Genomic DNA, 66067 nt, shown 5'->3' on the forward strand with positions numbered 1-66067 from the left:
GGAGGATCAAGGGGACATCCTGTGGGTTTCTATGTCCTTTGCCACCCAGAATCCTGCTGTTACTCTTGGTTTGCCCCAGTTGCCCCTCAGCAGTATCACAGACAGTCACACTGATGAGCAATGAGGGGTAACAGTCAGGGGACTGGATGAACCTTGGCCATCTCTCTACAACACCCAGTATCTGTGCATCCGCCAAACAGCAGTCCTCCCATGACAGCATGTCTGGTCAGCAGACAGGTTCCTTTATTCCCAGAGGAAATCTCCAACCACCACCACTTGCTGCTGATGCTCAGGCTGGGCACAGCTGGCTCTGAACCTTCCCTTATCAGCATTTGTTCCCTCATGGCCATTAGGGCTCCATACCAACTCCCTGCATTCAAGTCTGAGCAGGGAAGAGGAATATTACTCCTGCTGCCACAAGTTATGAACTTCAGAGACCTCCCTCAGGGGAGTCCCCATCCACTGCTCATCCAGCACAGTCCCTAGACATCCCTCCTCCTCAGGCTCCTCTCCTCTGTGGAGACCCTGCTGATATCCCATTTACCCTCCTTAATAGTGAACAGTCTGCACGCCTCCTTGTGCGGGTCCTTGGATACACAGCACCTGGACCACTACACACCTCCCGCAGGGGAGGGCCCCATCACCCACAGCCCCAGTGAGACGCCTGGACACAGCATCCCCCTGCCCAAGCCCTGTCCAGGCTGTCACCACTGACACGCCAAGGGTACTTTCTTCACTGGCACTGGAGGTCTGAGCCAGTAGCTCATCAACACTGGCGTTGCACAGTCCCACGCTGTTTGCAGGAGAGTTTCTGCCTTTCCACAGCATCTGCACAAACTACCAAAAGCTCTGCCTTGCTGTATTCCTGTCTCCTAGCTGAATAAGCATCCCTACACAGCAGACAAAAACCAGTCCAGCACTCCCTAATGAGCAGGCAGCTCCTTTTAAATCAAGAGCATGTCAATCAGGAAGCAGCCAGCAGGAGAGAGCAGCCGCAGAAGCCCCCCAGAAGCCACCAGAATGAAATGGTGATTATGTATAGTAGTAAGTTAAAAGTATAGAGGAAGGCAGAGCTGCACAAAGTATTGTACAAACACTGAATGCCACGGGCAGACCTTTTCTCCAATTCTGCAAGTGAATAAAGCTGCTCTGAAACAATTTTTCCTGATAATATGTAAGAAATACCTTAATTATTAACTTTTGTATCTGTCTGACTTTAAATGACTGTCTCATACAGTGAGAATATTGGTATGAGTGTCGATGGGCCTGGAGGCTGAGGTAGAGAGTTGCCAGCCAGTAGCAGTTCGCTTCTGAAGTCAAATAACTGGTTTTGGCCCAGTTGGAATAAGAGATATTGTACTGACATTGCTGAAACAAGACCTGCATTTTTTTATTCTTCACCTTGGAGCAGGAGATCTATACTAAAATTTTAGTTTAGGGGATAAAGGGAAAACATTAAAACATTTTAACAAGTTACTTTTCTCAACAGCTCATAATTTCAGCAAAGCTTGCCCAGAAGTTTGAAAGGTAGTGATAAAAATGGATTAACAGGAAGCAGAGATACAGAAATGAGTCATATAAATAGAGTTTATTACTTCTCCCTGCAATTTCTCTCCTGTCAGAAATTTCATAGTGAGAGAATTCCCATGCAGTCTTTCCCCTCCTATCTCACATGTCGTTTTGTTTGCAATTTCTTGTCACATCGACTGTGACTTCAGTAAGCATTTTTAGAGGTGGTTACATTTTCCTTTTTTTGCTTTCTTTGACAGAGAGAAGTGCTGCATTTCCATTATTACTGTAGCTAGATCAAACCAAACTGGGCTTACTAATGCTGTTTTTTTAGGTCTTTTTATAAAAAACTAAAAATATTTAGTTTACTTGCTAGTTTTAATATATTCTACTGCAAATTGGAGAAATATCTGCACAGCATATTTCCCAACTCATTTCCATTTTAAGGTAACCTTCAGTTCAAGCTAAGTTAATTCTTGGGTGATTTATGAAATTACCTTCTCCCCTGCAGCAGCCAGTACTGTACTGTTTATTAGTACATGAGTGACCTCCAGTGGTATACCTGCAAAAAACGCATCCTGTCTGGAATGGGATCAAGAACAGCTAAGAACATCTGGAATTCTCTAATGTGCTAGAAAGTGCTCCCAAGAAGAGAGCTTTCTCCTTTTGGAAACCACCGGTGCTTTTGTTGGAGGTGGCATTTTGTTTCACTGTGTTTTCCAGAAATGCCTCAAGGATAGTTTGGAAACTAGTTAGTAGTAGTTCCTTCATCCATAAAGTGGAGAGGGATGAACCCCTGCCGAAACTTACTGCACAAGGGTATGCTAAGCCCCTCTCACCCTTTTGTCTCTTCCCTTTTCAATAATGAAGAAAGACAATTTTAGATAGTATTAGAGCAGTCATTTTTCAGACCGCTTCCTAAATAAAGTAAAAAAAAATGTGCTGAATGCAAGGATATGATGTTGGACTTAAGGCTTTGAAGCTTTCTCTCCAGCTTTTCATCCTTAGGTTATAATTCTGGTGTCCAGAGTGTACTCCAAAATTGGTACAAGTATTATTTAAAAATATTAGACCATTTTAACTTATGCATATAATATTGGTTTAGGTGCTCAGCTTTTTGCCTTTGAATCATAGAATCATAGAATCACAGAATGTTTTAAGTTGGAAAGGACCTTTAAAGATCCTTTAGTCCACCTCCCCTGCCATGGGCAGGGACATCTTTCAGTAGATCAGGTAGCTTGCAGCCCCATCCAACCTGGCTTTGGTATATTAATCACATTTAAGACATTATGAGTTTGAGGTTAAGAGTCAGGTAATTATCTCCCACACATAAAGCTGTGTATGAAAAATGGTGCCGAGAGTATCTATGCTCCACATCTTAGAAAAACATCAGGACACCCTGTCACATATGACTTTCTTCTTCTTGAGCTACTTCTTCCCCAGAGATGGGACTTTTTCCACAGTTGACAAGGTTCACAAGAGTTCATTGCAGTTAAAGGAAGCCCCTGGGGTTATCAAGTTCTCACACAAAGAAGGTCTTGGAGTGCACCTATTTCCACCTGAAAACGTAAATGTTTTAAACACCTTTGGAGAGAGGTCCATTTTACATTCACAGATGATAAGGGAACAAAGCCTGTTTGAGCTTTTGCATAAAGCAAGCTTTCCCCTCTTTGATCCACTTCATGCTAAGGAAATTGATGCCATTTTCCAGAGCACTATGATCTATGCAGGCAAGATGTAGGAAACATCCCTTCTGTCAAATTTTATGAGTCCTCACTCCCTGCAAGTTAGAGGTACTGCAGGAGGGAAGTTTTGCAGTACTGGGGCCTTTTCTCTGCTAAAACTACTACATGTGCAGTGGAACATGAATGAACATTGTTCCTCTTTTCTAGCAGGATTGCGCTGGAAGGGTTCCAGCAGGCTGACTTATTTCCCCCCGCCCCGCCCTTTCAAAGGCCAATAAATTTGTTATACAGTGTAAGGTAGATTTTGTTTTTAAATTGGCCATGTACTTTTCAAATACATTCAACCTGGGGTATTTTACTGGATTAGAAATAATGTCAGAAATCAAATATTAGGGGAAGAAAACAGATTAAGGAGACATGGAATTGCTTTTATATTTGATTCAATGACTTCCCCAGATATGTACTTGTTGTGGTTTAACCCCAGTAGGTAAGCCCTGCACAGCCTCTTGGTCACTCTCCCACAATTGGATGGGTTAGAGAACTGGAAGGTGTAAAAGTGAGAAAACTCATGGGTTGAGATAAAGACAGTTTAATAGGTAAAGCAAAAGCTGTGGGTGCAAGCGAAACAAAACCAGAAATTCAATCACTACCTCCCATCTGCCGGCAGGTCTTCATCCATCCCTAGGAAAGCAGGGCTCCATCATGTGTAACAGTTACAAACGCCATAACTCCAAATGCCCCCTACCCTCCTTCCTCCTCCTTCCCCCAGCTTTTGTTGCTGAGCACAACATCATATGGTCTGGGATATCCTTTTGGTCAGTTGGGGTCAGCTGTCCCAGCTGAGTCCCCTCCCAGCTTCTCGTGCGCCCCAGCCTGTTCGCTGGCAGGGCAGCATGAGAAGCAGAAAAGGCCTTGACACTCTTTAATCACTGTTCAGCAGTAACTAAAACATTCCTGTGTTGTCAACACCGTTTTGGTCACAATCCAAAACATAGCCCCATAAAGGATACTATGAAGAAAATTAACTCCATCCCAGACAAAACCAGTTCAGTCAGGGACTGCCCTGCCAGTGGAGCTACCCAGGCCCTTTTCTACCTGTTGGCATGCAGAGCTGCAGCCAGCCTGTCCAAAATGCTTGGGTGGCTCAGCCCAGCATTTCTGGCAGATGCCAGTGCAGGCAGGAGTGAGACGTTGGCCAGAAGCCCTGCTCCCACCAGCTGAGCACAGAGAGAGAGTGGGCAGTGAGGACCTGGTGCCCCGAAATGCTTGGCTGTCCAGGTGGGGAGAGTCCCCTGTTGTGCCCCTTCCTGCAAGGGGATGGTCAGGCTGGGCTTGTGGTGCCCCCATGCCCTTTACACTGACACCCCTGTCTTTCCCCTGGGGCTGTGGGACAGACCTGAGCTGGGAGCAGAGCCAGAGGTCTGCAGGGGCTGTGCCACTCTGCCCACGGGGGTGGTGGGTGCTGAGGGAGGTCCTGTGGGTGTGGGGTCTGTGTGGGGGCTGCATGCCACGCCAGAGCCCTGCTGTAATTGCAGGCGTCCACTCCTGCTTTGTGCTAGTGAGAGGCAGGGAGGAGCAGCCAGTACAAATGGAGGCTTTGCTGGGTGTGCAAGTGCCCGCTGGTGCTGTTCTGCAGGCCAGTGCTCACCCGGGGGTCTGTCATACGCCCCATGTCCATGTACCTGTGGAAGGCCTGGCCAGGGTTAAACCAGCCCTGTGTGCAAGCGATGAGGGAGTGTGCGCTGTGTCATACAGCTCAGGGTGTCCCCGTGCCTGCCAGCAGCTGGTCAGCAGCCTCTAGCTTGCCAGCTTCTTTGAGGGGCTGCCCTGGCCTTTCTCCCTCCGCTACGCTCCCCTTCCTCCTGGTGGATGGGAAACACAGGGGGTCTTTTTGCACATATTCTTTGACTGCTTTGCACATATTCTTTGGCCAGCCTTTCCCAACTTCTGGCCATGCGTTCCTCCTGTGTCTGTATCATAATCTTGTCTAGTCAGTGGCATTAAAGAGATTTCTACTCCACTGTCTCTTTTCCTTCCAGATGGAGAAAGGCGCAAGCTGCCTGGGCTCAGAGGTATGAATGCTGTAAAGCCTCCTGTTCGGTTAATGAAATGTGCGTTGCCCCAAATGCTAAGAATACCACCCATCCAGAATTTGAGCACTCCATTCCCCCAGTGTTTGATGGATGTGCTCCTGCAGAATTCAATTCCTGCAGTCCTCCAGGATCTGAGGACTTGCAGTATGACTATGTTATTTTGTGTAACTCAGTCTGTGTGCCTTCAGAATCCATACAGTCCTGGAAGTGCAGTGAAGGAGACGTGTCTTCTCTGTATGCTTTGATCGAGAGCAGCAAAAGGGGGCTCCCAGAAGACAAGTCTGGAGATCCAGTATGCAGTTCTTCCCGTTAGATTTGCAAGAAAAGATGTCCACAGTATTGGACTTGAGGTTTGGACTCTTCCCTTCTCTCTCAGCTGACTTTGAGCTAACCCTGCAATTCTGCTGTTGCTCATATAAATCTGATTCTTTGCTTTGAAGAATTGGGTGGAAGCCTGGAGAGAAATCTCTCTGTGGATCACTTTGTTTTCAGAGAGAAATGTCTTTGTGGATCCGTTTGTTTTCCAGAGCCAATGCTATTCACTTTTCTGAAGGTCCTTCAGGAGAACCCAGGAGGAGCCCCTGGGAAAGCAGACCTGGTAATTAACCCTAAGAAGCATTCAGTGCCCGCTCCTCTTTGCTTCCACCAAGAGGTGTCGCTGGAAAGACAAGGGCCTGAGGGATATCTGGAGGACAGATCAGGGCTCTGACCTCAGTCCCCATTTCCTCGTGGATGGTCCATGCACCTGACTGGATGGACAGGGGAACAGGGCCAACGCCTGAATAGCTCAGTGGACACGACTTCACCCTTCATCTAACACATACAATGTTAACAAAAGCACAGTTTAACTTGGTAGATTTATGCACGATTGTACTCTTTTTGTTTGCTTAGAGGAATGTGCCGCTTAGGTGGAAGTCAGTTCAAACTATCTTAAGAGACGGGAACTGCACTGAAGAACATCCATAGCTTCTATTTAGGAACTGTTGTTTCAGAAGGAAAAAAGAAATGGGAAAAAAAATGGAACGTGGCTAGCAAATGGGTATAGCTGTATATGTACTTGCCATTAATGAACAGCCTTGGTAATTAGATGTTGTATTTTCTGCAATGCTCATGTTAAAATTTATCTTAAATGGTGTGTAGTAATTTTAAGATCGCTTTATCTTAGTTATAATATGTTGCTTGTATGTTTTCTGAAGTATTTATTCTTACAGATTGTTGAATAAATGTTGGGTTTTTTTTGTTATTACTAAAAAGGTGTTCCTGAATGTCATTATGAACTGGGATGGTGTAATCTGTTTTGCTGTCTAAGTGTATCTTAATACACTTAGACATCTTAATTCTGTGATTCTGTTATTTCTGTAGATAAAATCTGTGGCTTTGTATTCTAACCCTGCCATAGGCAAAGCCACACAGTTAGTATCTCTTCAGAGCAAAGAGATGATTGTGATGACAGTCCCACTTCCTGACTGCCCTTCTTCAGGGAGAAAAACCCCAAACCCAACCCCTTTCTCACCTTGTTCTCACAGGGTCATTCTTGCTTTGCTGTGGAGTCTACAATCTGCCCACATCCTTCCTAACTTTTTATTCTCAAAACTGACCACAGTTTCCTTGATGAATTTCTAAGTAGTCAGGGTAGTAAGGCCCGATCTTCATAGCTCTTGTTGCTCCTACTGTGTTCAGAAAGGAATGGTATATATTTTTTTGAAGGGGATCACCTGCTAGCTCACATTCAGGATTATCACAGGAAATATTCTGGCTGAAGGCAAAAATTCAGGTTTACCTTCCAGCCTGTGGTGTGAGCTTATGGACCTTCAGAGAGTAAGAGCTCTTTAAATCCCTATTGGGTATTTATAGGAAAAAAATTAAAAAGCTGATTCTGCTGTTGATCTATGAGAAGTGAGTGAGTGTAGATTTAGACTGGCAGAGAAACATCGTGATCTGCTTACAACGAATGACACTTCTGGAGATACCCAGTCTTGTAGTGTGATGAAAAATTAAGAGCTGATGAGTACAAAGTGTCTGAAAACTGAGTGAGAAAGCTTTGATGGATTTGGGCATGGCTACTGAAAGTTCCCAATTGGACGATGTCATGGAAAAGGAGTTTCCAAAATGGGTTGTGAGCTTGGAGTGTCTTCCTGCTTACAGGGGGAAAGCTACATAATTATTGCCCGTCCCTTGGCTACTTCTCCAGATTAGTTTCAATTTGCAGTGTTTAACTGGGAACTGTGCATGTCTGCTGCACTTACTAGGTGACTTGACATTGGAAAGGAAAGCTTGCAGGTATTTGTCAGTCAGTGAAGAAGGTATAAGAGGTGTAACTACACCACATCTCTGAAGGAAAGAGTAAGTGTGGATTTAAATGGTTGAAATTCCTCAGCTTTCCATGTGTGTAATTACTCTTTAAAATACTAGCCGTGCATCTTTATCAGTAAGATCTGCTGTGTTCTGGGTTTGCAATTGGCTTCTTGACACTATTAAGTCAAGAGTAATTTGCAATTAGTTCAGCAAGAAACATGCCAGCTTCCTCAGGGTATCAGGCCCATGCTTCCTCTCACACCCAACCACCAGCCCCACGGCCGGAGCCGCAAGTGAGGCCATGTGGTGAGGGACAGCAGAGCCGTGCTTGTATTAGCTGGCGGTTACTCTTGGCTGCTGCCAGCACTGCCGGGTGAAGCCTGGTGCTGCACCGCTGGCCCGGAGGGAGCGCTGATGGGGCTCTGGGGCCTGGGGCTGGCTGCGGGGAGGCGCAGGGGCTGGTGTGTGCCAGCGGCCAGCCGCAGCGGCTGTGCCATTCCTCTGGGCAGTGGCGTCTCTGCGTGGGCTTCACTTCTGTTTCATTGCACCCTACAGATGCCTCTGGCTGCTCTGGCACATGTGATTCCAGAAGGTTCTGGGGCCTCTGGCAGCTGCGTCTGGATTGGCTGGAGGTGATTGTCACCTGCATTGTGATTGGTTGGTTCTGGAATGTGGGTGGGTCTGCGGCACCTACCCCAGGGCCCCCTGCAGCAGCAGCCTGGGGTCAGTTGACATGGGGAGGAGAGCCATGCCATGCCATGCCATGCCATGCCATGCCATGCCATGCCATGCCATGCCATGCCATGCCATGCCATGCCATGCCATGCCATGCCATGCCATGCCATGCCATGCCATGCCATGCCATGCCATGCCATGCCATGCCATGCCATGCCATGCCATGCCATGCCATGCCATGGGTAACTGTGGGTGAGAAGGGGATGAGCAGTGACCCCACAGCATTGCCTCCCTCTGCTCAGGGCTGCTGGGGCAGCGTGAGGCCATGGTGAGCTGCTGCAGGGTTGGGACGTTAGGGAGAGGGAGAAGCTCTGCTGAGACAACCTGGCAGTACCATATCCTGTATCCTTTGTGTAAGTATCACTGGATATACACTTTAGTTGTTCGTGATGATATCATCACGATATCCCATCACTGCTGATGGGAATGAGCTGGTGGTCCATACCTCAGCCTGACTGTCCAGGGTAAGTGGTGCAGGGCTTGGGCAAGTATTTTAGGGCTCTGGCTGGCCAGCTGGGTCATGCGGTGTATGGCTCCAGCTGCTCACCCGTGGCAAGTGTTTTGGGGCTCTGGCTGGCCAGCTTGGGCAAATGGTTTAGGGGTTTGGCTGGCCGGCTTGGTCCGGTGGTGTAGAGCTCTGGCTTGCTGGTTGGGGTAAGCAGTGTAGGGCTCTGACTGCCCAGCTGTGGCAAGTGTTTTTGGCTCTGGCTGGTCAGCTGGGACTAGAGGTACAGGCTTCTGGCTGGCTGGCCTGGGTAGGTCTCTGGCTGGCCTGGGTATGGCAAGTGTATTAAGACTCTGGCCAGCCAGCCAGAGCCCTGAAGCACTTGTTTCAGGCGGCAAGCCAAAGAAAGTAGTGTAGGGCTTTAGCTGGCCTACTGGGGCAGCAGTGTAGGGCTCTGGCTGGCTAGGACAAGCGGTTTAGGCTTTGGCTGGCTGGCCTGGGCAAACGGTTCAGGGGTCTAGCTGGCCAGCTCAGGCACATCATTTAGTGCTCTGGTGGGCCTTCTGTGGCAAGTGTTGTAGGCCTCTGGCTGGCCAGCTTGGACTAGAGGGTTTAAGGCTCTGGCTGGACGACTGGGCCAAGTGATTTAGGGCTTTGGCTGGCTGTCCGGGGCAAGATATTTAGGGCTCTGGCTGGCTGGTGAGGCAAGTTATTTGGGGCTCTGGCTTGCCAGTCAGTGCAAGCAGTGTAGTGCTCTTGCTGGCCATGAGGGGCAAGCAGTTTAGGGGTCCAGTTGGCTGGCTGGGGCAAATGTTTTAGGACTCCGTCTAGCCAGCTTGGACAAGCAGTTCAGGGCTCTGGGTGGCTGGCTGGGGCAAGCAGTGTAGGGCTTGCCAGGGCAAGTGTTTTAAGGCTCTGGCTCGCTGGCTGGGGCTGGCAATGTAGGGCTCTGGTTGGCCACCTGGGCAAGCAATGTAGTTGTCTGTGTGGCTGACTGGGGCAAGCAGTTCAGGGGTCTGGCTGGTCAGTTTAAGACAAGAGGGTTTAGGGCTCTGACTAGCCAACTGGGCCTAGCACTGTAGGGCTCTGGCTAGCCATCTGGGCAAGCAGTGTAGGGATTTTGGCTGACTGGTTGGGGCAAGCTGTGTAGGGCTCTGACTTGCCAGCTGGGGCATATTTTTTAGTGCTTTGGCTGGGTAGGGCAAGCAGTTTAGGGCTTTTGTTGGCTGACTAAGGCAAGCGGTGTAGGGCTTTGGCCAGCCAGCTGGGGCAAGCGGTGTATGGCTCTGGCTGGCTGGCTTGGTCAATTTGTGTAGGTATCCTGCCTGCTGGCTAGGGCAAACATTGGAGGGCTCTGGCTGGCTGGCTGGAGAAAGTGTTTTAGGTCTCTGGCTGGCGGGCCATGGTAAGCGGTGTAGGGCTGTAGCTGGCTGGCTGTAGCAAGCGGTGTAGGGCCCTGGCTAGCTGTTTGGGGCAAATACTCTAGGGCTCTGGCTGGCTGGCTGGGGCAAGCTGTGTAGGACACTGGCTGGTTGGCCTGGGTTAAGCGCTGTAGGGCTCTCTGGCCACTAGGGCAAATGGTGTATTATTCTACCTGGCTGGCTGGGGCAAGGTGAGTATGGCTGTGGCTGGCCGTCCTGCTCAAGCGGTTTAGGGTTCTTGCTGGCTGACCATTGCAAGTGGTTGCAGGGTCTGGCTGGACAGCTGGTGTAAGCAGGGAGTGGCTCTGGATGGTTGGCCACAGATGTGTGCTCCTTTGTATTCTGCCTGGATTTCAAATCTTGGCTCCACTCTTGGAGGTGAGTGATTGTTTGGGATTCATTTGCTGCACCACAGAACCACAGAGGCTTCACTGGCAGAGGTATTTCCGCAAGGAATCTTTAGGGATTTTTATAAATAACACAGTCTCATGTGCTGGAGTAATTTCTGAACCATTCTCAAATGCAGTGATGTACCACATGATTTTAAACTGAGCACTACAGTGTGTCGTAGATTAACAACTTCCTGACGCAAGTTCTGCAGGTCCATAAAACCCCTTTGCTTAAGTACATCTAGCTTGCTATTTTTCATAAAGACTGATGCTTTGGGAATGCTCTTTTGAAGAAGTTGGTACTGGAAAATAGGTTATATTGCATATACTTCCCATTCTGTGTATTACTTACTCAACTTTCTATCTCAGAGGTGGCAAGAGGAACCTGGGAGAGCCCCTGGGGAATGATATCTTAGAATCAGACAAATTTAGGGACAACTGAGCTTTAAAAGACAGAAATAAGGTAATTTTATTTGAAGTGTGTTCTGACAAAATTAGATTAATGAATTTTCATAAACAGATTTGTAGCAGAAATTCCTGCTGTGAGCTGGAAATCATATGTGTGTTAGTAACATCTGTATTTGCTTCTCCCCCAGCCCAACAGTATCTGAACATCAAAATGCTACAGATTTAGGCCCTGTTTTTCCAAACACTTGATTACACAAATAGTTCCATTAAGGAGGCACTTTCAGGTGGATCAGGTTAAATGCTTTTAACAACATGGGTTTGTTTTTATTCCTTGCACCCATAGAGGTAGGAGGTGTTGCTTCCTGTGTATCCTCACTGAGAACCCAGGAAGCTCATGGAGATCCCATTTGGAGGTTTTGCACAGTTTTTCTCCAAGTTTTTCTTCTAACTAGGTGTTATAATCAAAAGGCCTGAAGTGCTCTCCAGACCCTTTGTGGTCTCCACAAAAAGCTGGACTGTAAAATTTAATTATTCACTAACTCCCTCCTATTCCCCATAGTACAATCTTTCATCTGTTCAAAGCTTTCATGCTGTTCTCAAGTTCAAACAGTCATGAACTTTTAAATTTTTAGTCACCCATTAAAGAAAGCACTAAAAGATCAAGGCCAGACCCATACATCCTTCTGAACTCAAAATAAACAGCTGCATACAGTCTTTTCAAAACATTTCCTTTTGTTTTGAAGCACTTCAATAACAGAGCTCTCAAGAGACAGTAAAAAATCTACTCAACTGCTTTACTCCCAGCCTGATGATTTAAAATTGTGCAAAGTGGATAGAAATAACCCTGTTCTGAGTCATCAGAATTGCACACTTGCCTTGCACCAGTATCACTGCTGACACAAGGAAAAAGCTTTGGAAAAATTGGGAATAAAACTTTAATAGCATTTTTCTATCTTGCTTTTCAGAACTGGACTCAAGTGTCTCTCCAAGCAGTTCTGCCTGAAAGTACTCCCAAATGTTATAATAAATTTCTGTGTTACTATCCTTTCAGAGTGTATGGAAGGAGCATTCTTGCTCAAAACCAAAAATATGCCGCTCCTCCTCCCCATCCCTCAATCACACCAGTTCTTACTTAGTCATGTAAATCTGAGGTTGTGTTTTCCCACAAGGTGTCACCATAGATTAGCTTCACTGTAGGTCTTTATCAAAAGAATATATATTTTCAGTTTTTAAGACAAAAACAAAATACTCAGATTCTCTAGGTAGTACTGAAACCATCTATTAAAGTACATAACTTTGTAATGAAATAGATCCAACTGAAGAAAATTGCAAAGGAGTAAAGCAACATCTATTTTTTGAATTTGCATAAAAAAATCAAGAAACTGGAAAAGAATTTCCTATTTCTTTTGCTTATTACAAAAAAAACTTCAAAGCTTCCAAGGACATTTTCTTCATTTTACCTGTGTTCAGTAATTAGTTTCATATTTTGAACTCACCACAATAGGAATTCTCTTTCTCTCCTAAGCACTAGATTTTATGACTAAGAACCCTTTTATGTTAAAGGTAAAATTTCAGCTCTGATCCAAAAAAGTGTTCTTTAGATATGAACCTGTGCTCATATGGGGGTCTCAGGAAAGCCAAAAGTGGGATCCTTATGAGTAGAAGAGCATGTCCTTGCCCTTTTGTTATTAAGACTGAGATGTAGATTCAGTGGCTTGCTGTTTCTGCTGCCTGTTCTTTCTGTTCAATTGATTTGGATGGTAGAAATAGAGAAGTATTTATAAGTTAAAGGGAGTATTTTGCAATTAAGCATTTGTCCTCACCTGCTCAGCACTGTCTCAATTAGAGAAATATTTAAGTCCTCAAAGCCTCTTTCCCACATGATCTGAGGTTTAATTCATTGCATTCACTGAAGTTAAATTCACTGGAGTGTGTATGTATCGAAAAAAGAAAAGCATGGTGCGATTTTAACTGGAGTATCTTAGCAATCTGCCAAGTATGCATATTTAGTTTGCAAACAGTGTTGTTCGTGCTCTGTGGGCATGAACAGATTTTTGATTACATGTCAAGATTGGGTAAGATGGTTGAGCCCTTCTTCCATTTGCCCCCAACCTGTAAGAAAGGTCCTACCAGACAGAGAGGCACTTCTTCCAGCTGTGTCCATCTCCCCTCTCAACACCAGCCCGTAGGGCAACCTGCAAGTACTCATTTTGGATAGGAAATTGATGGATAAGAGGATTAAAGTGCTGTAAATTAGCTTTTATTATCATTATTTCTGCAGACCAAAAGGAGTGAAAAGCAACGAGAAGTTGCTATGATCATTGCTATGCTGCACACAGCGGCAGCAGCATAGGAAAGCTGTTCAAAGAAAGGAGATGATAAAGTTCTTACAGGTTACTTTTCACAACAGACCCACCTGATGATACTTCTTGATGCCATTGAGTAAAGGCAGGGGTGTCTTTTTATGTTTTATATTGGTGTTTTAAAAGGAGACCCAGATTCTTAACCCAGGCTGGTATTTGCAACACAGTCTAGGATTAATATGTAAGAGTATTATGGAAAAAAAACCCTTATTTTTAAAAAATGTGGGAAAAATTCTCATGAAAGCACTTGAAATTTTATGCCAATAATGCTTTAAAAATTACCAGTTTTTTAAGTGGCTTTGAAGACTTATGTTTCTGAAGGAAGATTTTTTTTTTCTCTTTCTTGTCAGTGCCAACTCTATACTCCGCAGGCAGGTGCATCCTGCAATGAGGAGAGCACAGGCCTCACCTGCCTCTCCTTATCTGCCTCTGGCTCTGTGCCCAGGTGGGCAGTGTGCCATCATGCCCCACTCTCAGAGGGTGTCATTTGAGCAGCAGGCATTTTCCCTTCCCGTGTGAACCTGGAGCACCACTGTTGCTCCCACCCATCCTTATCCTCACCTGGGCTTTTGTTTCTCTCCAACCAGCCTTTGTGCCTGGCCCACTGAGATCAAGACCTCCCCTTATGCAATATCATTGCATAGACGTGTGCCCCACTGGAGATGGAAGGCACTCCCCATGACTTGCCTGCATTTCTTCTCATGTAGAGAGGAGGGACCAGTCCCAAGGCTGGAGCAACTCAAAAAGGCTGAAAGCAGATAAGCCAAAACGAGGGACACAGGCTGCAAAAGCTGTCTCAAAAGGCAACTTTTCAGAGGCGAGGGACAATGGTAGCTTAACAAGTACAGCTGCTACCACATGTTAAAACAGAGCCAGGTCCCTATACAGAGGCTGTATCTCTAGCAAAACTTGACTCAGAAACACATACCAACACCCGCACAGCCCTGGTACTGCACACCCGCAAGCCCTGGTCAGAGCTGGGACCATGTCTCACATGGGGGCTTCAGGCTGGGGTGACAGCTGCTCAGATGACACCTCTCCTATGGCTTGAAATTGCTTGATGAAATCAGAGCAAATCACGCCAAAAGCAACAGCTGTCACAGAGAGGAAAACCCCATGGGACCACTGTGAGGTGGGGCGTGACTCCTCTGTGGGCACTGAGCTTGAACCTCCCAGGAATGGCTGGAGATGTGCCATGCCCAGGGACCCATGGGCACCCCCATTGCCCACGTGTCCCCATTTCCCCCCTCCCTTCCCATCTGGACAGGTTCCTTGGTGAGGAAACAGCATGCCCAAAGAGGCTGCTTGTCACCAACAGAGGGTCAGGCTTGCCCCCACATCCAGGGCTTAGCCCTGGCCAAGGGAGCAGGCGTTGCGGTGGGAGACCATTGCTGGTTGCTGTTAGCATGGCGGAGCACAAGGCTGAGATGTTGCTCCCTCCCTCATCACCTTGATCTTCCCCTACGTGCTCATTTTCTTGTATCGTACGGCCCTTTCTCAGCTAGACCTCTGACTCACAGCCCTCCCTGAAGACCACAGAGGAGCCTTGCCACTGCCTTTGGGGCTCAGTGCAAAATTGTCCCTCGCCACACTTGCCCCTCTCAGCTGACGGCAAGTGCGTGACAGGGCAAGATGTGGAGAAGTAACCAAGCCACAGTCTTATCAGTGCTGCAGTAGCATCCTGCTCCCCCAGAGCAAGAAGCAGCTGTAGTGGCGCTTGGGGTTTTTACCTTTTTCCGGGGCTGCGCCTATATCCACCCGCCTCATGCACTCGAGCTGCAACCAGCGATGCGGTCCTATGGCCTTCCTTGCATCACTTGTTAGCTAAAGAGCTCTTGGCCCTGGAGCATTTGATTTTCACTTCAAAATCACAGCTCTGTCAGAAAAGCAAGAGCTCAAGCAACTTCACCAGAGCTGGAAAGTCAAAATGAATCATTTCAGGTGCAAGACCCAGACATGAAATCTCCACACCCACAGGTAAGGTGGTTTGTCAGACACCTCTCAGCCCCAAAGCCTGAATGTTGTATGAGCTTTACTGCATGCCCTGATGGCTAACAACATGCATGCAGAGGTATGTCAGGAAGGAGCAGGAAGCTGAAGAGTGAAAATGAAAATGTTTAGTGATGCTAAGAGAGAAACCTCCATTTTTTCCTTTCATTGAAAGAAACACTTGTGCTTTCCCAGAGATAGTTTTCTGAGAGGATAACTAGAAAGGAAAATTTAAAAGGAAAACAGACTGTGGAAAGGCATGTTCCTGTTTATGCATAAAATTTTAGGGCTACGTTCCCTTATTTAGACAAATCACCAAAAGAAGAGCTACAGAGACCTTTTGGGTGACCCATCTGGTAGGTTTGTCACCATTTATACAATTTGGCACAGAACAGCACAAAGCAAAGCTGTTGTCCTGTGAGTGCCGTCTCAGGAAGTGTTCAGCAGTTAGAGTTGCTCATGTCACTGTCTTGTCACCAGTAATGCAGGGTGTCTTTCTTTGTCCCAGCAACAGTGAAGCAATCAGTTTTCTTCCAAAAGGAATCATTTAGTCCCTCTTGAAATATAGATCACGCAGGAATTGCTGAATGGGGAGCTGTTGTAATGGAAAATGGACCCCCTTTGTAGAAGAGATAAATAAATAGTCAGTGTGGTATTTGCTGCCATGGAACTGATGGCGTGAACAGGAAACCCAGTGGCTTTAGGTAGAGCTGGTCTCCTTTTTAGGTAGGAGATGACTTTCTTCAGTCCCAGTTTCTCTGCTTCTCTGAAAATATGCAAGTGCATGAAAGAAAAGCAATTCTTACTGGATGTATTTTGGTCTTAGTAAAAGCAACATTGTCTACTTTAGTGCCTTTATGAATGGAATTTATAATCAGGTAGTTCTGTATTTATTAAACATTGGTAATCTCAGGAAAGGTTAAAAGGTAGTTTCTTCTTCACCAGAAGAGTTATTTCTCACTTGCACGTCAGTTCCTAGGTTCATTCTTCTCAGATACTGAAATAAAAACAAAATTCAGGCACCAAACTTGGAAGTGTTTTTCTGTGCTTTGACAACTCAGAGAGGGTATTTCCCACCCTCTGTAAGTCTTCAGGATGAATCACTGGATTGTGCTGAACCATAATCTGTCTTTGGCTCATTTTTCACAACTGCAAAGGCAGAACCCGCCTTCTAATCTTCCACGATACCATTTCTCCAGTTAAATGCTGCATTTGCTCCATGAGTTAAAGTCCTCACTGGTGGGTTGACCATCTGCCATTTGTTCTCCTCTTTCAGCTCTTCACAGAAACACATGCCCAGTGAAGGGATCTAGGAAAGAAGTTACCAGCAGAGTTACTAGCATGGTCATTGCTTTGACATGAAAGAGGGGGCTTTGCTACAGAAGAGAGCAGACCCTGAGACCGTTCTGGGAGGAGAAAGCAAGACATTTCGTTACTTCTGAAATGAACTAAAAACAGACTGGAGGCCTGTGGGGTGAAGCTGAACTTGTGCCATCACCCCACATTCATACTTGGATTTGATGATCAAAATATATTCACTCCTTCTTATGCATTGACAGTGGTAGTAAAAATATATCTAAAGACTGAATTCTCTAGTTGATCGTACCAAGGCATATGGTAAAGAAAACTGGGGTGAAGAATTCTACCACTGGTGATAATACACAAATAAAGTAAACAAAACACTTTGATGACCAAGTCTCAAGCACAGGTCCCACTTGCGAAGCCAGCAAGAAAACACTTCTCCACTTCATTCTGTAGATGAGCACTGAAGTTGTGAACTTACAGTGACTCAAAAAACACACATTTTCTTGAGTGACTCACTGAATGTAGCTGCAGGTTAAACTCACACCACCATGGGGAGGGGAGGGAAGACACTCAGCACTGTTTCTAAAGGAAGGAGGCTAGCTCTAGATGGAGAGGTTTCCCAATGTGCCTCTTGTCTGTAAGTGTTACCTGGCATTGACTTTCCAGGGGAGCTGGATGAAAATCTCCAAAGACTTAGCTGCTAGTCACATACTGATCATCAGGAGAAAATCCTTCTCTTGACCTTCAATGCTTTTCTAAAACTACATGAGATTCCCTTTGTAATGAGAAAGCTAATGTCATTGGTATTGGCACGCAGTCACACACGTCTTCCTGTGTAAGCCGGCTTCTTTTTAAAAGTCTAATAAAACAAAAAGAAAGCTTCCTGCTGAAAAAGAAAAGATCTTCTTACCTTTCGTACCACCTGGGCAAAGTCACTGCTGTCTCTGGCAGGGAGCCCTATCAGAGGTCGGGTGAAAGATGCCAAGGAAGAGCCATGGCCCACAATGAGGATGACACCTAATATACCAGAGAAAGCAAAGCAAAGTAGTGAGGGAGCTGCAGCACTGTCAGGTTACCCATCAGCAGATGGGAATGAGGCTCCTTTGGGTCTGTTCATCTTTGCAGACCTCTTTGATAATGTGACAGGGTGTATTGTGCTGGTCAGAAAAAGTCCAGTGTGTTGTAGGCATGCTATCTCATGAGAGAAAGCATTTGCATCTTATCCTCAGCTACATCACGATATAGAAAGACCAAGCAAAGAGTACACTCTTGCAATTTAGTACTGTACCGTCTTCTGTTTAATTTTGCTTTTTAATTTCTTCCCCATAAATTGTATGTATTTTGATTTAATGTAGCCCAGGTCAAGGACTAAGAGTCTACCTTAAACTCTGTGCAATACCAACAACTCAAGTTAAATGTTCTTCTTTTGGCAAATCTCTGCCTGTTCCTGTTACTGAAAGTGTCTGACAGAATATACAAAGATCTGAAACCTTTACCTTTGCTGGGGCAGGCACTGATGATCTGTTTTATAACCGCAGAGCTTCTGCTTACATATTCTTCATAACTTTCCGATGGCATCAGAGAAGAGAGTGGGAAGTTACCCCTGACAATAAAGTCACAAATATATGTTAATCTAGATGAATATGGGGACACTGTTAGCACTATTGAATGACTACACCAGAGAAAAGGCACTTGGTTACAAGGATATAGGTTTGTCTGCTGACTTGGCTGACATACTGCTACCTCAGCTTGCATGGAGCATTAGCTTCCCCCACAGTAATTCCTATTAAATCTTATGGGTAAATCTCATAGCTCATAAAGCACCAGATACAGGGAAAACAATGCTTTAATAAAACTCGTAGTTTACAGTGGAGAGTATTTAAAGTAGGATTCATGCCTAAGAAAAGTTTGTGATTTGAGCAATTCTGTCAGCAAGGTCCACTGCTTAGGCACGGACCGCAGACTTGCAGAGCAGCCCGGCTCTAGCAATCCTGACTGAGTTCAGACCAAGGTGAGATGGTGATGATATGAATGCTTTCAGGATCTGGCATCTCAGTGTTAGTCTCCTTAATAAACAAAGCAACAAACAAGGCATACCTGCATTAGCTGGACAAATGGATAGTAAAGACTTTCAATCCTAGAGTGCAAAAAATTTTTTTCCAAGGGCATTAAACACAATGCAACACTCGTAAGTATCTGAGCACTTCTTATATTTTTCATCTATTTTTCACATCATCCTCTTAATCTATCTTCTCCGGAAAGGGGAGCCGTTCACTGCTACAGCTGGGAAATACTGTTAGCCATGTGTTTTAATACAATACAGGGTGTTAATTTTTTTTCTACAAACTGCCCCCCTCACCCCGATTTGCTTTTCTCCTTTTTCAGTGGATAGGCAGGAGTAAGATTAGATTAATGTATTGCAGTAAGGTATGCTATCACAGTGTACTTTCTTTCACAGGTGAGTCCTTAGTACATTATGTCAGCACAAAATGCAGAAACAGAAAATAGGTGGTAAAACCATGTGAAAAGCTCATGCTGGTTTGTTATTCATAGCTAAACATTAATTCTGGCTAGGTCAGATAAGTCTAGATCAAGGTATTCAAAACTAGTCTGTCTTTAGGCAGAACTGCAATTTTTTTTAATGTGTTGTTCTGTTGGCACCTCAGTCCCTTCAGTATTAACCCTGTTATTAACTAGTCATCCTGCAGTAGAACTGACCATCCCCAGCACTGGCCTAAGTGGTTTCCAGGCTAAATAGCACCAGGAGTCCTCAGCCCAGACTAAGGTCTTGGTGGGAGCGCCGTGTCCAGCTGTGAGTGTTACAGAGCAAGTGAGATGAGGACCAATGAGAAAATCCAGAGGGGAGCAGTGAACAGGGGTCCAGAAAGCACAGCCTACAAGGGAGGGTGGGAAGAGTTCAGCTCTGAGGAAGAGGCTGAAGAAGAACATGATAATAGCCTGCAAAAGGTTGTTGTGAAGAGGAAAGGAAGGGTCTGTCCTCCATGCAAAGGGTGAAGAGGAAAAAAATAAGTGGCTTACACTGTGACTGGCAGCCTTTAACAGCAGGAACAGCAAAGGCAGAGGTTATCCTGCTTTGGGACAGGGAGCATCTACCACCCCTCTGCTTCTGTGAGAGCATGAGAGGAGAGAGAGGCAGAGTTAAGTGCACCCAACCTTAGCTGCCTACAACTCAAGTGTCTGGCTAGGTCAATGGAAACAAGTAAGCCTCTGCACAGGGCAATTCATGCTATCTTAAGTGTCTGGCATAGGCTATCTAAGATGGAAAATCACTGTCTTGGGAACCCCCCTTCTTTCCACCAACAAGAAGGCTACTAGGTAACCATCACAACCTAGGCACCCAACTCTTAGATGTCTGCAGCTGCGTGCAGTGAACCTCAAGGTGATTTCATCTCAGCACACAATGCATAGGCAGCAAATGTTTCAGCACCACTCACGTTGTGTCTTAGTGGCACTGGAAACAGGAGAGTTTGGGTTCTCTGCTGACAGAGACTTAACTTCATTGAAGGTTGTCATTTGCAATGGGTGAATATGGTAAAACCAGACCTGAGGATTTTGAACCATGCATGTGATGGGAATAAACTGGCATCATCTGTGGAAGTTTATAGCTCATCCACCCTATTTTTGCCTGGACCTGAGTGAGCTGTGAGGGATCTGAACCCTGTAGGTAGCACTGCTTCAGACCTTCCCCTCTGAAATTCCCACTGCTCTGCATTTGCACCCTTTTCTATGTGGTAGTTTGAGGCAAGTGATTTTTTTATTGAAAAAACTAGGGAAAACAGTCTGTTGGTGGTAAAATACCAGAAAGCACTATGATCCAAGAAAATGAAGGGTTTTATTCCTTCATGAAATTTCAAAAGAAGGCATTTGTTTGGCTGTAAGAAATGCATTGACATGAAAAATTTTCTTTCCCCCTTTCTTGTATATGTGGGAAACCCCAGAGACACTCACTTTTATTAGCTGAGTTATTTCCTGGATCTGGCTGTGGACTGCAAATGCAGAGAAGCCTGGCTTGTGAGCAAGATGAGAAGCTAGACTGAATTGGAGGCTTACAATTTCCTGCCCTGCTGTGGTTTGCAAGCATTCAGAAAAGGTATCACCTCCCGCAAGTTGTGAGGGCCCCCAGAAACCCTTACTGAGCACAGTACTAACCTTTGAGCAACTCAGAAAAAACCAACCCCTCTCCCCGACTGAATTTGGCACAAACATAAATTATAGTGAAATTCTGTTATCCTGCCTGCCCCCAAAACCAGATGGGCAGGTGGCTTGTGCCAGGCTCCCCAGACCCTGTGTGGCTCTGCCCTGGGGTGCATGGGGGTGGGCCCCTGCTTTCCCTTCCTCTTATAGCTGTTGTTTCAGTGACATAAACCAGCAATGTTTCAGGTATAGAGCTGTGCTTTCTGCCACCTCCTGGCCTGGGCTCATCCTCTCCCATGGGGCAGACCTCTTGCTGCTGCCCTGCAGACCCTAAACAAAGGACTTACTAACCTTTTCTAAAGTGACATTTCTTCTTGGCTGAAAACCAGCATGCTGTTTACCTGATGGGTTATTCTTCACGTTTCTAAAGTGTGTTTCACATAAGCCAAAGGTGAAAACAAAACTCCTGGTACCTGACACTAATGCCTATAATGCAGCTATCCTTGTTCACAACAAACCATGGGCCTGAGCCTGTGGATCGTAAGGTAACACCAAAGCAGGGTTGGTCCCATACACAAGTATCAGGTGTCTGTGCACGTGTAGGTGCAGCCGCATGCTATATGCACATACATTCCCAAACATGCGTGTGAGTCTTTGTGTCAGAGCAGCAAACGAAGTTGACTCTTAGCACAAGACAGCTGACAGCGTATCATGCTTTGGGAACAGATCATGCAGACTTGAATTTGATCATAATCACCTATTTTTTGCAGTGTTCATAATGGTTTATGACAAATAAAAAGATGAAGAGATACCTCAGGGAAAAAAAAGTATGGCTTTGACAGCTAGATATGGAGCAATTACCTGTAACTTGTGTCTATTTTGTAAGAGGCCTCTGCCAGTTCTGACAGAGTCATGAAGTTAGGAATTACTTTGCTTGCTTCCCACTTGGTCCATTCAAACAGTCCTGGTTCCACCCTGATTTTGACTTTCTGATCTAATTTAAGCCCTGCAAGAACAAAGAATATTTAATAAGAAGAGAAAGGTACACCTGAAGTGTTACATTTGTGCTGTACATTCTACCTTGTTCACTGTAATGTTTTCATTAATGAAAAAGAATTATTGTTGAACAAAAGAGGATCACATTGATTAAATGAAGCCACCGTTATATTCCCGTCTGAATAATGTTAGGGCACTACAAATTCTTGCATAATTATTATTATTTCTGGAGCTCCCTTATGATGATCTGCAATGTACAGAGGATAGAAGAAAAGACCGTGGTAATGTTGCAACCTGAATAAACTTGATACAGGAAATGTTTTTACCATTTTTATATAGCATTTTGCTCAGTCGTCCTCAGTGGGGCAATAAATTGTCCCACAGTGTTAGAAATTGAATTCTCTTGTCAAAAGATACATTATTTTGTCAATTATTCTCAAGAGAGGTTACTGAGTGGCACTAGTTCCCAGAAAAAATGCACTCCCGATGTAATTCTGATGTAAACATGGTAATGAACTGTGAACCTCTGACAGACCTGTTGGAGGGGACAGGAGAGGAAAAAAAGAAGAGAGGGAGAGGGAGGGGAAGAAGGAGAAGGAAAGAGGCTCTGCAACATGAAGAAATAAAAATACTTTGGCTTGCAAAGGCAAATGCTTTCAAGAGAAAGCTGTCTTCCCTGATTCACATACATACCCTTCAGAGCACTGGAAACATTTGCTTTTTGGCTCAGAGTATTTTCTGGAAGTAGCAATTTGATGAGCAGCTACTAACACCCAATTCAACCTGATGTGAAATGCCTCTGTTTCATATAATATTAGATTCCATTTTAACTAGTGAGGACTAGAGTTAAGGGGATAGTACTCTCAAAACTGTACACATGGCAGCAGGTTTATTACTGACTATATTACCAGCTAGACAAAACCAGCTTGTCTTCCCTGCTTAAATATAACAACAACCAACCACAGAATTGGACATCATCTTAATCACTCATCTCACAGACTTTTTGATGAAGATATTTTCGCCATGACAAAAGCACCTGGCTGATTTTGCTGCCTTACCCTGCAGTACATGTTGAGCTGTCTGTATGCAGCGGAGTGCGGGTGATGAGTACACGTAGCTGACTGTCACCTCCTGGTCCAACAGAGCTTCCCCTGGATCGGAATAGAGAAATGAGTTGCTCTTTTACAAGTCATCACAGATGAGAAACTACTACAAAATACTTTCTGCAAGAAACAGCTTGGAGCTTTTCAGTTCCATTGACATGGGATACCTTGACAGTCCCTTTCTATTAATTTTTTTCATGCTTTTGGCTGACTGAGCTCACTAAAAAGCTCATTCTGGTGGCAAAAACAAGTTTAAAATTAGTGTTGGAAAGATAATTACAGAAGGTTCACTCCAAATCTGCAAATGGCAGTTAGGCATTTGGCTGTCTCCATCTATCTGAATCATCAGAGAAAAGCATTTGCACCAGACTTGCATTGTCACAGTCAGGCACGCTTGCTCAGGGAGCAGAAATAACTTCATCTGGTGAGTAATTGAGCCAGTCTAACCCATACCACTCAGCCATCAGGTAACTGGGATGAGGTGACCATACTCTGCTGACCATGAAGCTGCTTCCTCTGGCCAGCCCCTTCACTCCTCAACACCCATTCAGTGACAACTGTATAAGGCATTAGTCCCTTGCAGACGAGCAGCAGGTCACAGGTAGTGCTGCAGCTTCTTTTTTTAAACTTTCTTTGCCAGAAACTGGCAGAATGGATCTCAAAGATGAGCAAGCAGCCCCACACTATTTTACTATTTAACAAGACCTTGCAGTGGCTGCCCATAGGGAAGCGTTAGCACAATGAGTGCTGCTAGAAAGTTTTTATATTTCAAAACCAGTATGAGCTTTTGCAGATGATGAGAACCTGCTTCCCAAACCCTTACATTTGCAGTAGGATATTATCCAGCTTACCTATAAGCCTTGACTGGAAAATACCACAGCAAGATAAAGGAGGATCGTATTCAAAATGCTTTACGCTGTCTTTCCGTTTCGGCAGGGTGGAAGGGAAGTTCAGATCTGCTCTGTAGTATTTTCCTGAAATGAGGTGGAACATTTTGCTACAGCACAAGGGAGGCAGCAGCTGAATGCGTAGGTGGCATTTCATTATAATGGCTTCCTTTCTTCTGAGTGGTTGGATGGCTGGTTCTGAAAACTCAGCCCAGAGTGACATCTCAACTGGCAAATGAAACAGGTTGAGGCCTGTTCTCTGGCCACAAGGGCAAGTGGTGGAACAGGGCATCTGCCCCAGGAGCTAGTTTCTCTTCCCCTCACCCCAAAAACCCATGCTGTCTGTCCACTGGGGACAGACTATGGTCTATGCTCTCCCCAAACCTCTCCTGGAAACCATGTGGGCGAGCTGCCATTAGCTGAGACAATGCCAAGGAGACAGCTAAAAACTAGGCAGTTTGGGGTATTATGGGACAGTGCCTGAACTCAGATGCCTACAGGGCTATTTTAGTATAGATGTAGTCAATGTCTCACTAATGAAAAAAAAAAAAGAAAAAACCAAAACAGTGACTGCTATTACCTTAAAGAGATCACATTTTAAGGTGACAACACTGGCTTAGGAAATCACTGTCCTAACAAAATAGCACCTCTTCTGCAAGCTCTGAAGGAGCAAATGGCAGGGAGGAGAAAGAGGACAGGAAATTGTGAGAATTCAGCTTTGCAGAGCTCAGATGAAACAAAAATCCACTCCACGTTGATATTCTTTTTCTATTGCCAAAATGACAAAAATCAATGTTTCTACTGAAGAAAAATGAAACCAATTAATTGAACATGCAGCCAGAAGGTACCACCCTCATTATCTAGTGTGAATTTTGCACACTTAATATAGAGGGTCTCCAGCATGACAAAGGAGACTTCCAGCATAAAGCTCTTCCTTCTGAACTCCCACCTTCTTGTTCCTCTCCTTCCTCCTGACACATATTTGCCTGTTCTGCGTCAGTTTTCTTCACCTCAAAACCTACATTTTTTTGAGAGAGAAGGCCAAGGGATTCAGCTTTTAATTTCCACCATTGTTTGCTCTTGCTCTTCTTCCCCAGGTTTGACTATTGTTGTACTGTGACTCTGGTCAACAGACCATGATTCTGACTCAAGCACGGGAAGGTGGAAGGGTCTGACAACCACCACCTTGTGCAACGAGCAGTAGAGATCTTGTGTTTTATATATCCATCAGTGAGACACACATCCACCACTATCACAAGAGCTTTGCTTGTTCTGCAGAGTTTATCCAACATAAACGTGAAGGACTGGAGGTGCCCAAAGGACTGGAGGTGCTGAAGTATGTCCGAAGAAGGGCAGCGAAAATGGTGAAGGGTCTGGAGAACAGGTCTTCTGAAGAGCCACTGAGGGAATTGAGATTGTTTAGCCTGGAGAAGAGGAGGCTGAGGGGAGACCTTATTGCTCTCTACAACTACCTGAAAGGAGGCTGTAGCGAGGCGGGGGTCAGTCTCTTCTCTCAAGTAACAAGCGATAGGACGAGAGGAAATGGCCTCAAGCTGCACCAGGGGAAATTTAGGTTGGATATTAGAAAAAACTTCTTCATCGAAAGGGTTGTCAGACATTGGAACAGGCTGCCCAGAGAGGTGGTTGAGTCACCATCCCTGGAGGTATTTAAAAGAAGGGTTGATGTGGTGCTTGAGGATATGGTTTAGTGGTGGACTTGGCAGTGATAGGTTAGCGGTTGGACTCGATGATCTTAAGTGTCTTTGCCAACCTTAACAATTCTGTGATTCTATGATTCTATGACTTGAGGACATTATGAAATACTGGTTACATGCAGGTTAAAGCAGTGCTGTACCTGATTTGCCATGTTGCTCAGTCTTTTGTATCAGTGTTTACATGTAGGAGACTGAACCTCTTGTACCCATTACTAAGGTTAACTGGTTTTGGTTCTGATTTTCTAAGATCCTTTCATTATCTTACTCACCATCTCCAGTCAAGCACTGTTGAAGCCAAGATTTGCCAAAGACCTGATCAACTCTTTCCCCGTGGCGCATCACCAACACGCCTCTTCGCAGGGTGGCGTTCTGAGATACCTGTGTAAAAAGGGTATTTTCATTATTATATTAGATATAATCTGCATGAAAAGTCTGGGTTCCTGGATGCTGCCTGATGGAGGAAGGAACAGCAGACTTGTCCTAAGAAGTTTATAACAAGCACAGAGGGGTAGATAAGTGAGTTGCTATAGATGCCTATTTTTAGGACAATAGTAAGCCTGACTGGCTCTCCACTGAAGGCAAGTGAGATTCCTGACCTTCATGGGCTACAGATTAGGTTTTAACTCTTGTGTTTACACTAGTAAAAGTAATGTTGATAACAGATCTTATAATTCCAGTGTGGGAAGGAATTATAATTTTAATATAAATCGTATATTTGGCATAAACAAGAGAGAAACTAGCTAAGATTTAAGTGGTAATGCCTTTTTCTACACCAAGACTAACACCAAGCTCGTCCTGCTTTTCTAAATGAAAACACTACTTTACACTTTTCATAACTACAAGACCAAGCCAACAGTGAACCCAGATCTACTCTGTGGCCACTTTTTTACTCAGACTGCATGGAATTACAAGTAAGTTCTAAGTAGTTTGGGGTTAGTATACAATGCACGTTAAACACAGATGAGATGATAAAGAGGAAGAGGTCAAAGGCTTTAAAACTTTTTCAGCAGTAACCCATCACAGGGTTACTGCTGCAGCACTGAGGTTAGCGATGTGTATCTTCAGCGACAGAGAAGGGAATTCTTAAGAAGTGGTATGAGATTTATATTCATGTATTCTGCTAGACACAATTGCATTTCTGCTATGAAACACTAATCAACCGCCACAAGATTGGAGTTTAAAACTAACGTTTTGTGGTCTTGTTCTTCTGCTTAGGAGGAACTCAGAGGCTGGGGAAACTCTTAGACTGCAAATGTGCACATCTGCAAAATGCATTCCTCAGGCCAAGTGGTGGCTCTGCCACAGATCTGAGTTAGATAAGAGAGGCCAAGAGCAATCAAGAGCCAGTGGAAGGACGTGTGACTTGTGCGGAAGTTTCTGTCTTACAGTCATACACATGCCATCCTGGGAGGCCCCAGGATGGAAGCTCCCTTAAGGTGCCCTCAAGTTTCTCTGATGTTAACACAAATGAACCCGGGGTTATCCCCCAGCACAGCGAGAAAAGAGGCCATGGGGTCAGCAAGCCCAAAGGGGTTTCTGCAGCATGTCAGTGTGCTAGAAAGGACCGTCTTGACATCCCTGACAGTCAGAGCCAATAAGGCAGTGCAGGTGCAAATGTTCTTTAGCTAAAAAAACAGTGTCTTATTAGTTTTGCTATTCCTACCAGAAGTCTAGTGGAAAACCTGGGAAAAAAATGATACATGTCCATTTTAAAACTGGGACAAAAATGTAATCCCATTAGTGCTGCTAACCTTTCCAGCTAGCTGTTCTCTTGCTACAGTTCTGTGCTGTTATTTGCACTAGCTAGGTACATAAAGATACAAAAGTAGATGAAACATTTAAATATGCTTAGATCTGGGACCACTTAAACCAACAAGGTGACACCCATAGAATCTGGACATAAAAGTAACAATGACCAGTGAGCCTAATTCTGCTCTAGTTACACTGCTATGAACCCAGTTCTGCCTGCTGTGTCAGACGTGTCACCATACCTCTGCACAGCTTGCCCAGTAAGGCTGTGGACAGAGAAACCTGAGGAGAAAAGTCATATGTTGTACTATTATGACAGGAATGAAGAGAGTTTTATGAAAGAAGGCAAGAGTAATATACATCGTATAAGTTTCAAAATATTTATGAGATATTATACCATATAGTATGAGCATATGAGTGTGTATGTGTGTATATATATGTGTGTATGTGCATTATAACATAACATGAAAATGTGAGGGAGAAAAAGGAGGACACTTTTAAATTTACTAAATGCTGTTAATTAATAGTATATGTGCACAAGCACATGACAAAGATAAGAAATGGAAGGAAACAATTACCTGAAGAGAAGGTACATTGGTTACGCTCCTTGACATACTAGGATTATTGACTTCTCCGTTCAGTTTTACATTACGTTCATTTTCAGTTTGGGTGAAGAATCTCAAAGCTGTTACAAAAACGTATTCCCTGTAGAAAAAGCAGAAGCAACACACACACACACACATATGGGTGCACACACACACAAATAGAAGGGATTTTAAAGTCATGATTTTGTCTACAGACACATGTAAGTCAGGATTTATATTCCGTTCAATATTTTTACACACTTGCAATCCATTTCATCACTTTGTTCTTGATTTAGAATCCACCTAGTAAAAATAAGGCTAAAATAATATGAACTGATGGCATATATTGGGCGTAACCCTGCTAATGTGTGCTCTTCAAGCAGGAAATACAATCTCATTGCCTCCTCTCTGTTTCTGAGGACTCCACAAGAAGTGCACCTACACCTCCCTGCTTAGAAAAATCAGCTCTAATCTACAAGTAGCACCAGCCACACTGTCAGCTGCAGAGCAAAGTGCAGGAAGCCAGATAGATGCCTGCTGATACAGGGTGAATCAACAAGACGAGGGTGGGCTCAACGTGGTGGAGTAACCTTTGCGTGGTTTCATTTAAAGTTAACTTTGTAAGTTCTTGAAATCAGAAAGAAAGAAGAAAGCCGGTAGCCAGGCTGAAGGCTCAGCCTACCCAGCAGAATGTTTTGTTTTACAATTCACGAGGATGTTCAGGTTGTTCAAGAGCAAACAGGGGTCATCCCTTGAGCAGCTGAACTAATGAGCTCTGATTGTCTGTGGGTGTATGTCCTATGTCTTTTCTTCCAGAAATCTCAGCATCCCACTAAGACCTCCAGGACGCCTCTCTTTTCTGCCCACGCTGCCTCCAGCTCCTGCCTGCCAGCCCACAGCTCACAGCAAGGAGTGATGCTGCCATGGCTCCCCAGCAAGAAAAGCAGCTGACATAAAGCAACACCCATGAAATTCCAACTTACCTGTGCTTAACCCACGTGTCTGACTCAATGGCCCTCTCTGTGTAGTTTTCAGGAATAAAACCCCTGCAGCCGGTCCGATGTGAAGTCCCTATCACCCAGCCCTCACTCACATCAGACTGCTGCGTTGGGTCAACATAGATGAAGTCCCCAGCGTTGATCATGAGTTCATCGATGTTCTGGGGCTTATATTGGAAGAGGGCCCTCAGCGTCTGGAGGTAACATGCAGCAGGGTCAGGCTGTTTCCCGGAACCTGCTGCTGAACATTCCACAGCAGTTCAGACCCTACACATGCGTCTGGGTGACCCCTGGTATCAGTCCAGGCTGGGAATGAAAGGATTGAGAGCAGCCCTGTGGAGAAGGACTTGGGGTTGCTGGTGGATGAAAAGCTGGACACAAGCCAACAATGTGTGCTTGCAGCCCAGAAGGCCAACCATATTCTGGGCTGCATCAAAACAAGTGTGGGAAGCAGGTCAAAGGTGGTGATTCTTCTGCCCCTCTACTCCACTCTGGTGAGACCCCATCTGCAGTGCTGCATCTAGCTCTGGAGCCCTCAGCACAGGAAAGACGTGAACCTCTTCAAGCTGGCCCAAAGGAGGGCCACAAAAATTAGCAGAGGGCTGGAGCACCTCTCCTGTGACGACAGGCTGAGAGAGTTGGGGTTGTTCAGCCTGGAGAAGAGAAGGCTGCGGGGAGACCTTATTGTGGCCTTCCAGTACTTGAAGAGGGACAATAGGAAGGACGGGGACAACCTCTTTAGCAAGGACTACTGTGACAGTACAAGGGGTAAAGGTTTTATACTAAAGGAGGATAGATTTAGACTGGATATAAGGAAGAATTTTTTTGTGATGAGGGTGGTGAAACAATGGAACAGGTTGCCCAGAGAAGTTGTGGAGGCCCCATCCCGGGAAACATTCAAGGTTGGGTTGGATGGGGCTCTGAGCAACCTGATCTAGTTGAAGATGTCCCTGCTCACTGCAGGGGGGTTGGACTAGATGACCTCTAAAGGTCCCTTCCAACCCAAATCATTCTATGATTCTATGATGCTTGTCCAACTCTCTACTGGATGCAGTGACCAGTACTATTTTCCACTCTGCAACATGCTGTTTAATGGCGCTTCTGCAGAGAAAAAAAGACGACACTGACGCATTTGCAGTATGTTTAAAATTAAGCACTTGGTTTTCCTAGAAATAGTTTTTCTCTGTAACTAGTACAGACTTATTTGAAAGCAAATATAGCAAAAGTGTTATCACCTATTTTTGTGATTACTTGCAGCTCTCCTGAGTGTGACCAAAATCCCATATGAGATTTGTGACAAACCGATATATCGATCTGACAAAAAAATGTCAGTCATTCCATAATTTAAATTTGGAAATAAGAACTGGAAAAATGTTGACTGCTTTTAACCAAGAGGCTGTTAAGCAGAAAATTATCAGTGAGAACTGTGCTATGCTCACTGATATTTAATATGTGCAGTTTTCGTCATGGCTGGAACAATCAAGAAAACTGATTTTGCTGAATGGAATTGTACTATAAAGCTGTGATCTGGCAATCCTAGCAAATATTCAAGGATCGTCATTTATTGTCTCTTTTATTTTCTTTTGTCATGGTAAGATTAGTTTTTTTCTGCTGGAGTTTGGAATTAGACTTTGCTGACGTGCAGGACAAGCAGCCTACTATAAAGATATCTGCTACTGATTTGTGAGTACAGTTTTTCAACCCAAAGATTGAAACAATCATGCTTTTTGAAACACTGTACTGTGCATGCACCAATTTTCTTAATTAAAAAAAAAAGGCAAGATGACTGTAGCAAAGAATCTGACAGCAGGCTCAGGAAATCAGATAAATCTGATGACATTACCTGGTAATGCACAAAACGCATGTCCCGTGAGTAGAGAGCAGCCACCCACTGGCAGGTCTCCCCTGGGTTAATACATTTGGCCAGTTGTTCCAAAGTCTTCTGATGGTGAGGATAAAACTTGTGAGCCAAGGTAAGGTGGAGTTGCTTTAGGCAGGGTTTCACATGGCAATCTAGGAATGAAGCAACACATCATAACATAGAAGCAAAGGTCATTTAAAGAGCTCTTCTTATTTTAGTTTGGTTTTTGGCTTGTTTTTTTTTTTCCCCTACATGCTTTGGATGATGCAGGAAATAGAGTAACTAGTAGTAGAGTAGATCATAGTTTTGCGGAATAATGGTTTTGCATAATATCATGGTTTTAATCTTGCCAAAATAATTCACAAATCTGGACTGGATTTGTTCCCTGGCTTCAGCTGGGAGAAAAAAATGAACAGGGCTTCAATTCCTCTCCCAGCCTGAAATGTATTGAACTCATTTCCCCTAGACGAAGCTATGCTGGGGCTGTGTCCCTTCAGTCTCCACTGGTGATGCAGTTTCCCTTGGATGTCACTGGAGTGGAGGTTAGGACCTATTCCTCAGGGATGCGGTTGGGCCATCAGCCTGGGCCATAGCACCATGGGGATGGAGGTCTGGGAATAGGGAGTATTATATCCCTGCCCATCTTGGATATCGTGGTCAATGGCCTATCAAGTCACACAGCCAACCATTTCAGCTTATAGACAAAAGCACTGTGTGTTCAAAGTCTAAAACATGTTCCCCTAGCCATGTTGTTTCCAAATCTGTAGGAGTAAAGGGTGCTTGCTGGCAGTAAAACATCACCTAAGCTCCCCCAGAGACACAGGAGATGTTTTCAGTACCACGCCTAAGCATTTGTGCTTACACCAACCCATTTCCCCTCTGAGGTCGGTCCTACCTGCCAGGGCTGAAGCCTCTGATGAGAATGCCGCAGCAAACTCTTTGAGGATATTTGCATGGCTGTCACCAATGAAGAAGCCAAGGTAGCTGGTGGATGAATGTAGTGATAGGGAAATGGATGGTGGAAAGCACTGTGAAAAGCTGTCACCAACTCGCTTTAAGACGTCATACAATAATTCCACTTTTTGGTCTTCACACTGAAAGAAAACAGAGGAGGCGCAGGCTTTACCTACTGGTTCAACAGCCACTATCATAGCCTGTGTTACAGTAGTAGCACCAGAAATTAATGCATGCATTAGACTTCCTGAGAAAGACAACACACCGACAAACTTGCCAGGAATTTGTGGTATTAAAATCAGTAATATTGGGCAGTTTGATCAGCACAGTGTCCTGGTGCTATAACAGGAGAGATAGAGCCTTCTACCAGGAGGTGTATCTAGCCTGGGTAGTAAAGAGCCAAAGGATTTTACCCTGTGACAGGTGTGTAGTAAGCTGCCTGAAATGAGGCTGGGATCATGATTTCTGTCTTCAATTCTACGTAAGAATTTGTGTTATTGTTATCCTACAGTCCTTAGCTGAAATCATTCCTGCTAAAACTTCAAGGTCTCAGATGCTGTGCAACATACCTAGCAAAATTCATAAGGCATCTTTGTCATTATGATCCTTAATGCTCTAATCACAGCAAATCAAAGGATTGTATGCAGCCATGCTTCCATGAAGAAGTGGTAATTACGCAATTTAAGAATTGAAGAGGCAAAGATGGAACTTGTGCCTCTCAGCCAATGACAGGAACATTAGCGATGCTCCATTTCTGTGCTGCTTTATTCTCCGCAGAGCTATTTTCTCCATTTAGGCTTTATGCTGGGTCAAGCTGCTGAAGGGGAACAGCAGAAGAGAAGAAAGAAGCTCCTCCTGCTTAGACTGTCTTTCAGGCATTTCTCAGGCCATGGGAAGGAGGGATGCACCAGGGGGGCACCAGAGAGACTGGGCTGTGGAGGGACAGGGGCGGGTGGGATAGTGCACCAGGGCAAGTGCCACGCAGCAGGCTCTTCTGCGGCTGACAAGTCTGGGAGTTGTAAAAGATGTGGGGAGTCAGGAAACAGGAGAGGGTCAGTTTGTGAGGAGGTGGGAGCCAGGTCAGTGAGTCTCACTTTCTGCCTGTCCTTGCTGAGAGCCAAGTAGCAGAGAACAGTACTGGAGGGTGCGTTTATCCCTAGACATATGCTACCTGAAATGGGGCTGGGATGCACGAGTTGAGGGTTGCAATTTATTTGTCTCTGGCAGGGGCAGGTCTTCAAACTCAACACCTTTCAAGAGCATGGCATTCATTATTAATTAATGGTTTCTGTTCTGTATAATAAGGATTAATGGTCACAGGGTACCATTCAATATTTTGCAACAAAATACTCTTATTTTGTCTCTCTCTACTTAGTGGCATGGTTTAGCATAAAAGTATGATTAACAGATTAATTTTGGTCCAGCTCCTCTAACTCATGTCTCTTTCAGCGCATCTCAGCTGCTGCTGATGTTCATGTGCCACACCATCAACATGCGAAAACTGGATTCCAGGTGGCTCCAGAGTTTTTCCAGACCAGTAACTCTCTGCTGATCTTTGCTGGTACTGTCACATTCACCCATGCAGGAGAAGCAGCTCTGCTGGGAAGTTCTCTAGGGGATTACCCAGCATTCAGAAGGCCACCTAGGAGGACAGTAACATCTCTCGAAACAGAAAACAGCCCACCAGAAGTCCAGCTCAGGAGCCTGACTTCCATGTTAAATTATTGACAAAGTGACTCAATTGCACTGCTGGACTCCAGTCTGTCTCCCCTTGCTCCTTCCATCCCTGTGCATCCTGCTTCTCGCCTTTTCATAACATCCAAGCTTCAATAGAAACGGTAAAGACTGGGAGACGCCACCATAGCAATGACCTTCTGGCTGGGGCTTTCTGGGGAAGGCAGGGGTTTCCCTGAGATTCCCATAGGCATAATACCAAAGTTGTCTACATCCTATGATAACACTGTCACTGCTGCACAGCTGGCTGAAGGCAGCCGCTCCTGCCCTGGCCGGGAAGGTTTAACACCCGAGATCGATGCAGCAATGGGCACAGCCTCTGAAGCCTGCAGATAGCTGCGTGTGGGGAGCAGAGCCTCCTGCTGCCAGGTCCATGTGCAGCCAGGGTTGCTCTAGATGGGTGCTAGACATGTGTCACTCAGCTACTCTGAAGCATCCAATTTTTTGATATGCCGAGGCCTAAGGTGGGTAGCAAAAGTGGGTGGTGGGAAGAAAGCCTCCAGTGCCTACACAGGGGCTGAACACTCAAATATTAAGCAAGCACACCTGGACCTGGGTAATGTCAGTTTGATCACCAAAGAGAAGTTCTGGTGTAAGACAATGGCAGGCAGCCCAGTTTCACCAGTAGTTGACATGCAAGCCTTGCATGCTTTTGTGCCTTACCGTGAAGAAATCACAGAGAGTGATGTGTGGAAAAATCTCATGGGCTCTGTTTTTCCCGCACTGGCGCTTACTCTCCTTCCAAAACTCTTGCAGGTGGTTATGCAAACTGCCGGTGGGACACAAGTACAGAGCATACTCCTGAGGGATTGGGTCTTCCAAAGAGGGATCGTTGCAGTGGGAGTGCAACCTGAAATCAAGAGCATATCACAGACAGTAAGTGTGTGCACCACTTGCTCATGTTTCCTGTGGTTGAAGGCATCCATAACAGAGACAGAAAAAGGAAATACAAGGTTGTTATTTTCTTACAAATGAAAAACTAAAATAAAAGCTCCTTACAAATTTTCTCTCTGAAGTACTAACTAATGGAGAATGGGGGTTTTTTTCTGCTTAGTTTTTGTGTACTTTCTATTTTATTATGTGCCTTCACTTCTTTCAGTGTCTGAAAATGAAAGGCAACAAAAAAGATTTTTTTCAGGGTTTTTTTTGCATTATTTTTCCCTTTTTTTAATAACTGGAAACAGAGGACTGGAGGAGAAAAAAGAAACAATGGGTAGAAAATGTTGATGAATGACCAAATGAAAACTAACTGAAGATTAAAAAAAATACTCAAAAAGAGCTAACCGTTTTTTTCAGCCCTAATAAACGCAAACAAGACAAATCAGAAAATGCACAAGCAAAGATTGGAAACTTATATCCCATGTGGTGATATCTTTCACCTGTTCTTCACATGCTGTATGTTTGGCTTCACAGCTGTTGGATTGGGAGTCATTGTTGGAAAGCATTGTGTCACCCCTGACAACAAATTATTTCGGAAGAACATGCCATTCTCAAATGTCTCCTCTGGCTTTTCACAAAAAAAAAAAAAAAAAAGACCAAAAAAACCCAAACAAACAAACAAACAAAACCCACGAAGAAAAGAAGCAATCAAACCAAGCAAAAAAAAAAAGTCAAAACAAAAATCAGAAAAAGTGCAAGGAAGGACTGGATTTAATTTGAAGGTGGATTAAAGCAAAAAAGTCAATTATCAGCATCTGAATAACACACAAATACTCTGTGAGAGTCTTGGTACAGTGGAAAAAACTTTGTAGGAATCAAGACTAAAAAGAAATTTTTTTCTCTAATGATACCTCCCTCTGACCATCAGCCTTTCAGCATATTTTATAATGAGCCTTTCTCAAGGGAAGAAGATGGGCTGTTTGCCTTCAGCCATTGGTATTTAACCCCACCTTGTTACCACACGTGTTTGTAACTGCTACCATGGATTTGCAGATATTTTCCCTGTTTGTATCCTCCTTTCCTTGAGGACGGAGAGTCCAGGCTCCCACCTCGGGCCCTGTGCCCATTGCCCACAGATGCACACCACGAGGCGCGAGCACTGTGCTGAGGCAGGCAGGACATTTACCGCACGGGTGCCGCCAAGTGCCTTCCCGGATGTACCCCGATGCATGCCCACAGTCCTGGCGTGGAGCCCAGAAGCCCCTCACGATCGCAGTGAGCAGACCCCAGTGCCTATGGTGGCCATAGATAAGCAGGAGGCTTAAAACTGCAGAAAAGTGTCTGCCTAGAGCAGCCGGTCCCATGAATTGACTAACATCACTGTGGCAAAAGTAGCTGCTTCTGCCCAAGACTGCCCTTTCCTCCCCAGCTTTTTTAGTTTACCCCAGACCTTCGGCAAATAACCTCACTTCCCAGAATAAGTACAAATACAGTTATTTCTTTCTTTGAGTGAACTAAAATGAAAAAAAAGAAGGGGGGGGGGAACTCAGATGCAGGGTTTTTTATGGTAGCTAACTTCAAATTCAGTGACAGAATCATCACGAGCAAGGAATTTTAGCCGGGTTTAATGTGAAAGCACTCCTAGAAATCACAAGTGCTTACCATTTTGCAGCATCTTCTATTGTCTTTTGTCCAGTAGCAGCCAAGGCTTTTTGCCTAGAAAAAAAACCAAAATGGGTTCATCAGAATAACAGAAAGAAAACTCCCAGAAAGTAAAGAATGGATATGTTGTGGTCATCAGGTCTGTTTTCCAGTACAGACAGGACCTTTAACACCTAGGTTTTTCCTGGCAAATATTAACATTCTTCAAGCCCTCCAGATAGTTTTTTCCACTGCAAATCTTTAATTCCTTGAAAATTGGTAACTTGTCCTCCACGCAGGATGTCCTCCTTCGTGTTCTGGAGATGTTTCCTTAGCAGCCCTACTGACTATATGGATTTCCTTGGAGTTGGGTAACTGACATTCTCTGGGATCAGATTTAATGAGAATTTCCTTTTCTCACTAGACCTTTCAAAATACCAACTATGTGCTTCACATGAGCAAGTCTTTGTGACTAAATGCTAGGTGACAGGTGAAGGATTCCAGTGTTTAAGTGGTACCTGCACCCATGAACTCCATTTCCATCCCTGTAACTCATCTACAAACTTCTCAGAAGAGACATGAAGGGGAAGTGGAGACAGTGGACATGGAAACAAACCTGGACATGGAGGAAAACCTGCTAAATTACTTGGCATCTGCTCATCTCTTTCTTTCTCTCCTGAGGCTATCCTTTCTGGTCATTGGGTCCTGAGGGCATTGATTCATTTAATCTCCTCACATTTTTATTCTCCAACCATCCCTGTGATGCCTAAGCATGCAGCAGCAGTGCAGTGAATGCATTAAGCAGCAGGACTCAGGTTCATCCTTGGTGCTTCCTCCTAGCCTTCTGTCTGCTCTCTAGTGCAAAAAAAACTACACACAGGCTTGTTAAAAACATTTAAATGTACTTATGTGTACGTGCAACTATGCCTAGCTGTTGTGTGGGGGCTCAATGTGGATGGGGGTCTTTCTGCTCAAGATTTACCTTCTACCTTTCTTTGTAAAGTAAAGCAACTACCATGGCCAAATCAATGCAAAACTATGAGCTAGCTGGTCTAAAAGTAGCCTGTGTCCTCTGTGACTGAATACTGCACATTTTCTTTCCATGCCTCTGCTGGCTTCCCCTTCTCCATTACATCAAAAACAAACAACCCATGTGTTTGTCATTCTCCCCATGCAGCCCTTCCTGCCGTATCCTGTTAAAATGTCACTGCCTGTTGCTGCTCGGCCAATGATGCCAGACTTTGTCAACCACTTGTTGCACCTCAAAGTGAGTGTTCTACTGCTCCATGCCATGCTACTCCTCCCACTCGGAGAGAAGGTTTATGCAAAAAGCCCTGAAGCCAAATGGAGCTTGTCTTCAGCTTTTCTCTACCATAGGGCCTGCAAAATCATAAATGTAGTAAGACAAGTGAGACCTGAGATCATGGACTGTCATGCTCCTCAGTACTACCTCCTTGCTTCCTTGTGCTTCTCTCTGTGCATGTTCCCACCTTTTGTCTCATTATATACACTGGCTGTAGGATGCCTTCCAGCAGGGTTTGTAGAGTCCGTAGTGTCAGGAGAGCATTAGTCTATGACTAGACATCCTATGTTTCCAAGATGAGCAGTCTGAAGATTGAAAGGTAATGCACAGAATAAATTCTGTATATACAAATTTCTTGCAGGTAAAGAGTAGGAAAAAACCACTGAAAATCTGTATTAAAAATAGTGTCCTTACAGTGAGAACAAACTGGCTCTTCCCTAAAGCAGAAACTACTGACACAGTTCAGTCCTGTGTAAGCACCAAGGGAGGCCCATTTTGTTGATCTGATGCTAGGCTTGGTCCTCACATATTTGGTTTTTGTTCTTTGGGGAAATGTTGCTTTGGCGTGCTGGTTCTACATGATGAAAGATTTTGTAATATTTCCTCCCAGCCTCATTTTTCTCTGTCCGGGACATCTCAAAAGAACAACTTTTCAGTATTTTCATTTATAGTTCAATCCAGGAACAACAGAGACAGCTAAAAGGTTTTATAAAAACGCAATCAAAATTTTGAAGGTCTTAAAATGAATAAAAGCAAATAAATTTAAAAATACAGTGCTTTTGGACATTGTGTCATTTTATGTCAATTTGCATCGTACTTTTGCCACTGCTTCTTGATTTTGACCTGGGAAGCACAAAGCCATCTCAGTAACAGCAGAAAGTGTTTTGAAGGGGATTTGAATAACATCACATACAGGACAAACAATTTAAAAACTAGCCATTACTGTGGAGTGAGAAAACTTAGAGTATTACCGGAGAAATAATAAGCCAGGTTTTCAGCTGCACAGCTAAATTTCCACTGTGCATAACTGGCAACAAGGGACCCACAGTTTCCGTGTAAGCTGTGCCCATCGTATCTAAAATTGAGCCACTAAACACAACTGTTCCTGAAAAAGCAACACAGCACTTATGTATGGTGCCTTTTCAGCTTGATTAGTTTTCAGTCAAAAGGGAGAGATATTGCTCTCCTTTCCAAAATATTTTTATGAGGGGTTCTTTAACAATTAAATAAAAATATTATTTTTTTTAACAGCTTGAACCAAAGTATCCATTCATGCCCTTCAGAACTTGGAAAATCCTCCCAAAACTTCCCTGTCCAACCAGAGTGAAGTTTGGGGGAGGACTGACCACCATGTTTCTTTTTTATTAACTTGGTTATCTGCCACAAGTTAATCTCTCATCCATTGGGGTTGCCAAGAATAGTGCCTCATTCTTTACTACTACATTTTCCAGGTAGGACATACTTTTGGAACAAGATCCTGATTCAAGACAGGAACTAAAATTGACAGACTTATGTGGCATCTTGTTGAGGAAAGCTTATTTATAAACACTTTCCAGTGACAAAATCCAGAAGGAGATCTTTGCCAGGCCTGAAAAATTTTGGACAGAAGTTACATCCTCAGTTAACTCCTTTAGAATAACAGTGATAATCAGAAAAAAATTAAAGAGGACATATCCCAAGAACAAACTATGGACATCAACTTCTTAACTCATTGTGAAGTCTCTCAACCTGAAGACGTGGAAGGGCGTGTGCCTTCAGATATGCAGAATGTTTATAAAAATGGATACAGAGCAGGTTGTTTTTGAAACATGAGCAACACACACTGCTGTACAAGAAATTCAAAGTAGGACAGGTCTGATCCCTGTGTAGGGACATCACCCCCAGGAAGCAGCACTCTCTCTTAAATGAAAAAATCAAGCTGCCTGCTCTCAGGATCTTATGAGAAATACCTCTTCTATCTTAACTACGTCTTACTGTGCAAAGGCAGACGAATGCATTACTTACGCGATATGAGCTGGGAATCCTTTGGTGAGGAGAGACTCAAGGAGTACAGAGGTGCTCTTACTCCTGTGCTTGTTGGACACCTTTGCGTACAGCTGTGTCTCAGCCACCGCCATTTCCTCTGCTCTCCCCCGACCATGTGCTGAGTGCTGACAGAGACTGGGAGGTGGGAGGACAGTGGGAGGGAGAGAGGGAGGGAGGGAGTAAGAATATGAGAGAGAGAGAAAAAGGCAGATAAAAAGAAACCTCAAACCTCTTGTGATCTTTTCTGACAAAAGCTGACATCCTGTTTTCGTAGCATCCGCATCTCTAAAATTTTGTTTTAGGGTGACTAAAAACCAATCTGCAGGCTTTTCCCATTCACCCCAGCAGAACAAGGTCAGTAGTCCAAAGGTAAACACCAGAGTCAGGGTGGACTTGCTGATGGGATCTTTTAGCCTTTCATTTTGTATTGTCTTCTGAAAGCTAAGAAATCCATCTGAGCTGCTACTGCAGTGTGGGTGAGGTGAGTGGGGATGTCCTGCAACATGTAAGAAGTTAGTCTGTAGGCCAAAATCCTTCCTCAGGGCTCAATTTTCATGTCCTCCTGTCCCTATCATACGTGATTCCTTCTTTGTTCTTCTCAGCCAACAGCAATGAGCTGGCTAACTGTGCAAGGTCAAACTCCACCTAGACATCATGCCCTGAGGCTGGGCTTGGAGCTGCTCAGGGTGGCAGCAGGGAGAAGAGTGTTCTTTCTGGTGGTGCCAGTCCCACCACAGGAACATTTGCAGAGCTGTGCTGGCTGGTCCCCAGGGTTCCCAGCATGGCCAGAGCAGGTGAAATAGTTGGAGGCAATTTTCTCTGTCATGGGCTGTCCTCACTGAAGGTACCACTGCTCCCTGGAGAGGACAGAACATCTCACTCTGTGGACTGAAAGGGTCACCTGAGCTGCTGGTTTCCTGAAATGAGCCTTCACTTCCTCCCCCTTAGCTGAGGTTCCCTTTGGGGCGCCTGACCAGTTTGGGCTGCTTCTCTAACCATTTGTCTCTGAAGCCCAGTGGGGAGAACATTGGAGCACTGTGAACAACTCAAGAAGTGCAGCTTTCTTTATACATTCTTGTCTGCTTTCCTTTTTCTTTGCTTTTTGTTATGCCCCCCTGTGTTTCCCACTTCCAGAGAAGGCTGATGAAGGAGTGGCATAAGAGGTGACAAAGAACTCTTGATGTCATGGTCTAGATGTGAACAGTTAACAAGGTTGTGATGTGGTGTCCTCTCCAGAAATGCCAGTTTTCATCGTGCAAGGCAAAGGGACTGAGCAGCTTCCCTCAGCACAGCCATGTTCCAGGGACATGGGTTTTGTCATGGAAAACCTTCATTTTTTCCTGGCCTTGAAGGAGCCTTGTTTCACTTACACTGCCATGGCTTTTTGCTTTATCTCTCCTCCTCCTTCTTCCCTCCACCCTCTCCTCGGCCATCAATTTCTCTTCTTAGTAAAAAAACACAAGCCCAAATTATTACTACTCTTGAGAATTTTATGAAGCTGAGCGTACATTTTCATTTTCTAAATCCCAGAGTGCAAATTAGTTGATACTTCAGGAACATGAGATACTGCTTGCATTGTACTTCCAAAATATTGTGCAATATTTAATTATAAAAGTTATGCATAACCAAAGCATGGGTCTTTTTCAAAAACCCTCTTTAAGTGTGCTCTTTTCTGTGAACACACAGCAAAAGCTAAACCAAGCGAAGGAAGAGCAAGGTGAGCCTATGAGCCTTGTGTGCCAAAGAAACAAGGCACCTGCAGCTTCTGCCTCCTGCCACCCACAGCTATCAGCAGTCTCCTCAGCTGCATGGGTTTCGATAAAAAATGAGCAAGTCTGAGACTGTGCAGCTTTTGGTGCTCCTTTGCTGAGGGGTTACAGAAAGGTTTGCAAATACTACAGTATTACCTGATGCTCTTTGGCTAATTAAAAGGTGTGCTGAATTTTTATCTTCCCCTTTCCGTAGCCACGCCATTGGGGGCTACCCGATAGCCCTCACCAGGTTGAATTACACAGGCTGCTGCCATAATGCCGTATGCAACGGATGACTGAATGGGCAGCTGCGGGTGGCTCTGTGAAAACCTTCCCAGAGTAGACTGGCTTAGCAACTTCAGAATTTCCTTTTGGTTTCTTTTGATAATGAAGAAAGAAAACAGCTTTGCTTTTAACCATGACTTCTCAGGAAGAGGTGAGTGAAGCTTTGGGAGCATGTGATATCTTCTAAATAAACAACACATCAGGGTTTAGCTTTCATGTAGTATGCTTCACAATGATATTTTGTTTCCTCATGGGCAACTTACACACCAGCGAGAAGGCTTTTTTTAAAAAATATTTAAAAATCATGCATAGCAAGCTGTCTTCTTCTCTATTTTAAACCTAGTGGATTCTACATAAATTTTCATTTATGTTCATTGAAATGTAATCAAATGAAAGAGTAGAAACCTTATTGCAGTTGTTTGCTGAAAGGTGAAAAGATGTTCCAGGTGACTTAAAGATATAGTGTCACAGACAAAACACGTATTCTTTGCCTAAAATGTGTCTTTGTAAGTATTTCTGGGACTGACTCTGCAAACACTTATGCTGCTTTTACGGCTTACTAGTTCCACTGTCTTCAACAAACCTGGACCTATTTCACACCACTGTGAGTTCAAAAATTGCATTGCTTTTGCTAGTGACGGTGTGCAGAACTGGGGTCAGAAATTAACATTTCAAATCTATTTACCCTGAAATGTAGTGTAGCCTGTTTTAATTGTTTTTCACTGTGTAGAAAGTGATCAAAGGTTTTCTGGAGTAAAATTCATTGGGGCCTGCATGAGGATCCTGTCATGTGCTGTACAAGTATCGTATGCTTTTTAGTCTTCCTCTTGTTTCCTATTGCAGCTGAAGGGCAGGGGATGGATTCACACCCCCAGTGTGGTTATTAAAAGTATGACAAGTGCTTAGACAAATTTGAAAAAAATTAATTTCAGTAGTTTGCTGGTAAATTAATTATAAGAGTTCCTCTCATGAACACTGAGTACATAATGTACTGTGTCCAGCTCTGGAGCCCTCAGCACAAGAATGACATGGACCTGTTGAAGCAGGCCCAGAGAAGGTCCACAAAAATGATCCAAGGGCTGGAGCACCTCTCCTGCGAGGACAGGCTGAGACAGTTGGGGTTATTCAGCCTGGAGAAGAGAAGGCTCTAGGGAGACCTTATTGCAGCCTTCCAGTGCTTAAAGGGAGCCTATAAGAAAGATGGGGACAGACTTTTTAGTAAGGCCTGTTGTGGCAGGACAAGAGAAACAGTTTTAAACTAAAAATGGGTAGTTTTAGACTAAATACAAGGAAGAGCTTTTTTATGATGAGGGTGGTGAAACAGTGGAACGGGTTGCCCAGAGACGTGGTAGATGCCCCGTCCCGGGAAACATTCAGGTCAGGTTGGACGGGGCTCTGAGCAACCTGATCTAGTTGAAGATGTCCCTGCTCACACTGCAGGGGGGTTGGACTAGGTGACCTTTAAAGGTCCCTTCCAACCCAAACCATTCTATGATTCCATGATAATATTTTACAAGGTGATTATAGCCTTTTTTTTTTTTTTCTTTTTCTCCTGGTGGGTCAGGTACAAGAGACAAATCCCACTACTGGAAGTCTTGAAATCATCTCTGTCACAGAAGATGAACTGCCAGTACCAGAAATTCAGTTTTCCTTCAAAAGATTTTTCTTCATACCACAAGCAAAAGTGGACCCCAGTGCAAATGGTAGGGATACTGCACAGCTTTTTGACCTTTGTAATCTAAATAGCTAATGTACGTCTTTAGCCTTGCAAAATTATGCTTGCCCACTCAGTCAGAGAAATCAATCACTTTGAGGAAGAAGAAACACAACCTCACTCCCCCAGCCATGAGGTTTGCCAGCATATTATCAGGTGATGACATCTTTCGTCAGCTTGCATATGCAAGCATTTTTCACAGCCAGATTATTTACACACTAGAGCCACATAGCAAATATTTGCCCATGCTTTTCAGGCACATTTTTGAATGGCTTATCTGAAATTTTACCAGCCTGGAAATTGGTCCATTAAAAAAGTGAATATACAATACAGCTGCCTTGGAGGAATAGCATGCATGTTTGCTACTTCCCACAGGTTTCATGGCAAAAATAACCATTAACTTCAACAGAGGCAGGCTGAGCATCAAGGGTGAAGATAGAGCAATTTAATTTTCTAGTCCATTAAATACTACAGCTGTCTAAGATTTTTGGCGTACCAGACACCAGCTCCATTCCAAAAGCAGTTACTCAGTTGCTGCTGAGACAGTTTGTGTAGGCTGAGATTTAGTTGTGAGTCTATAAGTCCTGACTGATTTTAAGTGTCTGCCAATCTCAGATGCAAAGCTTGAAGAATGCATGAATTAAAAGGTTGAATTAAATTTTTTAAAAAATGAATAAAAAACTTGCATGAAAGCAAGATTCTGCCTGTTCCTGTGTGCCCCCATGACTTAACTGTGTGTGCTATTTTCCCAAAGCTTGCCTGTTGTATATCAGAATACATTTGAAACAAGTGAACTGTTCATTATTTTCAGTGGAATCTATTGTTGTCTTCCAGAATGACAATACCTCTAAGTTGAGGTCAGCTGTGCAGGTGCTTGGTGGGCAGGACTGCTGCAGCTCATGAAATGTATTCAGCAATTACTACTGATGTGTATTTTTACTTTAGATGCATTTTTTTCCCTTGAAAACTCAAAACTCAGCCTTGAGCCATTGTTCAGTTCCCTCCTCGTCTTTATAGCATAATTTTGAACAGATCACCTTTTCCCCCATTTTCCAAGACTAGCGTGGGGGTCCTATTTGTTGCAAATTTAGCTTTCTATAATTTTTCAGTTAACCTTGCTTCCAATTCCAAAAGGACCAGTGACTTTCCTCCTTCTTGTCTTGAACACCCGTTTACTAGCTAGTCTTGTCTTTTTCCAATATCCCTGCTCCTGTTCAAATCTTTAGGCTCCTCTTACTTGTTTCCATGCATCTGTTACCCCAACTCTGGAGGAATATATCGCACATGGGACTTAGCTCCCCAGAGCATGAGGTGAAGCTATGTGGCCTCTGGCCTCATCCTAGGATTTCCGTTATCCCAGAGACAGTGCTCAAAGCAGCGCACAGCTGGGCTGTGGCTGGAGGGAGCACTGGCACCATGGGCTTGATACCAGCAGGAGTCAGGAGGCATCACAGACAGGAACAGTTGTAAGGAGGAGACTCAAACTCATTTGTTCTTTGCTACTTCCACTGAAAAATTTATTAGTCCACTAGAGCTTTCCGAAGCCTTCAGAGAGTACACCTGTACCCTGCACACAGGTTTGATTACACACAAAAAAAACAGGTCTGAATTTCATTTTTATTCTAAGACTTACATTTTCAGGAGAGGTCCTTGTATGCTTCTAAAGCTTGAGTACGATGTAGCCCACAAAAATATAAATTTAGAGCTCATATTCTTGATTGCATTGAGGACAGTCCAGGTGCTCTGTAAGGGCACCCTTCATGAGGCAAATGCTCTAGGGGTGGTCTGAGAGTACCAGCAAGCCCCAAAGCACATGGAGCCTTCTCAGAACCTGAGCTAGGGATCCGAACTCCTCCAGGTCAGGTCAGCTCATGAAGTATATGCAGGGGTTACTACTGCCATCCAGTTTATTGGATATATCTTTTTCATTGCAGACTCACTTTGGTTTAACTTCACAGAAGTTGTTCTCTCTGTTTGGTTTCTAGGAGATATTGAACCACCTTCGATGTGCCATGTTTTTATCTCCCTAAAGTACTTTCCATATATCTGTGGTTTATTCCTTGCAGTAACCCTAGCAGTTGCCATTGGCCTGGGTGGTGAGTACAATCAGTTATTCATTAAGTTCTCGCTTAACCATTCAAATGCTTAATTTTTCATGAGCCTTTTACTTAGAATGGAATTAAACTGCTACTGTGGCTTGTTTGCTGAAGTAAAAATTCTTGTTGTTGCGATAGCTTTCAATTTTATTTACGTGTATGGATAAAATAGATCTGGAGCTCATGAGAGGATTGGTGTAATATTTACAATGCTGGGGAACCTGTAGTTCAAGGAAACCTTTCTCTAGTAAAACTTTACTGGTTCCTCTTGGATGGTAAGCTAAGAGTTTAGAAACTGGGGGAGGCTTCAGGTAGCTCACACCATATTTTTGTCCTGTAATTCACTTCTTTAAGTTTGTTTTCAAAGAATTAAAGAACAAACAACTTATACAAAGGAAAAGAAAACGCAGAATTAATTTAGTTGCAACTGGAAGGTGTGACCTGCCCAGGTCTAGGTGCCAAATATGTTGATGCTAGAGCAGTGCCTTCATACCTGCAACAGGGATAAGCTTGCTGGAGGTTGAGGCACCCCGTCAGAAAGAGAGTGCACTGGCCATATTTTGCAAGGGTGTCTTTGCTTGGCTGCTGGGGAGCTGAAGCACCGGGCAGAAACTTGCCCTGAAGTGAAACATAAACTGGGTAGAGGGAGCTGGGAAGGAGTCAGCAGAGGCAGCAAGGCTGACTCACCCTACAAGTCATTACTAATGAATGAGTTTAGTAGCACCACGTAGCAAACTTCAGGTTGTATTTCAAAAGTTCCTAGAGTACAGGAGTGGTCTTTTCCTTAGCAAAACAGAAATCTGGCCAGATAATGGAAGTTAGAAGTATTAAATTAACATCCAAGTGTGTTTTCATCACCCTGTTTTCTTTCACTCTTTTTAGTTGAATACAACTGCATTGGGAAGTTTCGCTGCCGATCATCCTTTAAGTGTATCCAGAAATCAGCCAGGTGCAATGGTATCTTCAACTGTAAAGAAGGGGAAGATGAGTACGGATGTGGTAATTTAAATTTGGTTTTAAATCCCTCCCACCTCCTCCTATAGCAGCTGGCATGTTATCAAGAAATGCGTGCTGTAAAGTTTGGGTGAGGCAAGAAGGGTAGAGACTGAGGGATTATCTAAATCACCAGTTCAGAGGAACAATCTCTCTGAGGTATAGATTTACAGTTTATGAGGTATTGATTTACAGTTTAAGCTCTGACCATAATTGTGATGATTGCTGAATATCGCTACTGCCATATCGGGCATGTTTCTTCATTAGAAGTCTAGATGCTTTTTGACTGCTAGCATTTCCTCTGCCTGCAAGCTATACCATCGCTGCATTATGGTGTGTATATACAGCACTCTGTATTCACTGGCACAGTTTCACTGTGTTGTTTTTGAAGATTGCAAAAGCCTGTTATTATCTTAAGGGACATGGGACCGGGAGAGATCAGCACTGCCTTTTGTACACTGAGTACTGCGGAGTTTGCTGCTTCATGTGTGAAATGTATGCCCCCGTGTCTGAGTTTCTCTCTGTAATGGTTCTGGGCATCGCAGGGCCATTTTAAATGGTCCCTCCCTGTCCTGTACTATGGAAGATGACTGTGGTGTTTGCAGCCACTGGGGAGAAAGGACTCTAATATTAGTAAACAGAATAACTGATGTTTAGATCAGTGCACCTGTAACCCTGACTCCTGTATCTACAGGTAAGGAGGCAGCACAGCTTTCCATCTGTGCAATATGAGGAATGACAAGAACCATGAGCTTTTGGCCCCAGCTAACCCTGCGCAATGCTTTCAACCTTTGGCATGTTTTCCCCAGGGAGGCTTAAGGCCTGTGGAGGCTGTGGGCAATATGTCTGCTTTTCTTGCCTGCCTTTGCAATGTCATAACACTGGCCCATGGGCACCTGCGGAAAACTCCTGTCCACCAGTGACCATGTGTGTGCCCTCCCTTCTCCCTGGGAAGACCATGCAGACATGTCCTTTCCCATCTCCAGGTGCCTCCTGCTCATCTGGGGCTCTGCACCCTGACAGCAGCTGTGGGGTGGGGGACAGAGGTGAGGAGGACATGGTGACATGCAGGGTGAAGGGACTGTGGGTGATGGCTCTGGGCCTCCTGCAGTATTTCCCCATTGGTCTCTTGGCTGGAGGCAGCACAGTTTGCAGCAGTGTTTGCTCCACGGGGCGGCTCAGCCCTGCAGCTGGGCTGGTGTAAAGAGTTGCTTGCAGGCAAGGGCTGCACTGAGCAGAGCCAGGCTGACGTGGGGAGGGAGTCCTTGGGAGCCGAGCTTCCAACCTGTGCATCTCTCCTCTTCCCAGCCTTTATATGCTCATCAGCCCAGACACGCCAGCCCCATTTCAGCAGAGGAAGGTAGGTAGGAAACTCCATGGGAGCCCAGGGGCAGCTGGGTGCAAGTGCATCCACCTCTCTGACTGTGTTGTGCAGCACAGGAGGTGTCAACCACCTTTCATCAGTTATCTTGATCGTACGTTTCCTCAGTGTCAAGCATCTGCAGCTCCTTCTCACTGCAATCAACAAGACTTGCTTAGGGTCTGGACTGCAGGGCAAGGCAGCCTTCTCCATCTGTATTAGAGCTAGCATCCCCTATCCATTCCCGTGAGCATAGACTTTTTTCTCCTGGCTCTTCTAGCTCAGTGTACCTTGGTTCCTTTCCTTAAGGGAGAAAAAAAAAAAAAACCCAAACAGAGAGAAATTCTGTCAAAGGAACCAAGTGATGTAAAAGAGTGGTCGTAAAACCTCAGTGAGCCAAGAAATGTGGATGCCACAGTGGTGCATTGGCACTGTGGTGTACCTGGTGGCTCTTCTTCACAACTCAGGCTTTTCTTCTCCTGAATCTCAAAGTCAGGTTGAGTGGCAAGAAAGCAGTGCTGCAAGTGTTCACTTCTGGATCGTGGCGAACAGTCTGCTCTGATGACTGGAAAGCAGAGTATGGAAATACTACCTGCAAACACCTGGGTTTTTCAAGGTATGAACACAAAATGGAAGAAACTTTATTTAGCATTTTGAACAAAGTCTGTGCTTTACAAGAAATAAGGACTTAAAAATCCACCTTTGTGAGTTATACGTTTGAGGGGATTTGGGGTGATGTGGAAAATAGTCCTGAATATTTGTGCACTGCAAATGCCATTTATTACTGCTATAAATCCTGGATGATGGCTAAATACAATGGCTTGGTTAAATCTTCCCTATGGGGTGCAGGTGCCTGAATCCTATTTGTCTCTCTAGCAGCTTACAGCCTGTCAGAGAGGCACTAAAAACATATGAGCATTTTCCACTTCTTTTACTTCCTTTGCAGAAAAGTTGTATATACTGTTCAGTTCATGACATCTGTTAGGAATTAAGGTCCGCCTCACAATTGGAGAAGAACCTGTTGAGGCGGTTCTTACTGTCTTGATCCCATTCCTGAAAAAGCACCATTTCTTTCACAGACTTTCACACAATTGAGAAAGAGTTTGAAGCTGTGACTTGCAATGATGCTCTGGTGTTTCTTACAATGGCATCATTCTGATTTCTGACATTATAGTTAGCAGTATAAAGCTTCTTTGAATAAATACTTGTAGTTTTTAGGATAAATATACCTCAGTTGTTCAACAAAATGATAAGAAGAAATTACAAAGTATTCATCCGCTGCAAAACGTTAACTCCAGAAAAAGGAGACAATGAGCTTGTTAGTGCTTCAGGAAATGTGCCAACCAGTTACAATAAAAGCTGTATTGCAACATTAAAGTTAACATTTACTTTCTCTGCCAGTTAAATGCCCCTCAGCCTGTGTGACTTCCACACCTGATTATGGCAAAAATATATGCACGTTATAAGAGGCATTTCTTGGGGAGGATAGGATTACTTTATCAAGTATCAGAATATGATTATTGTGGTTGCTACACTGGGTTTCCATTAGCAGAACTGCTGAATTATTTGAATTATTTAATGAAACGCTGTCTGAGGAAGCTGTGTTTATCATTTATTTGCAGTTATGTGAGTTCAGGTTACCTGCCCGTGGCTGCAGTTGAAAAACAGTTTCAAAGACATTTCGTATCCCTCAGCCACTGGTTATCAGCTGATCAAGTGACATCCCTGCCCAATGCAACAAACCTCAGGTATGCCTCAGCTTGTTCTTTCTGACAGCAAGAGAGCAATGAATAGAAGGAGAATTACTAATAGTTTGAGATTGTTGCCTTTTTTTTCAGGCATGTAGTACTTCGTAGGTGGTTGGAGGTGTTATGCATCATACACCGAAGTTCTTTCTGGAATATGAATTAAGAGCCTGATCCAAGACCCATTAAAATCAACACAGGCTTTAAAATGAGCTATTTGAAAAGCCTATTTGTCCCATGATCCCCTTTTTGCAAATGGATAGACAAGAGGCATTTATCTTTTTCCATTGTGAAGCAGTTTGTTTCAGTTTACAGATCCCTAGATATTTCCCAGTGGGCTTATGAACCCTTTATGGTCCAGACAATTGCTTGTTTTCCTTAGTTACCTTTCACTGAGAAGCAAGCTATGGATCCAAGGAGACTACAGATCGCATGTTGAAAATTGCTGATGAGCCTCCCCTCAGGGAAGGGTGAACCACTCTTCAGCAGGGCAGCATATGGTCTGCAGGCTCCTCATGGTGTCTAACCTCCTAACTTAAGTATTTCAGCTAAATGCCCTAAGGAGATTGGATGAGTACATGACTTTGTACCTCTTTCAATATATGAATTACTTACATTTATGTGCACATAGCTGTACAGGAAGATGACACAACATTGAAAAAAACCCAGTATTTGTGAATTGGAACTAATACTGCACTGTCTTTTCATCTTAGAGAGGAATGCGCTTCTGGCAATGTGATCATCTTAAAATGTTTGGGTAAGAATCAGGAAAAGTGAAAATAAAATCAGAAACTGCCCTTCATCCACTGCATGGCAACAGTAAGGGAAGGTATTGTGTACTTAGGGCATACTGTACTATCAGTTTATCAAACCAAAGAAGAATTATATTTCCTGTATAAAATCTAGAAGAATTTCAGAAAGTAAGAATCCACTGGAGGGCAGATTGGGACCATCAGGTAGCAGGAGGTGAGAATCACTATAAGAAGCAGATGTTTAAGGATTGTGAGTTGAGTCCATGGGCTGATACTGTAATTCGAACTCTTTGCCATCTCAGCAGGGAAAGGGAAATTCTGTCTTAACATTTGAACTTTCATTCCCCACCTCTCCATGTCAGCTATTTTCAGAGAGGGACATAAAAAGTCAAAAAACACCAGCAAAATAATTACCAGGGGAGAGAAGATGCTTCAGCCTGCCTATGTGGGCCCCTGGGACCCTGTTCATTTAAGGAGGGCAGAACAGTGGGTTTTAGAGCTCAGCTGAGCACTATGTCTGCAGGGGAGAAGATGTGAGCCCCACAGCCCCCATCCCAGCTGCCAGGCATGATGCTGCAGGGATGGGAGGGAGGAGGAAAAACCTCTGGGGGCAGCCACGTCCCGAGATGTAAGCCATGGGGACAGGGACAGTCCTGCTGCAAAGACCTCACAGCCCTTGTAGAGGGGCTGAAAGTGACCAGACGCACACCTGTGTTTCCTCTGTGGACTGTAACCTTTGCTTTCTGGCAGCATGTGGGATGCGGGCTAGCTATGGGCCGCGGATTGTGGGGGGCAACGCGTCCTTCCCCCAGCAGTGGCCCTGGCAGGTCAGCCTGCAGTTCCATGGGCAACACCTCTGTGGAGGGTCTGTCATCACCCCACGCTGGATCATCACGGCTGCCCACTGCGTCTACGAGTAAGTCCCTAAATTGTCTTGCTCGGGGTGCCCCACTGACACTGCTTGCAGCAGGTCACTGTGTGGGGCCGCTGCAGAGGAGGGCTAATGCACTGTGCTTTCTCTTAAAACTAAACTGCAGGAGAGATTGGGTTATCCTTATTTCATGGGTTTGCTCCATAACATTTAAAGAATATCTCTCTCTTCTTGCATGAGTGCAAGTCTTTACTGAAAAAAGTCTCCCCAAGAAATAGTCCAAACCAGGGGCCCCAACTTTCAGATATTCTGGACACTCCCAGCTTCCTGTGAAATCAGCTTAAAACAATGTTTAAGTGCCAAATTTTAGCTATGCAATTTGTATACATTGCATGTGAGTTAACAGCTCAGGAGAAACTTGTGCTTGGCTGCTCTGGTACTCTGGATATCCAAAGTAAGTTACATGATCCTTTTTCTAGTTGACAGGATCAATCAGTGGCAGTTGTTAGTGAGTTGTACTGTGCTTAGTGCCCTTTACCACATACTCACTGCTCCTTTTTATGCTGTTCAAGTAGTCTTTGAGTTGTAAATAGATGCTAAACGGTTATTTAGACTCCTCTTCTTTGTGTAATTATAAACATAGCCCTCTCTCTTATTTATAATGAGTGGTCTGTTTTTGCAGTCTTGTTTGCTGCTAATAGTGCAGGAGAGCTCTTCTTGCTCTTACAAGCCCCAGGCCGCTTTCACCTAAGTCATTTAGACAGCTAAAATGGGATTTGCCTGACCACTTTTAGGCACCCACAACATGGATGCCTGCTTCTGAGCAAGTCCTGTAGGACGCCTTTATACCCAGTAGAGAGAAGAGATGGGACAGACAAATCCCACTCCTAGATCCTATTTAGAGCCCTGTGTTGCCATAAAAATAATTACTTAGGAATTAAGCATTTTAGGATTTTTGTCCTTAGCTCTGTCCCCCACAACCCAGTTGGTTGTGGTGTGTTCAAAGGCTGATGGGGACGGGAGCTGGCAACACAACCCACATCCCTGGAGCATTTTCCCGGCTAACCCACTGCTAGCCCATAGGGGAGAAGCCAAGGGAGAGGAGCTGCTCGTGTGCCAGAGGCTGAAGGATGTGGCTGCTCATGAACCAGGGGTAGAAGCACCGTCCAGAAGGACAGCCTCTCCCTTGAAAATGCCTTGCCACAAGTGCCACTGAGCTAGCCGGATGGCTGAGCAGAGGTGTGCCAGGCAGCAGCATTGGCTGCTGTGGGATCACATAGGAGGAGAGACAGGTAGGCCAATGCAAAGCTCTCATATATTTGTAGAAAGCTGCACAGATAACATATCAGTGACACAGTGTCCTACTAAGGCTAGTCACCCTTTCTGTATTTTTTGAAATTAGACGCGAAACATAGCCAACGTTAATAGAAAGGTTAGCAAGTACAGCAGACTGTAGCTATTTGCCTGTAGAATTTAATCTGGTTCATAAGCTCAGGAGACAATTAGAACACCTGAGAGTTTTATTAATGGTTTTTCACTCTCTCCTAAACCTTTGTTTCAGCCTGTACTTGCCGAGCTCATGGAGTGTCCAAGTTGGTTTTGTGACTCAGCAAGACACCCAGGTTCACCTATATTCAGTGGAAAAAATTATATACCATCGAAATTATAAACCCAAGACAATGGGAAATGATATAGCACTGATGAAACTGGCAGCACCGCTTGCTTTCAATGGTAATTCTTTCTGTTAGCTTTCACTTGACTTTCTCACCTTTCTAGCTAAAAGCGAGAAGGGTCTTTCCTAGTACAGACAGGGAAATTTCTGTTGGCAGCCTATGCCTGACCCAGGACAGTCGAGTGGAACCCCACTACTTCTAAAAGCAATGAGAGATGTGCAGTGTGGATGTAGCCAGCCTGCTGCTGTGATGGCAAGGCAGCAATGCCAGTTCAGACTACAACAGCAGAAACCCCCGGCCTCAATGTGAGGAACTCCTCTGTACTCAGTCTCCAGGTATAGAGATGAATAACATGGTCACAGGGCTCTGCAAAATGTTCCCAGTCCATTCTGGTACTGGCTTACTGAAAGCATTTAATAATAGGCAAACATTAACTTCATTCTTTCTAAATATTTTTCCTATCTAAAATAAATGCCCCTCCTCATTTTACTTGGAGGTCACAGAGATTTTTATCATGTCCCTTCTGTGAGTATAGAGAGATCCAGCAGTGTCCAAAGCTGAAAATCAAGCTTACGTTTCAAAAGGAAGAAAAGGCAATTAAAATATAATGATGCTTTTAAATTAAAACTACTTTTTTCTTCTCAGCAGGATGCTACCTACAGCTGACACAGTTAGTGAATTGAAATAATGTATAATAATATTGTATGAATTTAAATGATCACCTGCCAATACTTCCTGATCACTGTGAGCTCTCTGCAAAGGGCAGCTGGCTCTCTCTGATGCATCTAGATTGTCAGTTCCTAAATCAATTCACTTGAAATACTTCAAACTTCCACTTTGAATGAAAATTAAGCTTGCTTTTGTTCTGGTTTATATCTCAGCTAGAGCTGAGGGGGGAGGCAGCCCAGGGGTCTTGGAGGCTCCAGGCAGGGGACTTGATGCTTTGAGCTGGGATCATTGTACTGTGGAGAACTGAACCACCAGGAACTGCCCAGTAATACCTTGTATCTTCCCTCCCTTTGCTCGGTGCCAGCTCATCTTGACACATCACAGTTTGTCCCTGCAAGCTTCAGACACTGATTATATTGCTTGGCATTCAGTCCCCCAGAGCACAGAGAAACTCCACGAGTTCAGTGCCCCGGAGCACCAAAACTCTGTGAGGTGACGGGTGGGAAGCAAAGAGCAACCCAGACATCTTGTTGACCTTTCAGAAGAGTGCAGAGATCTGCACACATGGCTCTTTCTATGGGCTGCTGCACAAAACCTGTTAGGAGGTGCCATGCAGCTGTGCCGTAATTAGCCATTTCTCTGCCTGAGCAGCATGCCATGGGGTCTCTGGTCTGCCCATCAGCTGCCTGTGTGGTGCATTTCTTGTTTGCTCATTCTTCAGTTGACTGACCTGCCAGCTCCTCCTTCTGTTGCTTCGTACTCGAAACTAATTAGGCCTGGTGTAGGTATCGTTTCAGACCTGTGGTGTTGGCCATAAGACAAAAGAGCTGCAGAACTTCCAGGCTGTTTATGTGGGGAGTCGGTGGTGTTCATAACAAGTTCACTGCAAGCCAAATCCTCAAGTTTTACTGAGGCATACAATTTTCTTGCTAAATTTTAAAAGCAGTTCTCTCTTCTTTCTCTCTCTTTTTTTTTTTTTAAATAGGTCATATAGAGCCAATTTGTCTGCCTAATTTTGGTGAACAGTTCCCAGAAGGGAAAATGTGTTGGGTGTCAGGATGGGGAGCAACTGTGGAAGGAGGTATTTTAAATAGCCTGCTGTTGATTACACTACATTAAAACATCTTACATACAGTAAATACAGGATTTGGTTGGAACAATGTTCAACATTAAATTTTCTGGAATATCTAGGGGGTGGGAGAAGACATATTCCTAAATTTTATGCTCATCCTGAACTGCAAAAGTGCTGTACAAACCCGTATCACAAGGAATGGATGGGTACACTCTGTGAAAAGGTTGAAAATGACATGTAGACAGTAACACTGTCCACAATGTTGTACTCAGCCTCAGTCAAACAGGCTGTTTCCTTTTTAACTTCAAGCACAGCATGAACGCAAGAATTGACCATCCTTTTTTTTTCCAGAGAAATCATGTATGCATTTTCAGGCAGGTTGGATGATGTAGAAATTGGATCTGTGAATAATGTCAGAAGAAAAAGGGTTGTTTTGGTTATTTTTTTTTTACCATGACTCATATCATGGTAATGTCAATCAATAATATATACTGAATCACTTTCATGTGAAAATTCTTGAATTCTCAGGTCAATGTTTTTTACCATTCTTCAGGTATCTCATTTAATGTGTTCCCGTTGTTGAGAGAACAAGAACTGTATATTACCTGACCTACAGGTAATAGTGAAAGGTGTGAAAAAAATGAAAGCAAGGATTACTACATAAAAAGTCAGCTATAAATTGATAAAGAACAGTGTGCAAATGCTCCCATTTGTAGAAATGGTCCATTCAGACTCTGAGTAAAATAAATATTTATAAAATAAATCAGATATTTGCAGATGATTTGTTGCCTAACAGAACAGGCGATAAATTTGAAACAAATTTTGGCACTAGTATTGAAGACAGTGGCCAACTAGCTTTTAAGTTCGTTACTAACATTGATTGTCTAGTGTGAAGTAGAAGCATATAATGTACAGCTTTATATTATATACTGTGATAATCCACAACTCCACAGAGTCGCTGGTTACTGGATTCTGTAAGTGATGAGACGCCTCGTTGCCTTACTTGTCTGTTGCTGTTTTAACTGTATTTCTTTCATCCTTGCTTGCCAGTTCTTCGTATACTAAAACGTTTTCTGTTTATCATTAGAGGTTAGTTTCGAGGATAGGGAGTTTTTTCTTTGGGTTTTTGTTTGTTTGTTTGTTTTGTTTTTTAACAGGCGATACATCTGACACCATGAATTATGCAGGAGTTCCTCTGATTTCTAATGCAATTTGCAATCACAGGGATGTCTACGGTGGGATCATAACTCCTTCAATGCTTTGCGCCGGTTTCCTAAAGGGAGGGGTAGACACCTGCCAGGTATGAAAGTTTCCGAACTGCACAGTTGCAGCAATGGAAAAACATGAGTGATAAGTTATCGGAAGGCACTCCCAGGCTTTTCTTGGGCAAACATTTGGGTTTGTGCCGTTTACTCTGTTTACCATGAATATCAATCACTCACTGTGCACGCTACAATTCCTTTCTTATACTTCTTCTGTGGACCATATCTGATACTTCTGAAGCCAAATTTACTTAAGACATTTTTTAATTTCTTGCATGTGCTACAGCATGGTGCTATCCTTTCTTTGCCCTGGCTGGGGCCTCTGCACTGCACTGAATTTCGCTGCGCTGTAAGCACCTCCGAGGACCTGCAGGGTGTAGAAACCCCGTGGTGAAAAGCAGCCAAAGCAAGTATCAGTAGAGAAGCAGAAATGTGTGTTTATGGGAAGAGTAGAGTGAGGCAGGGGAAGGAAGCAAGGGAGAGGCGTTTGAGTAACTCAGAGGGCTGGTAATGACTCTGGAGGAGAGGGGTTCATAGCAGTGATGGATCAGAGGATTCTTCACAACACAGGGTGGTGATGATTCAAAATCACTGTCAGAGTCATGATGGAGCCCACCTTGTGTCAGGTCTCATTCCCATACACACTAAAGTGGACTCACCTAGCTAGTCAGGCATGAAAAGCAAGGGTTGGGGAGGAGCTTCATGTTTCCAGATTTGCTCAGTCCCAATTATGCGTGGGACAAGACAAAGCAAAGGCATTAGGTGCCTAGGTCTTTATTTAAGTGCCTGTTTGCACAGTCCCCCACAACCAGCAAGGCACCTGGCACCAGCACGTCATTATGCCTTGGAGAGCTGCCCAAAGGCAGCACACTCAGCATACAGCTCCAAGTGACAAAATGAGGCCTACGTGCCAAAGGAAGAGGCTTGATCCAAATTCCTTTTTTTTCTGTTCTTGTGCTGGCTCTGATGCCCATAGGGCAGGGAACTGCCCCAGCAAAATAAATTGAGAGTTTTCAGTACTTAGATGTAAGTCCATTGAGTTGAATCTGCTTAGCAAAGTGTCTGGGAAGGGCCAGAAATGCAGTGTGTGAGAATGCATGCAGGAGCAGGCAGGGAAGGAGGTGATGCACAAGCTTGTTGCAACCCAGGGCTCAGGTCAGCTCAATAGCTAGGAGCTTTTTAAGAAAAGCAGCTGTGAGAGACCAAGACCATGGCATGGAGACTGCAGATTAGCAATCTCTGCCTGCAGGACAGGCATGCTCCCCAGTACCTAAATGTTGTTTAACAGCAGGCTTCAACGTTGCTTCTGTCGTACTGTACTGCTAAGTGGGGAAAGAAAAATGTGATCTAATACACATCTCTAAGAAGTCTCCAACTTCTGCTTTTCCAGGACCCAGAAAAGAGCAGAAACAGGAGACTTTGAATTACTGGACTATGTCTCTCCCCCTACCTGTGCAAATAGATGTTCCCCCCCCTTTTCTGGGGCACTGACATTTGTTTTAATTCTTTGTCCTCCAGGGAGATAGTGGGGGCCCTTTAGCATGCGAAGATATGAATATCTGGAAGTTGGTGGGGACCACCAGCTTTGGAGTGGGTTGTGCAGAAAAGAATAAGCCGGGCGTCTACAGCCGAACCACCTCCTTCCTGGACTGGATACATGAACAGATGGAGGTCTGCTTTTGCTCTGTCTCTCCATCTCCAGTTGTTCCTTTGCTCCACCTGTGCCACACAGGGTTTAGCTCCTATTTGTCATAGCTGAGTTGTGTTGTACAGACATGTGCGACCCGAGGGTGCATTTGGGGGTTGGGGCAGGTCTGTGCGCAGAGCAGGGTGTGGGGGTCGTAGTGAGACGTGGGGAGTGCTGAGGCATAGAGAGGGGAGAGGAGCATTGGAGTGACTGGGGAGGGGGTCTGGAGGTGCAAAGCAAGGAGCAGGGAGGTGTAAAAGGGCTGAGAAAGGAGATGGGGGGCAAGGGAGGAGATGCTAGGGGACTTTTCCTGAAGCTATGAGGCTGCTACAAAAACGCCTGGGAAGTGGAAGCCGAGTGGGCCAAAGAAACTGGGGAGGAGGGGAGGTGGTGTTGGCTGGAAGGAGAGGACAGCAGAGGCAAGGAAGTGAGGGGACACTGCAGCCACCTTCACCTGACCCAAGGGTTTCTGACTCTCTGGAGACCAGATTGTCTGCTGTCAGCACGCCTCCAGTGCTTCCAGAGAGATGCTGGGTTCAGTCAGCCCAGCAGGGAGGGTCATTGTGCTTCAGGTGGACTCCCAGGCAGGGATCTGTTGTGGAAGAAGAGTCATCTAGGGCCATATTAGAGACCCTAGGCTGTCCCACCTGGTTTACAGGTGCCCCTGTAGAAGGGCAACAATCTGCAGCTAGTCCTGGGTTGCACTCACTGTTCCCATGGGGATGTGTTAGATACCCTGCGACAGCTCAGGTAGATATGATAGAGGATCTGTGGGACATCTGAGGCCTTCCGCACCAACTGCTGGAGGTTAGGCAAAGTGCACTAAGAGACCTCAAGTGGCGCTAGAGAGTGCATGTGCAAGGCAAGTGAACTGTCCTCCACTGCCCTGGTAGGAGCCCAGGTGCATAGCTCACAGATAGACACCTATGCACAGGCTCTTAACTGTCATTTTCTTAGCTTCATGGCAAAGCCACCCTAAGCACCAAGGTGTATGTTCCATCCTGCTCTGGCCTGGTCCTCACAGACAGCGGTGCCAGTGCTGCTATTCCAGCACCCAGTTTGCTGGAATGAATGAATGAATGAATGAATGAATGAACAGCAATGATGCTATTCCAGCAACAGCAGTATAGCCCTCAGCCCCAACAGCTGCCTGTGCCACTGTGATGTCATTTGATGAAACCGCTTCTGCCTCCATCTCGCTTGTGAAATACGTGAGATTTCCTCCTCAAACTGAAGTGCCAATATCAAGCATTCATAGGCAAGGAAATGCCTGAAATAAAGTTATGTGTGCAATTTCAGTTCAGCGCCCCCATCTGTATACTGTATGATGCGCGCTGTTTTCACAGCTTACTTTACACATGAAGATTTATGCCATCGCATGCCTATCTGTTACTTAACAAAGCTAAAGAAGACAGGGTAACTTTTCTAAATCTTTAAGACCTCCAATATTACTTTTTTTTTCTTCCCCCCAATATATATATCATTATGATTCATTTGCAGATACAGAAGACCAGACATTTCAAATTAAGAGATTATAATCAATGAAAGCACAGATCTCCATTATAAAGAAGTGATCAAGGGGAAAATAGTACAGCTAAATCTTTGTTTAGCTAAATGCTAACATGTTATAATTTTTCACAGGGACATCTTTCAGATGTGAACATTAATCCATCAATTTATCCTCCTAGAAAGGATTTTCAACTGCAGCACAGAAACATGGACACTGAAACAAACCAAAAGTAGAACTAGGGTGCCTTTGAAAATGGGATCAAGGGAATGGCTGGCACCTGGCAGATCTGTATTGTGGCCAAACGGTCCTGATCTGCTCTTACCTGCTATTGCTCACTATGGACTGGGGTTCATTTTGTCTCTCTAAAAGTTTCTGTGCTTTCTTCAAACAAAATTAACTCTCATAGCTAAGGCTTAGCAAAGGTGTTAGGAAAAAGATCTATTTTGATCTAAGCGATGCAAAATTGCAGGATAAGGAATATGGCCATCAGCATGTCCTTAAAAGCTTTCTTTCTGGAAATTAGCTATATAACAGCTCACCCGTCAGGGCCAATCATCTAAGGCAAGGCGTCATCAAAGAGGAGGCATTTGTGTTTTCTGATCTTCCATTTCCAGTCCTGAAACCAGAATAAAGCACTTCTGTCTCTTAGATTTTCAGTATACAAACATCTCGCTAAAGGCTCTCTCCTGTGAGTACAAAGAAAAGTTTTTTTATTACTTTCCACTAAGTGGTGAAAATTAGCTGATGCCATTTAGCAAGATGTTCCTCCAACACTGCAAACAGAGTTTCTGCTGCCTGTGTTCTGAACAGCTGTCCCACTGGGGAGGAAGCAAAAAGTTTATAGCACTAAGGGGAGTACCAGTGACCTACATACACTACTGTCTGAGAAATATTATGCTTCAACTATTAAATCTGAATAGACATGAAAGGTTCCTGCCCCAGCAAAAGAAGAAAAAAAAAAAGAAACCAGTAATGAAACAACTAAGAGGAAACAAAGTCAACCCCTTCAAAGCCTACTTAGTTCCCTGTGTGCACATGTCCCATGCGTGCGGTATCTACCACTATTAGTAATATATTCCTCCATCCCCCATAACCATATTTCTTTACAAGCCTTATGTTCCTGTCTCAGCTCATGCAAGGCTGAGAACCAGTGAAATAAAGCAGTGAGAGAAGCTCATGGCATTTGCTCAGATTCACAGTGCATGCAGTGGGAATTGGACTACACCTCTTTTGTCGAGGTGGTGTGTTTTTCTGAAGAACTTCAGCTGGCAGAACTGGCTCCAGCAGCCCTGCAGTTCCTTTTGGTGACCCCAGTACAGCTGGGAAAAAGGAAGTCATTCCCTTTCAGAGTTCAATAGGTGGCAACATGAGTGTTTGAATAGATGCATAACTGGTTTTGCTTCCCAGAGAGAAGAACTGCAGACCTGAGGAGAGTGGTGGTGCACTGGACTTCCGAAAACCCACATCATGCTCCAGCCCCACAGAAAGACCCACCACACTGTTCTGGACACCTGTTCTGAGCTTTGTACATTCACAGATGACTTTTTACCATTTCTTTTTGGTACCGGTAACTGTACTTAGTGAAAAGAGTTGTACATTCAGCCTCTTCTGGATGGAAGAGGCAGTTAGATGCTGGATGATGGGCATGCGTATTTACTGTCAGCTACAGGTTTCATATGTAGAAAAAGTGCTAAGACTGATGACCCAGGATTCTGTCATAACAAACTTTTGCAGGCACCATGAATAAAAGTCTAGAGCAACTTCAGATCAAGTTGCTAGCTATCATTTTAGTACTTACCTTGCAAGAACCAGACTACAAAAAGACTTTTTTTCCTTAAAGTATTCCTATATATGGTCCATGCTCTGTTGCACAGGCAGCACCTGCTTTCTTTGAAACCATAAAGCAAGCAGGAAGGAAGCGGTTGTCAATTTTGGCAAGCATTTGGCAAGTATGTTCAACTCCTGTTAGAAAAAAAATCTCTGGATTCAAATCTTTCATCATGTGGCTGTGAACAAAGTCCCTAAAAATTGAATTCTCAGGTGTTTTCTTGTGGTAAATAGCTCTGAAATGAGCAACACACAGGAACTTTATTGAAAAATTCTGAGATTACTGAACAGTCTTAAAAGGAAGAGGAGATTCTTCACTGCCTTTTTATAGGCTAAAGAGCAAAAATCATTACTCTGTCTATGATGCACCATGCAGTGCAATAGCCATTGAATACTCCCAAGCTCACATTGTGTAGTACAGCTCACCAAGGCACTCATGCTCAGTTGCTTTCCCTGGTTTGCCTCCCTTTCTCTGCAGACAGGGCAATATAGATCCCGCACTCTTTGTACCTATTAGTTACCTGTTAGCGACATCAGTGCTGTGGATGAACTGATGCCAGCCAGGCAAGGGACAAAATATCGGAAGCGCTGCTATGGTTTCCTGTTTTACAAGCCATTTTAAGATAACAGCCTCGTGTTGTTAGGCTGGAAAATGCCAGATCATTTTGCACTTGCCCTTTGTAAAAATCTTGGGATGAAAATTTTCAATTTTAGAATTGATTGCAAGGGACTAAGTAGGCTGAATAATGGCTAATATTGTCAGAACTTCTCAGTATTCAAAATTGATCTTATCATCTCATCAAGTGCTGCTGATCTGCTTGAAATGTGGTTTTGGCTGCAGTCTGTATGCTTCTAAATCAGTATCTGCATCACCACTGTCATCTGCCACTGTTGCAAGAAGGCTCTCGCAGAATTGGAACTGCATTCTCACTGCGACATGTTGGGTCAAAATCGAGAGAGAACAGCAAGCCTACATGAACTGTCAACCTCCATGGTGTTCTGTGGATACAATCTTTGATCTCAGAGGACACTACATCAATACCTTTCACCTTGGCTAAAGAAACTGCAGTGCAATGGAAACAGCACTCCCAGAAATGGCATGTTGTTAAAAAGAAGAGGGAAGCATTATGGCAAAGCTGACACAAAAACTGGAACGAACTGGGAAATTTCAACTTGACAGAACCAGAGTTTTAATGTTCACTGTTTGTTATTATAACATTTTCACGGTCCCAGCATAGCTTGTGCTTTAGTCTTACCAGCAGCCTGGAGATGAGGGCACTTCTCCCTGAGCTCACGGAGCTAGCTCTGATTTCATATTTCTGAAAACACCCCTGAAAATTCCTTTTGAATTCCTTCTCTTTCCATAAAAAGACTGTATGTTAAATATCCATTGTGGTCTACCTTTATATTAAAGAGAAATCCAATGTAAAATGTAGGAAACCGGTGAACCCGTCCCAACAAGAAGCCACATTGACCCCCAGGTCAATGACAGTCACTTATGGGTGGACCTAGCCAGGACTTACTGAGCTGCAAATCTTTCTTCTGATTTCTGTTATGCCCCTTGCTGTGGTGTCTTAGAGGCAGAATATGAAAGAGTCACTCTATAAAGCTGAATTTTCTTCCCCCATGCATGCCAGAGGTTTAAAAATAATCACAATATTAGCATATTTCTTTGTGTTAACACAGGTGAAGATACACAGGGTTTTAGGACATTTGCTATGGGAAGGTTTCTGTATAGAGATGAGCATTGTGTTTTATTCAAAGAGAGGTAGGATTGACGAGGTCGTCTCTACTGGTGGTCAGTATTACCGCTAGAATAAACTGACAGAGGGTAAAGTAACTTTTCAAAGAGGTGATACGACAAGTTACCAAGCCTTTCTTTTTCCTTCTCTCAAGGATTTTAATCTCTCAATTCAATGAAAATAATTATCTACACCTCATGTGCAGGTACAAAGCCCTGCCAAACCTGGTGGGGCTGAAGGTAGCTCTAGTTTAACTAATTCTGATTAGGAGTTTTGTGGTAAACCCCTTGGAAGTATTTAAGGTCTTTATACTACAGGAGTGTGTTTCTGCTACATTATTAAAGAGGCTGATGAAACAGCTTCTAGCTTGTGAACTCAGATCACTGCTTAAAATGGTTGCTTTTACATAGATTATGTTACAGCCATAGTATCCCTTAGGAACACAACCTGCTTGTATGCACAGCCTGTGGAGCAAACTTACATCAACATGCAATAGATGCTCAGAAAATGAATCCCATGTATAACTTCACAAGAAGTGTCCAGTATGTGAAGAAAAAAATTCCTTTACCATTCATCATCTGTTCCTGTCATCGTGATATTCAATTCTGGAGACTGAGGCAAAGTTGATAAGTTTGGATGAACCAGATGTGACTTTTATTCAATAACGCAGTTTTCCCAGACACTCTGGAAAACATCACACGGATAAATTCTGCTTTGGCCAACCTGAAATTCATTTTTTTCACTTGAGATGTACAAATAAAAAGGCAATTTCTGTAAATATATAGAGATAAGCATAAAAACAAATGCCTAAGTTTGGTGTCTGAGAAAGCAAAAGTGTTTTCTGAGGTGACATGTTTTCACATGCTACCACATCCCACGCCAGGAAGAAATCGCTGCCCAGAGGCAGCGCTGCTGCACAGCTCTGCTCATAGGGGCTGTCTCACTGGCAAGATTCATATATAAATCTGTAAAGTATGAAAAAGATTAATATAGGTCTATAAATGCACATTCAAGAGCTGGACATTAAACTTTAAAAAACATAGATCTCGCTCATCCAATTTTTTTACTGTCTTCAACACCAAATAAAGCAGGTTGAATGAAAACTTACATTCTAAGATTCACACCTTGAATACTGTGTTCAGTTTTGGCCTCCTCACTACAATAGGGACATTGAGTTGCTGGAGCGTGTCCAGAGAAGGGCAACTAAGATGGTGAAGGGTCTGGAGAACAAGCCTGATGAGGAGCGGCTGAGGGAGCTGGGGTTGTTTAGCCTGGAGAAGAGGAGGCTGAGGGGAGACCTTATCGCTCTCTACAACTACCTGAAAGGAGGTTGTAGCGAGGTGGGTGTTGGTCTCTTCTCCCAAGTAACAAGCGATAGGAAGAGAGGAAATGGCCTCCAGCCATGCCAGGGGAGGTTTAGATTGGATATTAGGAAAAATTTCTTTACTGAAAGAGTGGTCAGGCATTGGACCAGGCTGCCCAGAGAGGTGGTGGAGCCACCATCCCTGGAGGTGTTCAAAAAACATGTAGATGTGGCACTTCAGGGCATGGTTTGGGAGACATGGTAGTGTTGGGCCGGTGGTTGGACTTGAAGATCCTAAAGGTCTTTTCCAACTTTAACCATTCTATGATTGTATAAGTGCTGCACTGTAAATCTTGCTCTTTCAGTTCAGATAAGAAACACTTCCTTGTACCTTCCCTAAAGTTAAACAGCCGAGCTGAAGTAAGCTCACTTCTTAGTGTGCTTTATGTAATCTCAAGCTCCTGGTACCCACAAATGTGATACTGCTTCTCACAGGGCTATTTGTTGAAGAAAAGGCCTTTAATCTCTGTTTTTATGTATTTTACATGAGCAGAGGCTTCTGAGTTTGTTTTGTTGCCTTTGTCACATGTTTTCTTGCTGGCGGAGCTCCTGCCCTAGTAGAGGACAGCAGGCTGTGTCCCCAGCATCAACACCAGTTAGACGGGTAGGATATTGAAGAGTTTGCTCCAAGATTTGGTGGGGGAGAGGTAAAAATACAGCTTAGTGGATGGCACAAAACAGCCAGGCCAATTTTTCCTGATTAAAAGAAAACTGACTCCGTAACGGATCCATTTTCCTGAAGAGTGCTTTGGTAGCTGCCAGTTTGAACAATACGAATGTAAAATGCAATGGGCAAGAGGGAAAAAATTAATGATCCCTCACATCCTAATGCTGGAGTGCATTTATGCAAGGTAAATGCAATGACTGGAAGCTGAGCGAGGAGCCTGGCCTTGCCTCAGGCACCCATATGAGACCTCTGCTCTGAGGCCGCCAGCATCCATCTGTGTGTCCCCATGGGCAGGGCTGGGTAAGGCTGCACGGTGAAAACAAGGCTGGCAAAATACAACTTTAGCAGATAAGGCCAAAGCAACTGCTTTAATCCTTTAGCAGAGAACTAAATAAATGGAAATTAGCTGCAGCAAGGGGGATGCTACCCTGTGTACCCATTTTTCAAGGACTGTCCCCTGCTGAGCCTCGTGCAGGGCAGGCTGGTGATGCTCCGGTGGCTGGGTGACTGCGTGTGGCTTTCCCGAGAAAGGATTTGCTTAATTCTCGCTGAATTAAATTCAAGTGTCTCTCAGTGACAATAATGGAGATGAGGCCTCTTTCTCCAAGGTGTGGCCTTAAAATAAATATGGTCCCTCTGAAGCTTTCAGTTAAGAGAGGGAAGGCAGTGAGTGAGTGAAAAATGAGAAGGGAAGAGTAAGGAACAAGACTGTCTTGAAGCACCACAGCATAAAGCACTTAGGGGAAATCATTTACACTGAAAAATAAAATCACCAGTAAATCATAATTCCTTCCTATAGATTTCCCACTTTTTAAAGTATGTTTTGCATAAAGGGTCACGTGGAAGGGAGTTTTAGATCCTTTTTATACAACTAATGTGACTGTCATGTGTCATTTGTTTGGGCACCCTTACCCTCAGCAGCATTACCTCTATCAGAAAAAAATTTGAAACGTTTATGATGGTATTAAGCCCACAGCAGATGGCAGCATATGTCAAAATTTTGCCTACATCCTCTGTTTAAATAAATAAATAAATAAATAAATACTGAACCATTTATCCCTCAGCTGCCAGAAGTGGGTAATGTGAAGACAGTTATGGTCCCCAGTGCACTCTTGGCTATTTGAGGAGAGGTTACTGGGGAGATGCAGCTCCACCAGCAGACGAGGGGGCTCTTAGGCTCCTCGAGCATCACACAAACATCAGGCATCTGCAGGCCTCCCCAGGTCTCCTCTGGTGGGTGCTGGCCCTGGCTTCTCAAAATGTGTGGCTGCGCTGTGTGCTAGTGCTTCTGTCTCCTCATGCTACAGGATGTCCTGGAAATCACAGCCTCAGGCTTTCTCATGCTTTGATATTTTTAAAAGTGATATATTTGTTGGTTTTTTTTTTTAATATTAAAGAATTACAGTAGAATAGCAGTAAGATGTCACTGCAGAGCTCTTTTTGATCCAGAGAGATCTGTTGAGCACTATATTATCTGCATTTCCAACTACCTGGCTAGACTATTCCCATCTGAGACTGAAGTTATAACTGGACAATAACAGTGAAAAAGAACCTTTTCCCTACAAGTTATTTTGTGTCACTCACCAATGTCAGAAAGAGAAATGTTTATTTAGGTGTTTAGCAACCTTCCTTTTTACTAGAACTTTTACAGGGACTAGGATGGTATCACAACTTACATCCTCAGGACAAAAATATAACTGTCACATAAAAGTATTCCTGTACAGGTACCCGGTGCTAGACACTTACAACCATGTGCAGATACCCATTAGATAGCTTAGATTAAAGAAATCCTTAAGGTCAGTAGGAA

At 44.2% G+C, this 66067-nt stretch overlaps 2 protein-coding genes across 2 annotated transcripts; one reads left to right on the forward strand and one right to left on the reverse strand.

Moving 5' to 3' along the window:
* Nucleotides 1-15446: 15446 nt before the first annotated feature.
* On the reverse strand, nt 15447-39332 carry UBASH3A (ubiquitin associated and SH3 domain containing A). The gene is made up of 14 exons (XM_075099282.1): nt 39201-39332; nt 35915-35968; nt 34037-34223; nt 31581-31779; nt 30668-30837; nt 28810-29018; nt 27821-27947; nt 25763-25871; nt 23743-23865; nt 22847-22939; nt 21654-21798; nt 18134-18240; nt 17548-17654; nt 15447-16641 (listed from the first exon to the last, which is right to left on the reverse strand). The coding sequence occupies exons 1-14, from the start codon at nt 39311-39313 to the stop codon at nt 16504-16506; spliced, it is 1881 nt and encodes a 626-aa protein (XP_074955383.1). The 5' UTR covers nt 39314-39332; the 3' UTR covers nt 15447-16503.
* Nucleotides 39333-41390: 2058 nt separating this feature from the next.
* TMPRSS3 (transmembrane serine protease 3) lies at nt 41391-60089 on the forward strand. Its single transcript, XM_075081946.1, has 13 exons — nt 41391-41408; nt 42822-42960; nt 44957-45067; nt 45950-46066; nt 47913-48036; nt 49043-49168; nt 49879-49922; nt 50668-50833; nt 52350-52519; nt 54116-54211; nt 55360-55502; nt 56983-57135; nt 60069-60089. Exons 1-13 carry the CDS (start codon nt 41391-41393, stop codon nt 60087-60089), a joined length of 1428 nt encoding a protein of 475 aa, XP_074938047.1.
* The last annotated feature ends 5978 nt before the right edge of the window (nt 60090-66067 follow it).

Source organism: Phalacrocorax aristotelis, chromosome 1 (genome assembly GCF_949628215.1).
Source record: "Phalacrocorax aristotelis chromosome 1, bGulAri2.1, whole genome shotgun sequence".
Taxonomy (NCBI): Eukaryota; Metazoa; Chordata; class Aves; order Suliformes; family Phalacrocoracidae; genus Phalacrocorax; species Phalacrocorax aristotelis.

What these genes read in the sequence shown, in the direction of transcription:
- UBASH3A (XM_075099282.1), bottom strand. Translation starts at nt 39,313, where the DNA reads ATGGCGGTGGCTGAGACACAGCTGTACGCAAAGGTGTCCAACAAGCAC. An exon ending in GGATTCCCAGCTCATATCGC is followed by an intron (nt 35,969 to 39,200) that starts GTAAGTAATGCA and finishes TTTTTTTTCTAG; the next exon opens with GCAAAAAGCCTTGGCTGCTA. An exon ending in GACACGTGGGTTAAGCACAG is followed by an intron (nt 27,948 to 28,809) that starts GTAAGTTGGAAT and finishes CTTTTTCTACAG; the next exon opens with GGAATACGTTTTTGTAACAG.
- TMPRSS3 (XM_075081946.1), top strand. An exon ending in GGAAGATGAGTACGGATGTG is followed by an intron (nt 46,067 to 47,912) that starts GTAATTTAAATT and finishes TGAATCTCAAAG; the next exon opens with TCAGGTTGAGTGGCAAGAAA. An exon ending in GAGGGGTAGACACCTGCCAG is followed by an intron (nt 55,503 to 56,982) that starts GTATGAAAGTTT and finishes TTTGTCCTCCAG; the next exon opens with GGAGATAGTGGGGGCCCTTT.